Source organism: Macrobrachium nipponense, chromosome 15 (genome assembly GCF_015104395.2).
Source record: "Macrobrachium nipponense isolate FS-2020 chromosome 15, ASM1510439v2, whole genome shotgun sequence".
Classification (NCBI taxonomy): Eukaryota; Metazoa; Arthropoda; class Malacostraca; order Decapoda; family Palaemonidae; genus Macrobrachium; species Macrobrachium nipponense.
Genome location: NC_087208.1, coordinates 34,598,392 through 34,670,480, shown reverse-complemented (window position 1 = coordinate 34,670,480; position 72,089 = coordinate 34,598,392). Strand labels below are relative to the sequence as shown.

Below are 72,089 nucleotides of genomic sequence, written 5' to 3'. Positions count from 1 at the left end.
GTAAATATGTATATATGTGTATGTAAATAAGTGTGTGTATAATGTATAAAGATATATATCTATACATACGTTTATATATATATATATATGTATATATATATATATATATAGGTATATATATATTATATATATATATATATCTATATATATATATAACGTTTTATATCATATATAGAAATATAAAACTATATATATATATATCATATAATATACATATATTATATTATATATCCTATAATATATAATATATGTATATATAATATATATAATATATATAATATATTATATAGGTATATAACTATATTGTTTTATATATATATTATATATATATATATATATAATATTTAATATTAATTTAATAGATATATTTGTATATACATCATACATACATACTTAGATACACACACACACATATATATATATATGTGTGTGTGTGTGTCTTATCTGATTTTTAATATATATATATCATAACCATTTAACAAAAATGTCCGACCATCGAGTCTGCTTTCAATAATTAAGGTTCACGAATAATCATAAATTATGCTAGGATGCAGAAGGCGTGCGCATGCTGAGTGGTGCGCATCATCACACTCTTCTTGTTGGCCAAGAATAGGACCTGACCTCAAGAGAGTCACCTAGTCTTGACTATGTCTTCCTCGGGTGTAAATATCATCCCGGTATAACTGTTTTAAATCTTGCTCTATTTGGATCTGATGGTGAAGTGCTGTCCTCCTTAATTAACTAATAACTTTGCACGAGACAGTTTCTTAGAATTGCATGCATATCCACACACTCTCTCTCTCTCTCTCTCTCTCTCTCTGTGGCAAGTTCTGGCAAGGCTAAGACTTTCCACCCTAAGTATTATTATCGCCATGTGTGGTGGGGCTGGGTTGTAGATAAAGCAAGAACAGACCTTTTTAACTTCCTAAAAAAAATAAATAGATAAATAAAATAAAATAAAAAATTCCTTTTCGGCCTGTGAGTCGCTAATGAGTATGTAAGATTATCAGACATATTTATCTTGATTGAGGATGGAGTTAATGTAGTTCTATTTACGCTAATGTAATGTTCTCTCTCTCTCTCTCTCTCTCTCTCTCTCTCTCTCTCTCTCTCTCTCTCTCTCTCTCTTTAAATAGAAAGATTTCATTCTTGTTGATACTTGCCATTTAAAAGTTGTGAGGTAATGTATAAAGTGTAATTAATTGCTCCACCGACGCACACTTTACGTGAATTTTTTAAAATTTAACTTTACAGTACTACTTACATTTATCAAGGGTAAAGTTAATCTTTACTCACATATTATAATTTCCTGCTCTTTTCCTTCTTTTATTTGTGTTGTATCCTCGTCAGAATGAGTTGTTTTTATAATGTTGCCATTTGCAATGGCATAAGCTCTTATTGAAGCAATATTTCCCCACAGTCTGTTTCCTTAAGCATTTACGTCCAAAAGGTATGTAAGTTGTACAAGAGCTTTATACCTTAATGCGCGACTTATTCTTCAGTGGCAATAGATCCTTAATCCTACTACGCCTCATAATATAAAAGGATATTATCTCAGAAGTCCTTCTTTTCTTGATCTGTCAATTTGCAAGGAGTAAAAACATGTGCTCTTTCAATTTGCGACAAGTAAATACTTTTTATTTCAATTTGCAACAAGTAAATATACATGTGGTCTTTCAATTTGCAATAAATAAATACATGCACCCTTTCAATTTGCAACAAGTAAATACATGCACTCTTTCAATTTGCAATAAATAAATACATGCACCCTTTCAATTTGCAACAAGTAAATATATGCGCTCTTTCAATTAGCAACAAGTAAATACATGCGCTCTTTCAATTTGCAACAATTAAATGCATGCGCGCTTTCAATTTGTAACATGTAAATACATTTGATTTCAATTTGTAACAAGTAGATACATTTTATTTAAATTTGCAACAAATGATAACACGTTCTCTTCCAATTTAAAACAAGTAAATACATTTCATTTCAATTTGTAGCAAGCAAATACATTTGATTTCAATTTGCAACAAATAAAGACACGTTCTCTCCCAATTCGCAACAAGTAAATTCATTTGATTTCAATTTGCAACACTTGCTCATTTAACTATCTTGTTTTCTTGATGTCTCTCTGAGGACGTTGCACTCAAGTTGAAATGGGGCTTTTAGAGAAAGATTAGCTTCATCAACATTCCCCGTAACTTTTCCTGTGATAGAATGTTCCCTCTTCACAATGATACAAGATACACAAGCAGCTGAGATCTCTAATCTTAAATACGACTTCCTGTCGGAGGAGATATTCGGAACACGCTCTCCTGAGGATGTCTTGCAGTTGGAAACTCAAAAAAAAAAAAAAAAAAAAAAAAAAAAAAACAAAAAAAAAAAAAAAAAAAAATGCAAGCGAAAACTAAAAAAAAAAAAGTTCTAGTGAAACTCAAAAAAAAAAAAATCAAGCGAAAACTCAAAAAAAAAAAGTTCTAGTGAAACTCAAAAAAAAAAAAATCAAGCAAAAACGAAAACTCAAAAAAAAAAATTCAAGCGAAAACTCAAAAAAAAAATTCAAGCAAAACTCAAAAAAAAAAAAAATTCAAGCGAAACCACCAAAACAAAAATTCAAGCAAAAACTAAAAAAAAAAATTCAAGCGAAAACTCAAAAAAGAATTCAAGCGAAAACTTTAAAAAAAAAAATTCAAGCGAACTCAAAAAAAAAAAAAATCAAGCGAAAACTCAAAAAAAAAAAAATCAAGCAAAAACTCAAAAAAAAAAAAAAATCAAGCGAAAACTCAAAAAAAAATTCAAGCGAAAACTCAAACAAAATTCAAGCAAAAACTCACAAAAAAAAAAAAAAAAAAAATTCAAGCGAAGATGCATTGCACGCTTCATTATCCTAAAGCAATTCTCCTTTTAGTTTATAGTTTTCTTGCGTTTATTGTATTCTGTTTATTGATTAATTTGTTAATATATGTTTTTTTATATAATAACTGGTCTCTTGTTTTTCTGTAATTGCATTAATAATTTCTGTTACTTCTTTCAAATGGACGCCATATTCTTTGGAAGTTTGAATTTTAAGTCGATGGTCCCTGTTGGTTTGTTCGATATATGAATGGGGTTCATCTTCTTTATGATAATAATAATAATAATAATAATAATAATATGATACAGTTTTTATTTCTATATATGTTAATATAATATATGTCTATATATTATAGAAATAAAACCATATATATATATATATATATATATATATATATATATATAGAGAGAGAGAGAGAGAGAGAGAGAGAAGAGAGAGAGAGAGAGAGAGAGAAGAGGGCATATATATATCAAGACCTATCAGTAGGAACGGTGCCAACATTCCCAGACCGTAACCTCCCTTCTACATCACGTAAGAAGGATGATGTGTCGACGCCACATCTCGAAAAGCACAGTCGGGTGGTGGGAGGCCACGCAGCCCCGCCAAAAAAAAAAGAGGGGGGTTGTCACGTAAGATCATCCTCTTATTCTCGTTTCTTTTTATAATGTTTTTATTTGTTTTTCTTCTTCTTTCCGAGAAGTCCTCTTCTAGGACTTTTTGTCCGGACGCACCTTTGGTGGAAGTCGTTGGGTTACGTGATTGAGGACTTCAGGGAGTCTCTCTCTCTCTCTCTCTCTCTCTCTCTCTCCACATCGGGGCTCGTTTATCAAGCGAACAACCTCAATATGTTCAGTTATATCTAGCTTAATTTTCTTGCGTCTTCGGGACTTTTAATAAAGTGAAAAACCTTTTAAAACATAAGGAATGACATAGGATTTCAGTTCTGTGTGGGATCTGACCCTCTTTAGCGAAAATAGGGATGAGGTAAGGACCTAACCGGAAACCAAAAAAAATTACCCCACCGCATGACAAAATGAAGATTATTTTAATAATTACATTTAATTGGGCCATTTTCTGAAGAATGAGACTGTAAATGTGCCCTGTATATTATGAGTATTAAGATTCGTAAGGCGCAAAAAAAATCCATAATTTACGAAAACCGATGACAGTTAGATTATATATATATATATATATATATATATATATATATATATATATATTATATATATATATATATATACTTTCGGTCTGTCATACCATAACCCTTTCAGTCCTTGTTGCTAAGGTTGGGAGACCTACCACTGTCACTCATACATAATGAGGGTTGAGGTTGAGCCGCCAAGAAAAAGGTTCGATAATAGTCTCCTTCCTTCTCCTCTAAAGAGAGAGAGAGAGAATGGCATCGCGCGAGCCACTCACTCCCATTCTTATGATATGGTGGTAGCAATGCTTGGCTGCGACCCACATCAGCTGACTTACCTTAATGGACGTCATTCAAAATGTATGTTACCGAAGGTATCGTAAGTTTAACGGAACGAAACCTTATCGTTCCTTCTTCCGCGGGATCGAACCAGGAACGTCTCTGTAATGAGATGCCGGTAATAGGGTTTCACGAACCTCATCGTTCCTCCTTGTATGGGATTGAATCAGTAACGTGTCTGTAATGAGATCGTGGTAATACAGGTTCACGAACCTTATGGTTCCTTCTTCTTTGGGATCGAACCACGAACTTGTCTTTAATTAAATGAGTGGATAGTAAGTTGACGGCAATACGATTTCACGAACTGTATCGTACCTTCTTCTTTGGGATCGAACCAAGAACCTGTCTTTAATTAAATGAGTGGATAGATAGTACGTGGGCAGCAATACGATTTCACGAACCGTATCGTTCCTCCTTCCGCGGGATCGAACCAGGAACGTATCTTGAAATTAGGCAAATAATTAGGGGTTCAGACAAATCTCTTAGGAATTTTCCCACCATTCTTCAGCGACAAAGCTGAAAGATTAACTCTTCGAACAGACGACAAAATACACAATTGGCCGTTTCAGATCAAAGCGGAACATTCCGAAGGATTTTAATGCCCCCTTTGTTTTGTGTTGTCTTGGAACGAATTTCTCCGAACAATAATATACTGTGTACACCCGACAACGTCTTGTTTACCCCCCACCAAAATAGACTTCTAACTATTGCCTACATCCCTGAAATCGCAGTTGCCTGTACGGAATGAGGAAGGGGGGATATTCTGAACTTGATAGTCTTGTGAGATTTGTTATCGAAGGAAATGGCTTCCTAAGATAGTATCTTGATGGGTCTTGTCTTGTTGTTGTTTTTTTTTTTTTTTTTTGAAGCTGGAGTAGTTAGCGAGGAATTAATTCCTTTGAGTTTACTTTGCGAAGGAGAGAGAGAGGAGAGCAGAGAGATAGAGAGAGAGAGGAAAGAGAGATGCGAAATGAGCCTAAAAATTACTTATTCGTAAAGAAAGAAAACTTTTAAACTCATTTTGTTATATTATAATATTTGTATATATGTGATATATTATTATAAACTAAACAATTCCCCTTCGGTTTACATGTATGAAAATGTATTAATGCCGAGGTAGAGCGAATTAGATATTAAAGGACATTTGTGGAATAAAATAATATATATGTGCATATACAATTATATACTTACTAATATATATATATATATATATATCTAATATAATATTATATATATATATTTTTTTTTTTTTTTTTTGATAGATAAATTCAAATGCTTGCCAAAGGAAATGCTTTCATGTGCATGCGCCTGCGCGTTCATGTGTGTGTGTATGCGCCCGCGCCTAAAAGATAGGAGGTTGTGTCTATCAGAACATTCAAACCGACAGCTACAAACATATGGAGCAGTTGGCATGCCATGACTGCCAGCAAAGCCCCCCAAAGTATTTAGCTGCTTCCCGGGAGGGGGATTTTTTTTTTCTTTCTTTTTTTTTTTTTTTTTTTTTTTTTTTTTGTGTATGTGGTAGGTTATTGTCACTAGCACATGGCGCGCGCCCGAGAGAGAGAGAGAGAAAGGAGGGTTCAATATGTATTTAGTGAAAGATATAGGAATGCTAATTTGTATGCATACACTTGTATATCCAATATATGTTAGATATTATATATATATATATATATATAATATATATATAGATAGAATCTATATATATAATATATATATATTATCTAATATAATATATATGATAGTATATATCTATCAGAGAGAGAGAGAGAGAGAGAGAGAGAGAGAGAGAGAGAGAGATTCATACATACATACAAAGATGCAAAGAGAGAGAGAGAGAGAGCTCTTCAGACAGCATGCAAATAGACTCACTAGGACCTCCTATGCAGTGCCAACGGATGCGAAATTAAGATTGAATTTGATTATGCGAAAACCCATAACTTGCATCTCGTTTTCAGTGGAAGAAGAAGAAGAAGAAGAGGAATCTAACTGTCTCTGTCTGCAAACCAGCCGAAACCCGGCTTTCTCATTTCTCGCCATTTTAGTGAGTGAAACTATAATGCCTCGGGCAGCGAGTGAACTCGCAAACCTAATTTTTTTTTTCATCAGTTTTCTGTAAAAGAAAACTCATTTGACGGCTTTGTCTATCCGTCCGCACTTCGCTCTGCTCACTCTTTTTAAAGTGTCCGCCCTTAAATCTTCAAAACTGCTGAGATTAGACGGCTGCGAATTGGTACGTTGATCATCCACCTTCCAGTCATCAAACGTACCAAATTGCAGCCCTCTAGCCACAGTAGTTTTTATTTAATGCGAGAAAACAATTCTCAGATTCGTTCTCTTATAACTAAAATCTGATACAAGAAGTGTGTGAAGAGGAAACTCATTAATACTACTTATTAGTAGAGGAAGTTCATTAGTCTTTTTTTGTAATGATTGAAGGAAATTTGGTTGTTTTCATAAAGAGTGTAAGAAATATGACTTTTATAATAGAGAGGAAATTTTAGTATTTATATTCTGAAGGAAATATTTCATGATGCAAAGAGGGAAACTTTATTTCCTTTGTTAAAAAAAGAAAAAAATATTCTTTTTACGTATGAAAGGAAAGTTTATCACTTTCTATAAGAGTGATGGAAACGTCGTCTTCTGCATAATGAGAAATTCCCGTCACGGAAAGGAAGGAAAGTAACTTTCCCTTCTAATTTAGAGAGAAGTGAAAGCACCTCACTGAGGAATGGTCTTTGTTATCAGTGGAATAAATCCTTGTCTTCGGAGATTTCTTTTGTACCGAGAGAATCAGTTGTAGGTTCATTGTTTTTATTGGTGAACTCAGTCAGAATCTAGAGGCCTTTGTAATTTAAATGTAATATTTTACATAGTGCATACGTATAAGTGGATATAATAATATACTTGTGTACATAAACTCGCAATTTTACTGTTTACCTCTTACGCCTATACTGCATCAACCCGTATATTCTTGAATTCGAAGCGCGTTGCCTATTAGCAGGATGGTCCAAACGCAGTGATTTGTTTACTGATCCTTGAGTGATTGCTGCACAAATCTTGGAAGTGCTTGAGTGTGACTTACGAGGAGGAGGAGAATTGAGCAAGAACCCTTTTTGCTTACACAACTTTCGGTTCTTAATGAGGAGGAGGCGAGTACGTAATGATTTCGAAAAAGACCTGGCCTGTGTTTATTTAATATAGTTGGTGCTTGTCATTTTGCATTTCCGTTTTTCTTCTTCATTCTTCTATTTATATATATATATATATATATATATATATATATATATATATATATATATATATTATATATATATATATATATATATTCACGAGAAGGTGGGAAATAATGATACGAAAAAGTTAAGGAAAGAATTATATACCAATGTGACCTGGCCATTATTTATTTATTATAGTTGATGCTCGTCATTTTGTATTTACGTTTGTGTCGTCTTTTAATCTTTTAATTATCTATTCAAATCTCCTCCCTCGTAAGATACGTGTTGATGTCACGTCACGTCAGAAAACGACGTTGAGAAATGAAAGGGGAAACTGTTAACAAATAAATTCATTGGCTTATTTTTGTGCACCGATCACATGCAGAAGTAAACAAAATGGAATCTTTGTTTATTTTTGTGCACCGATCACAAACAGGAGTAAACAAAATGGAATCTTTGTTTATTTTTATGCAATGATCACAAACAGAAGTAAACCAAATGGAGTCTTTGTTTATTTTTGTGCACTGATCACATGCAGAAGTAAACAAAATGGAATCTTTGTTTATTTTGTGTGGAATGATCACAACAGAAGTAAAAAAAAACAAAAAATGGAGTTCTTTGTTTATTTTTGTGCAATGATCACAAACAAAAGTAACAAAATGGATTCTTTGGTTATTTTTGTGCAATGATCACAAACAGAAGTAACAAAAACTGGACTCTTTGTTTATTTTTGTGCACTGCATGGACATGCAGAAGTAAACAAAATGGATTCTTTGTTTATTTTTGTGCAATGATCACAAACAGAAGTAAACGAAATGGATTCTTTGTTTATTTTAACAAAATGGAATCTTTGTTTATTTTTGTGCAATGATCACAAACAGGAGTAAACAAAATGGAATCTTTGTTTATTTTTGTGCAATGATCACAAACAGAAGTAAACAAAATGGAATCTTTGTTTATTTTTGTGCAATGATCACAAACAGAAGTAAACAAAATGGAATCTTCGTTTATTTTTGTGCACTGATCACATGCAGAAGTAAACAAAATGGAATCTTTGTTTATTTTTGTGCAATGATCACAAACAGAAGTAAACAAAATGGAATCTTCGTTTATTTTTTGCACTGATCACATGCAGAAGTAAACAAAATGGAATCTTTGGTTATTTTTGTGCAATGATCACAAACAGGAGTAAACAAAATGGAATCTTTGTTTATTTTTGTGCAATGATCACAAACAGAAGTAAACAAAATGGAATCTTCGCTTATTTTTGTGCACTGATCATATGCAGAAGTAAACAAAATGGAATCTTTGTTTATTTTTGTGCAATGATCACAAACAGAAGTAAACAACATGGAATCTTTGTTAATGTTTGTGCAGTAGTCACAAACAGGAGTAAACAATGGAATATTTTGTAGTTTTAGTCTCAATATAATGATTGCAATTGTAATTATGATTATATTTATTATTTTTTTACTATACAGTTTAAATAATATTGTTGTTTTTTAGGCGTTATTATTATTATTATTATTATTATTATTATTATTATTATTATTATTATTATTATTATTATTATTATTATTATTATTATTGTTCCCCGAACAGACCAGCCAAAATGAACCGAGATCGAAATGGAACCGGTTACAACAATTGGATCAGCAGCTTGAGATCGGACTACGCCCGTAGTCTCGATCGGCGTATTCGCGATGAAGAGGAGGCCGAAAAACGTAAGTAGCTACTCTCTCTCTCTCTCTCTCTCTCTCTGCTCATCTTCTCTCTCTCTTGTAGCTTTTATATTAGGATTTACTTGTAACTGTCCTCGGAACGGTTAAATAGATGTGACAGATCATTTAGTCATACAATACTCTCCAGTGTACGTACTGAAAAATAAGATATTTGTCTTCAGTGTCACCAAACATATGTTTTTTTTTTTTTATACTTTTCTAGATAACACAACTGAGGCGAATTCTATCTTCTAAATATCAAAATAGAAGTATAATTCATATATATGTGTATATATATACCTTTGTTTTGATATTATGGAAGGTAGAATTCACCTTGATTGTGTTACCTTGAAAAGTAGATGTCGAAGGTGTACATTTGGTACCTTTTAAGAATTATATATATGTATATTATATATATATATATATATATATATATATATATATATATATATATATACGTATATATATAATTTTAATGACCTGAAACATATAGCTTTCGGGTTAAGTTCTTAGCGCGTGATGTACATAATGTGCATCTTGGCTACTTTCGAATCAAGTCAAAATAACCTGAGAGCACATTACCATAACAAATCCCTAACTCCCCCTTGATCCCCCCAGCCCCTTCGGACGCCCTGAGAGTGGAGCGCATCCACTGGTACATCAAGGACAACGCCCGCACCCACAACACCATCAAGTTCGACTTCATCCACGACAAGAAGGACCCCAAACCCGTCCTCCGACGAGGGCAGACCTTCTACCTGGCCATCAGGTTCCTGAACGACTTCGATGTCGCCAAGCATCGCGTCGTCCTCAACTTTAAGTTCGGTCAGTTCCGGGAACATATTGTGATAAACAAAAGTTTTAGGCTCTACATTTTGTCGCGATGTTCCGTTATCCTTGATAAACAGAAGAAATTTGTTACATACAATTGCCTTCCTAACAGATGTACGTACTCCTTTTACAGGTCCTAAAGCAGCCGTTCAGAAGGGAACTTTAGCTGTGGTACCTATTCAGAATGAGAAGTTCACCAGAACCAAGGATGACTGGGACTGCCGTATTGATCCAGGTACCCGTGGCAAGGATCTCGTGGTCCAGGTAGGTTCTTCTTCTTCTTCTTTTTCTTCTTCTTCTTCTTCTTCTTCTTCTTCTTCTTCATATAGAGCATTTGAGAGAATGGAAGTTAATGGTTGCGCGTATCTTCCGTGTCATTTGGAGTCTAACATGGAAGTCTAGCCCGAAGATAAAGACATACAAATCCGTAATTTAAAAATGTTACCTTTGTCTTTTCCTTCATCTAGACGTGCAAGAAAAGAAGGAACTCTCTCTCTCTCTCTTTCTCTCTCTCTTTACCACAGGCATATTGTTTACATAAAAGAATACCATTATGTGTGTGTGTGGGCTTTTTTCAGTTTCAGATCATTGCATCAGTTAATACACCTATTAGTAACATTTCATTTCAGATACTTGAAACCTATAAATAATTCGATCTGATTTCCTTCAGGTCTACATCCCTGCCAGTACGATGGTCGGCATCTGGCGGCTGGATGTTCGCTCTGGACTCCATGACACTACCCAATCCGCGGCCATGAATGTATTCCACGACGAAACAGACTGCTACGTCTTGTTCAACCCCTGGTGCAAAGGTAACATACCCACTGCCCATTTCTTTTAATAAGCCTACGTCTTGTTCAATCTCTGGAGCAAAGGTAACATACCCACTGCCCATTTCTTCTAATAAGCCTAGCTCTCCTTTTTTTCTGTCTTTTCCTTTGCCTTCAGAAATTCAAACGAAGGTACAATACATAACTGCCATGATACTATATTAGATTCACTTAAACTGTGCATTAGATGTCTAGGCCAGTCCCTTACGACGCTCCGCTCCGGATTGGCTGTCGATATGCCAATCACAGGGCTGGAAATTCTCAGTCTCTCTCGTGAGTTCACATAGGCAGGATGCATGTTCCAGCTCTCCTGAGGGATACGTCTTTCAAAAGTATCCCTCAGGAGAGGTGGAACATACATCCTGCCTATGTGAACTCTCGAGAGAGACTGAGGGTTTCCAGCCCTGTTATTGGCTTATCAACAGCCAATCAGGAGCGTCGTAAGGGACTGGCCTAGACATCTAATGCACGGTTGATGTGAATCTACTATGGTCTCTTTACATTAAATCATTTTTATCCGTTTGTTATTTTATTAATTAAATTTTTCTTTTTTTAATAAGTGGGGTCCCTTTCCTCCCAATGAGCACCATATTCTTTGGAAGCTTGAATTTCTAGTCTGTGGCTCCTTTCGGTGGGCTTGTTTCATATGAATAGGGTTCGTCTTCTGAATGATACTTAGTAAACCATAATATACAAAAAAATAAGAGTCACAGTTATTTGCATCTGAAAGTAGTCTGGTCCACCTCTAATACTGAGAAACTGACCTATTCCACATGACCTGTTTCCTCAAAAAATAAAAAAGAATTATATACTCATTTGCATCTGAAAATAGTCTAGTCCACCTCTAATACTGACAAACTGACCTACACATGACTCGTTTCTTTAATAACCGGCATGAAGCATCTGTTTCCTCAAAATATAAGAAATTCATATACTCATTTGCATCTGAAAATAGTCTAGTCCACTTCTAATATTTACAAACTGTCCCACAGATGATGCAGTGTACATGGAAGACGAGAAGAAGCGAGAGGAGTACATCAACAATGACAAGGGCAAAGTCTACGTCGGAGCGTACAAAAGATCTCGAGGTCGTCCTTGGGCCTACGGCCAGTTCGACGACGTCGTACTTCCAGTGTCGGTGTACATCCTCGAACTGAGTCGAATTGTCGACAGTGAAAGAGGAAATCCAGTCAAAGTCGTTCGTGGCATCTCAGCCGGGGTGAGTCTCTCTCTCTCTCTCTCTCTCTCTCTCTCTCTCTCTCTCTCTCTCTCTCTCTCTTGGGGAATAGCATTTAATAGGAGATGGTTTCCAATGTCACTTTTTTAGTATTGAAGTGTTACCATAAATTTCATATTTTGGATTACAGTTGTCAAGGAAAATTTTATATCTCATTATCATTGCTGTCTTCTGATACGTCTACTGAGCTATTATATCGAGAATTTTTAAGTTACAGTTGTTAAGGAAAGTTTCCCTCTCATTAGAATGGCTGTCCTCTAACAAATTTACTGAACTCTTCTACCATAAATTTTGGATACAGTTGTTAAGGAAAATGGCTATCGTTTGAATTTCTCTCTGAAAAGTTAATAATTGAACTATCTGACCAGATATGTTGGATGCAGTTTTTAAGAAAAAAATTTTGCCATTCAAATCTCTGCCTTCTAACAAGTTAATGGAACAATGTCACCATAAATTTTGGATTCAATTGTTAAGAATTACAACCCCTGACGAACCCTCCCTCCCTCCGCAGGTGAATGACACTGACGAAGGTGGCATCCTCGAGGGCCGCTGGGACGGAGAGTACAGTGACGGCGTGGCACCCTTCAAATGGACAGGTTCCGTCAGGATCCTGGAGGAGTATGTCAAGAACGGCTACAAACCTGTCAAGTATGGACAGTGCTGGGTGTTCTCCGCCGTCACAACGACAAGTAAGGGAAATAGAAGTGTCAGTTGAATTTGGAATTGCATCATTAGTGAGTCTCTGTTTTGAAACAGTGTCAACTGAGTCTGGATTGACATCATTCCTGATCCCCAATCTTGAGACTTAGTGTTATTTGAATATGGAGTGACATAATTCCTGAGTCTGTTTTGAAACAGTGTTAGTTAAATATGGAATGACATCATTCCTGAGTCTCAGTCATAAGACATAGTGTCAGCTGAGTTTGGAATGACATAATTCCTGATCCCCAGTCTTAAGACATAGTGTTAGTGGAATGTTGAATGACAATTCCCGACCCCCAGTCTTCAATATGGAGTGACATAATTCCTGAGTCTCTGTTTTGAATCATATGTCATTTGAATGGAAATTCCTGAGTCTCAGTCCTGAGACAGGCGACATTTTTAAGAGAATGACTTCTAGAGCCTCACTTGAATGAAGGTGCAGAACTGTTACATTGATCTCATATTCACGAAGTTCAGAATTCTGTAAATATTTATTTAGAATTTATCCTCTTGTAATAACTGATTTCTTCTTTCTGTATTTCCTATTAGCTTCTGTAGCTTCTTCCAAATGAGCACCATATTCTTTAGAAGCTTGAATTTCAAGTCAGTGGCGGCCCCTGTGGACGTTATCCATATGAATAGGGGCTTTCCCTCTGAATAGCAATAATATATTATTTAACAAGATTCGAATTCAGTGTATAAATACACTCGGCAGAAGAGAGTGGAGAAAAACATTCAGACGTCTGGCGCTTTGAAGGACAAACCTGGCGTAAGAATCTAAGTGACCTAGAGATGAACTCATTTTTTTTTTCTCCATTTACAGTCTGTCGTGCCCTGGGCATCCCCTGCCGCTCCGTCACCAACTTCGTCTCGGCTCACGACACCAACTCCTCCCTCACAATCGACAAGTTCTTCGACAAAACTGGCAACGAACTGGCAGGAGGCCCAGACGGTGAAAACTGGGACTCCATCTGGAACTTCCACGTGTGGAATGACGTGTGGATGGCCCGTCCTGATCTCCCACCAGGTTACGGAGGCTGGCAAGCTATCGATGCTACACCACAGGAGGAGAGCGAACGTAGGTTACAGTCCCTTTTCCATGTTTGGGAAAATGAGTGAGGAAATGGACAATATTTGAAACCTAAGAAAGGAAGGCAGTAGGCCTGGCATCTGATAGGAGAGTAGGATCATTAAGAATCCTGAAAGCTGAACATTCAGACAAGATTCCAGACTCTGCCGATAAAAGAAAGCTAGTAAATACAGAGTTGCTGTTCTTGTTTCGAGAAAATGTAGGCTCTAGTGTCTTGTGGGTGTTATTAGGTTTTCTCCTTCAGAGCAGTGATCGAACTTGTACTTTTACACATTTTCCAAAAGATATAAGGAACTATATTATCTGACCACCTGCATTTAAGCTAATAACCATATCAGCAGTGATAGAATGATCCTGAGGTAATCATTAATGTAGATTTTAATCCACTGATCTTGGATATTAATAAACACCATTTTACTGTACAATTGTAATAGACCCTGGCAAAAGTTGTTTGTTTGTTCCTCCAGATAAGATGCAGTGTGGACCAGTATCACTGGTGGCAGTGAGACGAGGAGACATCGGCTTGAACTACGACACAGGATTCGTATTCTCTGAGGTCAACGCTGACGTCATGCACTGGGGAGAAGACGCTGCAAGTGACTGGGGATGGAGCCGCATGAAGATGAACCAATTCCACATTGGGCGTCAGGTAACCGATAATCATTTCACTTACGTATTCCTAAATTTGCAGTTCGTGTGACATAAACCTTTTCCTCTTCTGGAGTCTTGTCCGTCGCTTATTTCGTGGTTAAACCCCCTAACCCGCTTTTTCTCGCTACTCTGTCAACTTCAGTGTGTCCCCTAGTTGACAGAAATGCTCTGCCTCTTCTATCAAAACGGAGTTTCTGCCAAAACGGGGTTCTCAGCCTCTTCTGTCAAAACGGGGTTCTCAAATCCTTTCTCTTTCCCATTCGCTCTAGCTATCAAAATGAAGGGTGACCTCTCATTGAAAACACCTTGAAATGTATATTATTCATTTCTTATTCTTTTCATGCAGATTCTGACCAAGAAGCCCAACGAGGATGACGACACCGGCGACGCTGACCAAGAAGACGTGATCGAGGACTACAAGAACAACGAGGGTTCTGCTGCCGAGCGTTTGGCCGTCCACAACGCCATCAGAGGATCCCGACGCGCCCAGCAGTATTACGAGTACAGGCAAGACATCAAGGAAGACTGCGTCTTCGACATCATCGAAATTGACAAGATTACCATCGGCCAACCCTTCCAGGTCAAGGTGAGTGCCTCCAAGATTCTAACGAGTAAAAATGCGAAAGTTTCTTCTCAGTTCCAGAAGTCCTTTATTCCTCACACCTTTGGACTGTGGAACAGCCCCCAGAGATTTTAATACATTTTTTCTATTTATTCGTTTTTTACTTTTCAATAAGTAAGATCTCCTCTTTCTGTATTTCTGTATACATTCACTTACTTCCTAAAGAGCACCATATTCTTTGGAAGTTTAGATTTCAAGTCAGTGGTCCCTTTGGTGGGCTTGTTCCATATGAATAGGGTTCATCTTCTGAATAATAATAATAATAATAATAATAATAATAATAATAATAATAATAATAATAATAATAATAATAATAACATCCTTTCAGGTTGTTGTCCGTAACGAATCAGACGAACCAAGGAACATCTCTGCTTACCTGAGCGCTCACTCCATCTACTACACAGGTGTGAACGCTTCTCTCGTCAAGAAGGCCGAAGGAAACTTTGCTCTTGGACCCAAGCAATCCCAGGTAGGATCACTTAGAATAACTTTAATAGTTTAGAGTAACTTAATTAGCTTTAGATGCTGCAACTTGTGACCGTGAGCCATGAAAGTCGAAAAGTAGTGAATAGTTTGTGTATTACGATTTGGTAAACCATTTTCACTGTTACATCTTCAGTCCACAGGGGAACAAACAGCCAACCCCATATTTTTTATTAAGTAAAAAAGTGTCATGGTTTTTGTCCAAAATATTGAAGATAATCAACTTTCATGATATGTATCATCTTGCTACCCATAAAAAGTGTTACATTTTTTTTAACAAACCAGCAAAAATGGTGATAAATTTAATTTATTAGAGCAAGAATCAGTTGCATTGTAACCTGGTTGTTGATAGCATTTGTGATTAACACATGTTTTAGTCTTATGCTTGCAGTAGACGGTGGAAAAAAGATAACCAAATCTGATTACACTATATAAAATGCATACCAAAAATTATTATTAAGTAAGTTGTGTTTTTCAGCGCAATTTATACAACTTATGATGAAAAGCATGTCGTACTCTTATGCTTTCAGTAGACGGTGAAACAAAAGATAACCAATTCTGAGTACACTGAATACACATCAAAAACTTTTGATTAAGTAAACTGTGTATTTCCGCCCAAACAGGACATTGCCATGACTGTGCAGTACAATGAATACTGGAAGAAGTTGGTGGAACAGTGCATGCTCAAAATCTATGCCATCTGTCGTGTGCAGCAGACTGGACAAACTTGGACCGATGAGGATGACTTCCAGGTGGAAAAGCCCAGGTTAACGATCCAGGTAAGCCCCCCCCCCCCCCCCCCCCCCCCCCCCCCCCCCCCTCTCTCTCTCTCCCTCTCATTAGGACATTGTGAATGAACACTAAAACCTACTCCTAGAGATAGGTGAGCACATGATGTCTCCTCGGATGGACTAATATGTCTTTGAGACATCCTAATCCTTGTAACTCCTTTAACGCCTTGTAACACACTCTCTCTCTCTCTCTCTCTTCTCTCTCTCTCGTCTTCTCTCTCTCTCTCTCTCTCTCCTCTCTCTCTCTCTCTCTCTGTCAGTTGTTTCTGTCATTATTTTCAATGAATTCCAGTTTTATCAAAATTTCATATCTTGTAAATATATCTTTGGAGAATTATTTATTAGCTGAGGACTAAATTTCTTGGCATCTCTCTCTCTCTCTCTCTCTCTCTCTCTCTCTCTCTCTCTCTTCTCGTCTCTCTCTCTCTCTCTCTCTCTCTCTCTCTCTCCTCTCTCTCTCTCTCTCTCTCTCAAGTTTTGTTGTCTTTATTTTCAGTGAATTCCAGTTTTATCAAAATTTCATATCTTGTAATTATATTTTCATAAGATTATTTCGTGGTTAAATATTGAATGTTATATTGTGACTAGAAACATTTATATATTAATATTTAGCAGTGTTTCTCAAGCAATAATTGTACACTTAAAAATGCATGTCGAAAATACATTTACAAAGAATTATTTTTGAGTAAGACTTGAATACATTCCGTGGTTTCATAAGTAAGTAATATTTCTCATCCAATGGTAATCCATTAGCTGTAATGGTTCCAATCTTATGTCATTTCATTTTTGCAGTGGCTCTTATCCAGATGTAATTCTTTTGTAAGGGTTTCCCTTCCATTGTTATTTCTTAGTTTGTAGTGGGTCTTACCCATACATTACTCCAATATATGTAATGGTTCCCATTCAGTATTTCTCCTTTGTTGCAGGGTTTTCCACCAGTGTTATTTCTTAGTTTGCATGTGCGTAATAGTAATGGCTCTCATTCGGTATTTTTCCTTTGTTTTAGGGTCCCAATGAGGGCGTGGTCAAGAAGCTGTGCGAGGTGTCCTTCACCTTCACCAACCCACTCGACATGCCCCTGACAGAGTGCCATCTCAGCGTCGACGGTCCTGGTCTCATGAGGCCCAGAGCTGTCAACATAGAGAAGTAAGACGAAGACCTCCTTACATTGTTTTTCCTTGTCGTTCACGATCATCAACCGAAAACATGTTTATGTCCAGGTTCAACACAAAGAAATATTATCTTTCAATCCCCCTCTTATTCATTTAAATAGAAGGAAGAGAGGTACAAGGTGTATACGTCTTACAGGCAGCCTGCAAGAGCCACAGGGCTCTTCTGGCACTTGCCCAAACCTGGCACAGTGCCCAACTTAAATGGGTGAGATGGCACCTAATCCAGAGGAAGTGCCACTTACTCCCTTCATAATCCTACTTCTCGCCCCTTGTGATATATATTAAATGTTATCAGCGTTTCTGAGGTAATACTGACATCATTCTGACACTGACATTTGCCAACTTCAACTTTCTTGGTGAATGGCGTTTCCGGGGAGGCTCTTGTCTGACATGAATTAGTTCCAGCTTTGGTAAACAAAAGTCAATTCTTCTGCCTTTGAATCCAGTACATCAATCATTCTGTCTTAGCTGTCGTGTGAAGCAAAACTGTCAACCAGCCCATAGGAAGTTTTTTTTATTATTAGGAAAAGGATTTCATTTCTGTCTTGAATTGATCAAGTTAAATACCCCTTTCCTCTTGTCTTCAGGCAATTTACCCTTCTTTAGTTGACAAGATCTTCAGTAAGCTTTTTAAAAAAAGAAATTCACTTCCTAGCTCCTGTGCTGATACTGTCTCCCCATTTTTCTTTGCAGGGCCGTTCCACCAAAAGGAAAATTCAACCACTCCATCAAATTCCTTCCGCGTATTCACGGAGAGCGTAAGATCATCGCCTCTTTCAACTCCAAGGAGCTCTTCGACATTTCAGGAAACAAGACCATGCAGATCAAGAAAGAAGAATAAATGAGAAAAGAGAGAGAACCGAGATGAGGAGTTTTTTTTTTTTTTTTTTTTTTTTTTAATGTCAAAAAGGCAGCTGCAACCAACCTTCTCTTATCGTGTTTGTTCATGATTTGTTAATGTGCCATGTGGTAATGAATTTGGTTAGCTAATCTCTCTCTCTCTCTCTTTCTCTATCTCTCTCTCTCTCTGTCTTCATCTACTATAAATCCCTGCCAAAGTATATGTTTTATCTAAATACTGTACCAAAGTTTTGGTAAAATTTAGTCAGAAATATGTTATACTCTTTTCTAGAAATATTTTTTTCCTTTTATTTTATCTCCGATGTTATTGTGTTTTTATTAGTTTATCAGAAATTATACGTTTTTTGTAATCTTTCAGTTTCTCCAGGCAAATTCAAATTCAGGCAAGCATAAAAAAGTCCCTTTTCTGTCAGAGCAGATGCAAGTCATATGTATGCATTCATACAGATACGTATCGTATTTGCAAATAAAAATAGTATTAGTCTGCAACAAAATACGATTTCAGACATATCCCACAACTAACTAAAAATGTGTGAAACAATTTCCCATCTATTATATTTGTATCTTGAATCCTTGCTTTGGGAACTGTGATGTTGCCATATGTAAGTGAAATCGTTTTTCACAATGAATTGTACAAAATACAAAGTATTCTTTTATGTGAATGAGGAGGTTGAATAACCCGTTTTCTTTTATTTGTTTTTCTCATACGGGAGATCTTAGTGTTAAACAGCAAATGCCAAGTGTTTGGTCGTGTTTTCACGGATTTAATCGTGGGTGAACAATCTTGGAAAGATGGAAGCCTTTGTTCCTTTAATTAAGCTTTGTTGTGCTCCTAAGAGACTGTGTGAATTCAGTTAGTCGTAAAGTGAGAATAATATGCTTATCTTTATTCCTGTCAGAATTTGATTTTTGTTATAATTAGTTTAACAGTAACAAAACCTATTTTCCCAGATGACGAGTGCAATAGGAGATTTTGAGAGGAACTTTGTAGGTCTATATTTGATTGCCAAATTTCTCGTTGGTTTGACGCGTAGAGATTTTAGGATTAAAATAAAACTTAAAAAGCAAACAAACCTCTCAGAATGTTTGCCAGATTTTATGCACTAGGTGTGTAAGTGAGCAATAAATCTAACATAACTTTGCTATTTTTATATGGCCATTTTGACCAAGGTTTTGTATCTCTTTGTAACAAGAAGCTGCTACGCTTAAACTTAAGTACGGACAAACCTGATAGAGGTCTATTCAGAACTCTAGAGTAAGACTGATCATATCAGTTCACATATAGTACTATTACTGTATAACTCGAAGTATTTGACAAATTTTATACTACAAAATTTTCATGATGTTTACTACTCTTAGAAGCTTTGTAGGAATAAAATGGAAATGTCTGAGCGTGTTTGATTTCACCCATCTTTTCGTTACTGCTGAATAGGGGCCTTCTATCGGCCATTTTTCAGATTTTTTTTACTGTTTTTCTATTTCTTGACTCTATCTTTTTTCATGGGTTCCAAACAAGCGTGGTCTATACAAAGACACTTGGTTACCTGTCCTTTCAACCACTGTATTTAAGTGAATTAAAAGTAAGGGCCCACTCTGTCCTTTTAGTATAACGCTTCTAAAAGAAAGCCAAAGCAACTTAATCATGCAAAGAGAAAGTTAAAGTAGTACTTTTCTCTGTTACTTTATACAGAAGAGACATGAACATGCTGCTGATTATTTACATAGAATTCGTCAGGGAATAATGGCAAATACATGTCATTCAGTTAGAAATGAGGCCATTTTAAAACATAGATATAGTAATCCTAATTTTATTGACTTGTAATGTTCCATCAACAGATACCTGACATTTTGTAAATCTAACCTTAGGCAGTGCCATCTAGTGAAAGAGGTTTACACTATTCTACAAACTGGATGATGCTTGCGAGACCTTTAGCACATGTTACTCTACCACCCATGGCTTTTCTTCTTTATGTGGCGTAGAGTCGGTGGTGTGAGCTGGAAGAGGCTAATATTAGCTCACTACCGTATGGGGTTTATTTTAGTTCATGATTTACTTTCTACCCTGTAACGGAAAATTGTCTTGGTGTGGGTAGACCTTCAATTTGCTATTATCCATTAAGTGAGTCTAGCGTTGTTTCGAACTTATCGACTAAAATAACCAAGGCGTCTCTTCTAGACTGGTTAATGATACGTCTCGCTGAACTTTTCCGTCGTCACCATTTTCTTGGTATCTGGGTACTTAACAGTAGCCGTGTTGGCCGCGTCTGTGAGCGTCATATCAAACTAACCTTCCCTTATCTAGCTAACCTCTGTTACTTGCCGTAGCCTTTGATTGTCACAGACCGCTCCCAAGTTCCCAACAGGGCATCGTCAGTGGCGCCCGGGACGGACTCTGAAACAGTGTCGTCCCATTCTCGCGTTAAAAAGTACTCTTTGAGTGGTGAAGATTAAGCGCGCATTTCAAGTCTTGACATCACGATTATTTATTGTATTTCATAAAGCTAAAACAGAAACAACGCAGCAGATTTAAAACGGAACCCTACGAGCTTTGTTAGAAGTGAAATCGCTAATAACATCAAACGATACCAAGAGTGTCGCCCCTGACGGACATACCGGCCGGGGAGGACACCCCCACCCCATCCCACCCCACCTCCTCAGTGACGCCAATAGCCTTCGCCATGTTTCACCAGATAAGAATTCAAAACCAGTTTTGGTTTGAATGCTGACTTTATCCTCTTGGTTTACGGCGCTGTTTGCACATATCCACCAAAAGTATAATATTATCGTTTTTTGAAAGCTTAGAAATGTTCTGGTTGTTAAAATCAATGATTTGCAATATTGCTGAATCGGCCAAAAGATGAATTTAACAGTGAATAATTTCCCTTCTGTTGTCTCTCGGTGTATTACCAAATAGGCCTCTTACTCAAAAAAAAAATGCAAATAAACATTTTTTCCTTGAAAAAAAATTGTTACTTGAATAGTTATGCCTAATATTTTCTTAAAAACGATAATGCATTTGACCTCCTATTTTATCTCAAGTGATAATGAGTTTTCTGTAGTCTTCTCAGCCTAATGTGTTTGACTTGATTTCCAAATGTTATTTTGGCGTAAAAAAATGTACTTTACAATCAAAACATCTCTAATTTAATTAAACTGTTGTTGAGCAGAAGGTATCCCAGATTTGGGTAGAAAAACTTCATGGTACACACTCGGACCTCTCTCTCTCTCTCTCTCTCTCTCTCTCTCTCTCTCTCTCTCTCTCTCTCTCTCTCTGACAGACACATATGTATATGTATACCAACTCTCTTTCTCTCTGGCAGACATATATGTTTATGTATAAATATGTATCTCTCTCTCTCTCTCTCTCTCTCTCTCTCTCTCTCTCTCTCTCTCTCTCTGACAGACGCAAACACACACACACCTATATATATATATATATATATATATATATATATATATATATATATTATATATATATATGTGTGTGTGTGTGTGTGTGTGTGTGTGTGTGTGTATGTATGTATTAGTGTATGGTATACGTAGATATACATATATATATATATATATATACATATATATATATATATATATATATATATATAAGCAAGTCATACATAAGTATGGTATGTGTACAGACCATTTAATAGTGGACTTCCCTATTTGGCAAAAGTTTTGTTTTATGTGCATTGTAATACTGCAGTACTTTCCCCATTATCAAGTTTAAATTTCGAATAACTTCTCTTTTCCGAGTTATGGAAGCATCATGCGTTTCAAATTTGATCTATAACTTTACTTTGGTATTTGTAGTCTGCCATTAGTTATTTTTGTTTATTTCACACAACAAAGAGGTTCACCTGATACTGAGCGTTTGTCGCTCTTCATTTTAAAATTAAATATATTTCGAGTCTTCTGCGTACTTTTAATCAGATATTGTATAAATACGTATCTTTTATAGGCGCAGCACAGTATCGTTACGAATTTGAACCCAGCAAAATATGACTTAATATATTTCACTTTCTTCTTGCCGAAACAGTTCGCCAATTCGTTGCAATATTTACATGGGCGTGTAAAATGGAAGAAAGTTATAGGATAATCATTTGTGAGGTCGTTTGTAGAAATAAGTTAATCCATCAGAATCACAATTCTCCGGTAGTAGAAAATATATGCTTGCAGCAAGCGAACAAAGCGCCTCAGTGGCATGATCGGTATGGTCTTGGCCTGCCACCTCGGTGGGCGCGAGTTCGAATCTCGGGCATTCCATTAAGGTGTTAGAGATGTGTAATTTCTGGTGATAGAAGTTCACTCTCGACGTGGTTCGGAAGTCACGTAAAGTCCGTTGGTCCCGTTGCTGAATAGCCTCTGGTTCCATGCATCGTAAAAACACCATACAAGCGAACAAGTGTCCTTTCAAAGAAAAGAGCCTCTGAGTAAGAAGAAAACTGGTGATTTGGTTTAGGTAATGTGAATAGCGTCTAGGCCTTGTTTCGCTTTTTGTCTGAAGTCGCCATTAGTCGCTAAATCTATGAAGAAATTTATGAACGAAATTACAGAAACTATTAGTATATCTTTCACTGAAACCGCTTTAAGATGTTCGAATTTATTTATTCCCCTGTTAACTACTGATAAAACTACAAACTACAGCTCCATCGAACATTATTTCCTATGGTGGACGCTCAACTACTGCAGTCAACACCTCTGCGTGCGCCTGTCCTCCGGCCATGGGCGCTTTCATCGTAAATCATTCATTTTACTAAATTACATGCCAACGTAAGATCCACTGTCTATTAAACAAAAATTCTGCTTTTAAAGAAATGTTCTGGTATTGTATACTTGTTTGGCATGAGCTATAAATGAAAACATAAGAGAAAATCTGAATTTCGAACATAGACCGATGTTACTCCCAAGTGCACGATCTGCCTGCGTTTTACAAGGTGGATCTCTCTGGTTTACAAGACATGCAAGCAAGACTAATAATTGTGTGTGCTTGCATTCAAGTGCATGACGAAGCGTTGTTGAGGATGACCTCATGCGTTAACAGAAACCTGCCTTTATTCTCCGATGAGTGCTCTCAATCTGCTCCAGCAACCGCTAGCGGTGCTCTGGCAAGCAACGAAACTCAAGACTCAAGTTCTTTACAAGATTTTTACATTCACAACAACAGAAGTTATTTTGTTTCTTTCGAGCTACATTCTATTACATATAAGCTATATTCTATCTGAGGGCATTCTGTTTAAGCCAGCAGTTGTTAGTTTATATAGTTTTCATAAAAAAAAAAAACTCAAATGTTTGGTTAACTGGTGATTTCAGAGACCTTGAATGAGGATAAACTTCGATACGTGTCAGCTCAGAAACGTGTTGATGAATTGTAAATTTGACTTAAGCGAGTTCTTATTTTGTTTGTGCAAATGTGAGTAAATAAGCAACGCACATTTGTAAAATAATAATATATAAATGTGTCTGAATTCATCATCACTTAACCTACATTTTTTTTTATTTCATGAAGGTGGTGTGTGCATAGGATAACATTAAACAATAGTCTACCGTTTGATGTAATTTGTATAACAGTGCTTTTTTTACTAACAAATATTGTCATAAGGAATACTATATTAGGGATATATATGCAGAGCACTATATATAATATATATATATATATATATATATATATATATATATATATATATATGTATATAATATGTATATATATCTATATGTATATATATATATATAGTATATATATATATATATATAGTATATATATATATATATATATTATATGTATATATCTATATATATATATATATATATATATATATATTATAGTATATATATATATATATATATATATATATATATATATATATGTATATATATATATATATATATATATATTGCATATATATATATGATATATATATGATATATATATATATATATATATATATATATATATATATATATATATATATGCATATATATATATATATATACATATATTATCTATATGCATAATATAGCAATATATGTATATATATATATATTAGATCATATATGCATATATATATATACACATATATAAGCGAATACCACGGGAAAAATGATAGTCAGAAATCCAAGCGCTTTCGTCTTTATTCAGACATCGTCAAGGAGCTACTTGACGATGTCTGAATAAAGACGAAAGCGCTTGGATTTCTGACTATCATTTTCCCAGTGGTATTCGCTTATTTATGAAGTCACGTGCATCTACTGTGATTTTTTAAGCATACATATATATATATATATATATATATATATATATATATATATATGATTATATAGTGTGTGTGTGTGTTATTTTTAACACAACGACAGCATATGATTCGAAATAGGCCAGTTTTTATAGTTTGCCTTTGCTCCAATTTGGCTCTTAGTATGATGGCGGACGCTAGGGACGAGTAATTCCTCCCTGCCAAGCTCACATTTCAATGCATCGCCTTTGTTATTGTCAAAATCTACGGGAGTGCACCCTATCATTCAGACAACTGAATCTACATGTCTTTTACTTCCCTTTGTATGCCAATGGAATATTTACATAAGTTGCTGAAACTGTTTCGTTGTATCTTTCCTCTCTTAATAATAATGTCTTGTTTGGTCAGAGCGCGTTGGGTGTGGTGGGTGGCGTTGCAAGCCAATGCAACTAAAGTTTCTTATGCCTCTGTGAGTAGCTTTATCGATTTATATAAAAAGCATTCGGTGACATGATTTGGGTTTTAGCAAGCCAATAGTACTAACGTTACATTGTTAAACTATTACGTTCGCGCAAGTGCGCGCGCGCGCACGGACTTTCATCGTATTTTCTCTGTTAGCGGCAGGCATCCACCATGCACTCTATTGTCCACCCAATATATCGCCCCTTCCCCCACCCCGCCCCACTCATGGAGAAACCCCTCTTCCCGCCAAGCATAGAGTTCTCTATGGCCACTACGTCTAGGGTAGCGTCTTTACGAACTATTTTGCTTTGGTTTCGATCTCAGTTTTCACGATTTTGGTTTATGTCACGAACAACGATTTCACAAACTAAAATACTTTCATATAACTAAGACGATTAACCTATTGGCTTTCTATTGGACTTTCAAAGTCAGTACGGGCTACTGCTCTTCTTTTACAAATGTCAGTTATAAATGCCAAGAATAACCTACATATCTTTTCTGATAAAGCCTTTCACCAGGCATTATCCTGGTCTTTTCATTACTAATGAAGGATGTTTATTTGGAGTATCCTTGGAGTGGTGGTGGTTCTTCTCTTTTTGCACCTACGTCTTGCTGTTCCTCTGTGTTCTGTTTGTTCACGTATGGGTATTCTGCTCTATGCTTTTTATGCTTTCATGTGAATGTTTGTGCATATCCAGTAATAATAATAATAATAATAATAATAATAATAATAATAATAATAATAATAATAATAATAATAATAATAATAATCTATCCGATTCCCTTCAGATTTCTAAAAGTATTTATACTTTAATAGTGACAGTTCTTGTAAATGCTAGAAAATCAAGCCTGCAGATTATACGATGGTACCACTATGTAACCCAACCCAAATATGCACTCACATTATGCGAGGAGATACCCAATACCACGGCAGCTCACTGGGCAAAACCCAAATCTGCAGCAACATTGAAGTTTTAAATTTGAATTTTGCTTAGTGAGAAGAGCTTCAGAAAACTATATTTCCAGTAAACATTATAATCTACAAAATAGCTGCAGTAGTACATGTTCCGTCATTAGATTCAATGAACAATTATTAAACTTACAAGACTGAGTAATAAAATTTTGCTAGCAAATGATACTGTCCTCCGTTTCTAGCCTCTACCTACGACTATTTATAGGAAGAGCCTATAGGCTACTGGCACGTAACCCTTTTCTCCAGAATAGTATAAACGTGCGCGTCTACTCAACACATCCTGTCCCTACTCAATCCCAAGTGGCTTTCCTCATCCTTAACCTTGGCAGGGCACTGTCTATCCAAGCGTCCTGTAATGTATCCTCCTCCTCCTCCTCACTCCTCCTCCTCCTCCTCCTCCTCCTCCTCCTCCTCCTCCTCCTCCTCCTCCTCCTCCTCCTTCCTCCTCCTCCTCCTTGCCTATGGGAAATTCTGAAGATGTAAGTGCTATTAGTCCCCTTTGCATTGTTGTTGTTTAATTTTTAAAGTAAGTCGTTTAGTCTCATGGCGCCTTGTTAATGTCACGAATTATCCTTTAAAATTACTTGCGCTTACGGAATCTCATGGTAGACCGAATAGAAGGTATGATCAAATACATATTAACAAATAAAAAAAGTTTTCATATATAAGCAGAAGTTGGAATATTGAATATCTAAATATAAAACCTCCAATTTTCCAAAAGCTTTCGCTCTAGAAAATTGCTATGTATTCGGTACAGCTCTGTTGTATTAACTAAAGTTCTTTTTTTTTCTTTTATACTATAATATCTAATTCTCTCTCTTATAGTCCTTTCATTTAAAATCAAATTAATAAAACTTTATCTAGCCTTATGCTTGTTAATTTCACTGCAAACATGAATTGGCTTGTACATAATTAACTCAAGATTAACATTGCTTGAGGTCTTATAAATTTATTATGAAATTAAGATAGTGCTACTGAAATCTACTTAAATGCCTAAGCATCGCAACTCAAGCATAAACATTGTTTATCTTGCTTTTCTTTCCTCCAAAATATTCCAGTGACCATATTATTTTAATTCCACCTCTACAACAAAAAAGTAAAACAAAGAATCACACAACAGGTCTGAAGCAAACCCATATTATCTCCCACATACTGGAACAGTTCTTCTTCTCATTAACGCCTCTTGGATGGTAAATAAAAAAAAATAAAGGCAAACCAAGGGTCATGTTATCCCATGTCTGGGTATCATAGCCTAAAGATGACACCAGCTCTTATTTTTTATCAGTTTGTGCGCTTCATCTCCGTGAAGTACCCAATATCCCTTTGTATTCGTCATATATCAATCTTTTAGGAACTTTCTTTGAATCCTTTTGAGAGAGCGGAAAGAGATGATACAGACAAACAAACAATTGTTGAAGATATCCTTGAGCACAACAGCCCAAGCAAGTCCTTTTTTTTCTTCTTTTTGTATAAAGCAGATGCCAGTTTGTGAGATAACCTTTTCACGGGCATTTTTGTTTTCCATGATGTATTCAATATTGCCATATTGTCTAACTAGAAATTCTAAACCTAAAAAAGACGATAATATCAAACTATTTTGATATAAAAAAATGTACCGCCTCAAATCAATGCAATACGGGCTTTAGAATGAAGGCATTTCCTTTTTTTCAATGTGATGCCGACAGTACCGCCATATAAAATGTCATGGGAATATAAAATCGTCAGTTAACATCTTACCACTCCCTTTCGGCTGCAGACGAAGCCGTTATATACAGCTTATGTATTGGACAAATAATCTAAGATAATACAAATGAAATCATTTTAGCCATATAAATGGCATAAAAATTAATTTATTTTATGATTTATAATATCTTAAGTAAGCATAAGTGAGTAATGTTACAATAAACTGAAATATTTTCGAGAGAAAATGTTGAAACTCAACCCCATCTTAAAGCAGACAGTAGACAATTAAACTGTGACGCGAGTAATCAATTGCAATGATTCACACTCAATACATTCATCACAGTGGAGCTATTCAGGTAATATATTGTCATTAGTTAAAGTTATTATATTAAGGATAAAAAAGCTGTTAATTTGCTGCAGCCAGAAACGCTGCTGTGCCAAAATTCGGTGGAAAACAACGAGCGAACAAAGTTGCGGGATGCTTGACAGATCGAAGGAAGTAGGATGGGCATTAGGGAAGCTAATGTGATGGTATTCGGTAATTAAGACCAATTTGCTGCCAAATATAAATCGCATGCCGTGTGTAATTGAAGGGGAAAGACCACCCCTATCACAGCTATAGACTGTGCACATTATCAAGCCTCCAAAGGAAGCGTCTAACTTTTTCTGAGGAGGGAGTACATTGTCTGGTGCAGTCGCTCTACCGTAGTGAGTCAGAAAAAGCGAGCTTGATGAAGGTAATTGGGTTTTAGTTGCCGTATCCGTTGGCCCCTGCAAAGTGTCAGTGGTTGAAAGGGCCGAGCTTATCAAACCCTTAGTCTCCTCTCGTCGTCTGTGTATTTGGTCTCTGCCAAAATCTGCGTCAGTGGAGCCTGTGGTGGTGTAAAGTACTAGCCCCTATAGCCTCACTGCCGGTAGGGTAGGGTCGTTCAAAGCCTGTCTTAGCGAGGCAAAGTGAAGGATTACGTAGAAATTATTTGCTAGAATCGAAGAAAAAGATAGCATAGACCGCTGAAACAAAAATTATGAATCCATGTAACCTAGGCCACCAAGGCTATTGTACAGCGTACCCCCAGTGTAGGTCCGTAGCCTAATAAGTAAACATTTAGCAGACTGTTCTGATTACCATACTAATTAAAGGCTTTTAAAAGTGAAATTAGTGATAGGTAGAGTAGGCCACTGTGCATTAATGGTTAATCAATGCTGGGTACTGTAAGTTACACTTGCAGTATTTTATTAACTTAAAAGCCCAATTATTTTGTTGAGTGACCGTGACACCGGGAACCATACAAGAATTGTCAGTTTTTCTTTGCTAGGGCTGTTGCGTTCACCACCTTGTTAATTCCACAGAAGAGCTCTGCACAGAGGTTGTCTGTTAATAAAATTTGTTGACTGAGCCTTACATAAAAGGGTGTACGTATATAATTTAGTACGAGTGAGGTAATTTGAGAAATTTACCATCTTTTGTGTATAGTTTCACATTTATCCCTGAAGGGCTGGTGCTGAATAATCATATACTCTTCACTTGCTTGGAGATGTTTTGTTCTCCCATCCTTAATAACTTTACCTAGAATGTGAGTGTTAGTATGCAATAGGAGGATGTCTACCCTTTATCAAAATTGACTTCAAGGATTTTTTTATTTTAGGTGTTTTAAAGGAGATAGATCTCTTTTCTCCTGTCTCATAAATTTGGATAAGTCACATCTTTAGGAGTTGTATTTTAGAACATTTGGTTCAGATTATTTATTAAGTGTCTGTGCCATGACCTTTTTATGCCATAATTGTTTTAGATGATTTGTTAGTCAATTTGTTTTCTTGAAGTATGTGTGGTTTGGAGCATTTTTCTAAACTACTTTGGTTATAAGTGCATTATACATTTACAGTATAACGAAGATACTGTACTGTAATCCTCTTGAAATGAAGGAAGAGAATTTTAACAAGTTCAGTTATCAGAAGTTGCTCATTTTAATTCATTTGAGACCCAGCCAATTCAAAACGGCTTTATATGTTTTCCAGTTTTGTATTTTCATATCTTGCTCATATAAGATTAACTCCATAAAGTTAGAATTATGGTCTTACAATAAAAAAGTTTATTCTTTAAATCCTTCCGCTCAATACACCTTGTCGTTCAGTTGAGATGTATTGATGCACAGCATAATTGCCCGGAACATTTGTATATTCTCTGCAGTGTCACCCAAGACTGGGCAAGTGTATCAGTCATGCTCAACCAGTTATTGTGAGACTTCCTCAGTCTCTTTTGATACCTTTATGTTGAGCCATTGCAGAGGAACTTTGGGTGGCTGAATGTGTTGTGACTCATGAGAGGAATCCTGAACAGTTGCATTGTGTCTTGAATGGAGCAGTTACAACTTTGATTGCTTACAAGTCATACTGTATGTGGTAACTGAGAAAAAATCTGCCAATCACAGTGCAAGTGAGTTGGGTACTACTGCAAAGCCAGGGAAGGCAAGTAAAAACTTGATCTTGAAGTAAAAAGTGTGTAGGGAAGAAACAAAAGACAAGATGTCAGTTTAGATGGGAGATATTCTTATTTATCTGATTCTAGACTATGTAATAAGAGTCAAGCCTGCAATATCCTTCCAGATATTAATAATGAAGGCCTTACCACTGTTTTATGATTAAAAAGATAGAATAGAAGGCTTAGGTTGCATTGGGAACATTAGTTATAAGTACGGATGTCTAGTGAGAGAGTTTTTAAATACGAGGTGATGTTTGCTTTACAGCAACACCAGAAGAAACCGCAAAAGGGGTTGCTAAGATATTTCTGGAAATCTTGAAGTGATAGATTTAAGATGGTAATTACAGCATAAAGCAAATTTTGAATACGTATTAAGCCTCCTGTAAAAGTATATCCAAAAAGGCATTACTCTTTCTGAAAGAATAGGCTACTGTGCCAGGATTCAAGGCTGATAAGGGATTTGCATTACTTTTCAATTTGGAAAGAGATTTCAATCTCACATTTATTTGGATGTAATTGTTCTGAACAGCATCAATGACCTAGTTGTCGCGATGCTAGATTAATATAGTATCAATCAATCAATCAGTATTTTTCTGAAAATCCAAAGGAGCAACTATCTGTAATGTACAAGTCCAGCGATAAGTTGTGGTGGACGACGACATTAGCCTCCAACTGTAAACTTCAAAGTGGGCAAAGTTTTCCTATACTCTGTTTTTTTCCATCTGTCCATCCGCCTGAGGTGGTCGCGCATGGTAACACTGCGTCCCGGTCTTTATATAGTTACGCTATTTGTAAGTTTTAGGTAAATAAAAGGATATCTGGGTGCACATTTGCAACTGAAAAGTTTTAATAATTTACTGTATACGATTACACCGTTAATATTCGAAATAAGATATCATTTAAAGCCCGGGACGCAGTGTTACCATGCGCAAACACCACAGGCGGATGGACAGATGGAAAAAAACAGAGTATAGTCTGTGATTGATATGCCAGGTGAGAAAAAATCCTAAACTAATTCTTCCTCATCACAAAAAAAAAATGCTTTCATTTATCCCATGACTATGGAGGATTGTTTTGAGAATACGTATTAAGATGTTCCTGCATCCTGAAACTACCTCTTATCCAGTCTTTTGGATCTAGGTTTCATCTCTACTGCCATATCTTATTATCAAGGCTAGATGACAAAGAGCTAGACATGATAGGGCAATGGAGATTTTGAGGAATGTAAAAGTAAAGGATTCAATAGACCATTTTGATGATGCTGGGGATTAGCAGCAGTGTCAATATTAAATACCTTGTATGGAAAGGAATGTTATGAAATGCTTCCTCAGTTTCACCAGCTTCCCTTTCAAGAGCATCCTGAAGAATGTCACGTTGTCTCATTAAGTCAGGTTGATGGAGTTTGACGAAGACGTTATTGCTGAGCTGAGGGTTTAATGGCAATCAGTCAGGCAGGAGTATGCAACAGAGTAAGAGGTTTTGACAGAAGATGAGGCAGAAATTGTCCAATTGTTAAACATAAAGTGTCTTTGGAACTACATGAAAAAGTTGATCTTGTCATTTCCAGGAGTGTCTGTGATCCATTCAGACCTGCAGTTATACATAAAAGTGCTGTTAGATAAGCCAGCGATTTCTTTGATCGTATTCTTATTTGCCAGCTCTTGTAGCCATTTCCATTTCATGTGCATCCTAACTCTCTGCAACCTTTGACATTATGGCAAGGAGACTCTCCCCATCCATCTTTCAGTGCCTCGGTTGACATTTAGGGGAGCTGCCCCTTCCCCACTCTACACCAAGTTTGTCACCCACTGACCCTGACAGCAGTTCCGTTTCCCATGTTGTATTTTGATTGGATCGTTCATGATGGTTTTGTTGAGGAGTTTGACTGAACTATGTGGGAAGGGAAATTGTAGTACAGTATACGTAGTACTGAATACAAAATGAATTGTACACTTTTGGTATTAATATGTACGTTTTTAAGATGAATTTTTTTTGAAGATTTATGTTTTGTTTGTTATTCTTTGTGAAACAGCATATTCCAGTTGTAATTGATGTAAGAAATCATTTATGTAGGCTGATTGGATGGATTTATTACTGTCTCTATGAATTTAATGATCTCTTTTCTGCATTGAATGCTCATTAGTTTGCAATCTTTTTCTCAATTCCTTATCTTGATGGAACTACTGACCATAATTGCCGTCCTTACAGGGTCAATGCCTACCATCGGCCCTATGAAGCTCTGGCAGTATTTTTTTTTTTTTTTTTTTCTTTTATGCATCCTTTTGACTCCAGCATAACGGATTTCTGCCCTGTTATTCTATACCTGATTCCTGTGGCTGCTTTTTCCACTTACCTCTCAAACTTTTTGTAACTATCTTGCCCCAGTTTTCATGAATCTTTTCATGGAGGCATATCAGACACCAGGGCTCTTCCCTTCCTTCTCACCAAACTCAGTTGATCAGTTTGACAAAGAACCTTTACTTCACCCTCTGCCTATATATGCCTATTCATTTTATAAAAGTATGCAAAATTTTATTTTCTTTAATAAGGTAAATTTGTGTACGTGCAAACCCATGGCAATACTTTATTATACCATTACCTGTAATAGCAGTCTTCTCCACAGATAAGGCTAGCATAAATTGCAGTACATAATAGAATTTATGTGGAATTAACAGCGTGGATATTTTTATTTGATGTTTAATCCTTTCGACATAAAAAGGAAACGAGTTTGCATTGATATAATCCATGAGCACTAATATACGTACAGTATACAGGCGTCCCCGGGTTACGACGGGGGTTCCGTTCTTGAGACACGTTGTAAGCCGAAAATCGTCGTAAGCCGGAACATCTTCAAAAATCCTAAGAAAACCTTACTTTGAATGCTTTGGGTGCATTGAAAACTATGTAAACTGCATTCTTATGGCATTTTTCATCAGAAAAACCTTCAAATATTGATTATTTTGCATTTTTGGTGTCATATTTCATCTGCCAGATGAGCATTGTAGGCGTCGTAACCCTGGAACATGCGTTGTAACCCTGGAACATGCGTCGTAACCCTGGAAATAATGTCTGATAAATATAATTGAAAAGCGCTGTAACCTCGGAACGTCGTAAGCCGAGACCGTCGTAACCCGGGGACTGCCTGTATTTGGTCATGTATTGTAAAATGAATAAACTTCTCAGAATTAGATTTTGTGATTAATTCCTCAATATAATTGTCAAAGAAATTTTTGTCTATTTGGTTTTGTAATTGTCTTCCACTGAACATACTACATATATGAAATAGAGGAAATGTTTTACGAATGCAATAAACCGTAGTAATTTTGTCATATAACACAAATACCATTCTGTAAAGGAAACTGTATGTAGCATTTATTTACTGATTCATGCATTTCTGATCCTCCACCTAATTAATGTAGTTTCATAAGATATTGACTAATGTCTTTTCATTGAAATCTGTTAACAGGTGTGATGTAGGGAGGTGTAGTTCTGGGCTACTGAAGAGTGGCCCATGATGTCTGCCACACGCTGGCCCTTACAGTGGGGACAACTATTGTCCCTACTTCTAAGTGTCCTGCCATTTGTGATAGCTGAGGACTGTATCATCCCTAAATCCTTTCCACATTTTATGACAGGTATATTGTTGAATATTCATGTTGTAATAGTTTTCATTTAGAGATTGAAGAGTCATTGCATTTTAAAAATTTACGGGATTAAAAATGTTTGCTGTACCCAATACAGTATTTTTGTTTGTTCCTACACAAATACAAACCTTCAGTCTTTACATAGGATTGTGCTCACTCGTGAACACGAGCTGGAACAGCTGTTGCCTTTCAGCTCCCATCGAGTCAAGATGTCTGCTACAATCTCTGCCTGCCTGCCATTCAGCTTTTTTTGTTGTTTTTTTGCTTTGTGATATATGAGTGTGTTTATTTGTTTGCCTTATATCTATACAGTAATGCAAACCCCTAACTTGCAACAGCTTAGGGAGAGGAAACTTTTGGTTTCAAGGCATTGTCCTGGCAAACAAACTTTGTATATACATAATTGGTTCCTCTCCTTGTTAGAGATATGTAATGTACATAATTGGTTCCTCTCCTTGTTAAAGATATGTAAACCTATGTACTTTGTGTGCATCATGCAGGAAGTATGATTGCAACCAATAGTCCTGTAGTGAATGTCGTGTCTGGCCTTCCAAATGTTTGGTGAAATTTGCCTGGGAGGAGAAAAGAGAGAAGTAGATTTCTCCAGTGTCATTAGGATGCAATACAGTACTCTGCCAATGACACTAAGGATTCTCTCTGATTATTTCTCGCCCCTGCTGTTGTTACTCCTAAGGGAGTGGTTTTCTCCTTTGATGTCTCCTACTGCTTCGTCAGTAGGAAGCCATTGTAGAACAGTTGACCGGTTTGACTTCTTTCAGACTGTCTGTTTGCTCGGAGTGGGAAATTATCCTTCTTGGGCAAAGGGAGATTGCCTCTCGACCTGACTTGTTTTTTTAGGTGTTGTGGAGCCCCTAGGACTCCTGGGGTAGTCAAGTGTTGAGGGTTTGACCTACCACTTGAGGTGCTGCCACTGTAACTGTGACTACGGTTCCTACAGGACTGCAGTCTACGGTTGCGGTGTCTACCAGTTCAAGGGTCCTCAGTACGTCGGTGATACATTCGATCATGCTTTCAGTAGTGTGCCCACTAGTGTTATCCCCTACATTGTCTTCCCTTGGTGATGTCTGTCTCCACACCCAGCTAAAGGTCTTTACAATTATGACCCACCTCAGCCACCCCTCATTCTGATACCTTGGCTGAAAGGCAAAGTGGAGTACAGACCGACGAGTGGACAGGGCTTCCCCCTTACCATCAATAACTAACTACTTTGTTTGAAAGTTAATGGCTGTTCCAGCTTGTGTTTGCAAGCATAATCCTATTGAAAGACCCTCAGGTTTGTATGTTATAAAAAATACAAATGTAAGAAATTTAAAATTTTGTTGATTTTTGTAGAAATTCTTTAAGAAATCACTTCCTGTGTGTTACAAAGACTGCATCAAACATTTCTTTTACCATAAATCCATCACTTTATGGTAGCCTAGTTGTGTATATAGCTCAGATTTCAGATACATTCCTAAAGGAGAATCCCCACCTTGATTTGTTTACTTACAGGCTCCAAAGTCCTCTCAGTGGCAGAAAAAGTCTTTTTATCCATAAGTATCTACCTTTCAAAATGACAACTTCTGATGTTCACTCTCAGAAATTGGCATGCCACTCTCTTGTTTCATACATATTCCAGCCTGACCTCTGTTTCAATTCCATGCAGATAAAAGCCTTGGCTGTGTTTTTACTAACTTGTCATTAACATTGCTGTACCTTGTCTTTTGTTACTGATTTAGGTATTGTTTATTTGCCACATTTCAAGTTTTCCTTTATGATTTTCATTTTTCCATGTCTTGTTTAGCTCAGTTGCCTGAGGATATGTTTCATTTAGAATACGTTATCTGCTTGGCTATTCTTTACAATGCTGCAACAAAGATGTATTGGTACTTCTAGAAAAAGACCCCATTTTAGGTGTTGTGCTTGGACTTGAGCAGCTCATGGTCAGCTGCTATACAGCCATAACAGTTTATGACATAGATGAGGTTTTAGTGATGGGAGGATGTCAGTACCTTAAAAAGGAGTAGAACTGATAACAGATTTTTTAGCAGCTGACATCTGGTCTTCATGGAGCAAAGGTTGTCACATAGATTACTGACAACTGAAAGTAGTTTCTGTCCAAGAAAGTTATTGAGCAACAAGCTTGGAAGAATAGGTAAAAAAAATTTCCAATTGTTAAATAGCAGTTGCTTATCTAAAGTGTCCAAAAAGCTCAGTTGTTACAACTGTGTCATCTGGCCAAAGATATTTGTGTGAAGGAATGTTTAAGTAATAACGTCTCAAGTTTTATGCCCAAGAGACAAAATACTACAGGGAAATGACTACAAGAGGAGAATAAGTTAAGTACAGGTAGTCCCTGGATATCGGCAGACTTGGTTAATGGCAATTCGGTTTTATGGGGCTTGTCTAGCGCCATAAAGGGCTGTGGTTTGGTTATCAGTGCCATAAGGTGCCAATAATAGAGTTATGGCACCATATCATACCTAACATAGGTGCCATTAACCGGTTATAACCAATGATTGCCTGTATATCTTAGTTTACCCAGACCACTGAGCTGATTAACAGCTCTCCTAGGGCTGTCCCGAAGGATTAGATTTTTTTTACGTGGCCAGGAACCAATTGGTTACTTGGCAATGGGACCTACAGCTTTTTGTGTGATCCGAACCAAATTGTATTGAAAAATGAATTTCTAAATACCAGAAATAAATTCCTCTGGTTCTGCACTGGCAGCAGCAGGGAGCGAACTCAGGCTACCAGATTGATAATTAAGTATGCAACCCACTCATCTAGTGAAGACCTTCAAGAGGAGGAATCAGGTTATACACTCAGAAGTGTTGATCCATTGTGACATTTTTGCATCAACATGTAGTACATATACCATAAATGTACGTACAAGTGTTTTCCAAAAAGACTAAAATGTACATGTGCAGTTTTATAAAGGATTCTGTATACAATAACATTGTGTGATATCTCTCTCTCTCTCTCTCTCTCTCTCTCTCTCTCTCTCTCTCTCTCTCTCTCTCTCTCTCTCTTCTCAATCTCTCCTCTCTCTCTCTCTCTCTCTCTCTCTCTCTCTCTCTCTCTCTCCAATAATTTTGTTTACAGAAAACAATAGGAACTGAAAGCTGATAAGTAGACCTGTGGAGATAAGGTTTTAAAGATAGAACAGCCTGAGTGAGCTATTGCTAGCAGCACAGGCTTTAATAAGAAACTGTCTCCTAAACAGAAGACAATTGAAAAAATACTTTTGAAGCAAAGAATAAAATATTTCCAGTTAACACCTTCACATTTATCTCTGTTTATAGCGTATAAAAGGTTACTCATATATTATTTAGAATCTTAAGATTCATTTAGTGCAGTATTACTGTACTACTATTATTATGCATGTAATGTTGTACAGTATGTATTAGTTTATGAAGCGATGTATTACTTACTGTAATTTCATGGTGCTGTGGTTTTTTTGTGCGATATAATACAAGTAATTTAAGTTAATCTTTCTTATTTTTCAGTGGACATGCAAGAAGTTAGCTCTGGTTTGTGCTACAAATGCTATGGTGCCCCCACAAAACAACAATTCCAGGTACTTTTACATAAACTAAGACTAGGTGGGTTAGGGTCTATGATGATGTATGTGGACGGCAACCCACGGGAATTCAACAAAGACTGCGGTGAATGTGAAACAGAAAACTTTATTGAAGTTGGTAAAGATGGCGAGTTGAACACAAAAGCTGAGGCTCAGTGCCGTGAGTGTGATTCAGTGCCTAGCGGATCATTATTAGAACTTTATGTCCGCATGAATCCTCAAGCACAGGTGCCACTGGAAGGTGAGAATTTATGTCAAAGCCTGCAGGACATCCTCCCTAATTTTAATGTAAGCCTTAATGTAATCGATAAAAAACCAGATGCTGAGGCTTCTTCTGGCTGTGATGGTGGCTTTAGTGTTAATTTTCCCCTTTCTGGAGACACTTGTATTGTAAATTCCACTACCTCTACTGGAGAAACCCAGTGTGTGGTTCCAACATGTTCAGATGGTATTATCTCACCTGGAATGTCAGTTGAAAAAGTTGAACACAAGTTTCTTCCTTCCAGTACTCCTGAAACTTGTGTGTGGCAGTTAGAAACCGAGCAGAGGAAACATTTGACTTTAAAGTTTTCAGAAAATATTCGACCACATTTAACAATCTTTGAAGACTCCTTGTTAAATCCCAAGTGGGACATTGAGTGGTGTCCATCATTTCCCAATGAATTCATGTTTGAAACGGAGGCTGATAAAATCTTCATAGTGTATCGTAACCTTCAGAAACTCACAAAGAAAGGAACATTCTCATTATCAAGCCAAACAGATCTTTGCCTCCTGCCTCCAAAGCTCGAAAATGGGAATGTTGAATTCAAACATCTTGACTCAGGCACGGTTGCGTATTATTCTTGCGACAAAGGCTATATTCTTGTCGGTCCCAAGGAACTTCGATGTAAAAGTCAACCATGGGATAAACCTCCAATTTGTCTCCCTGTTGGTGAGGTAAGTATATTGAGGTAAACTATTTTTATTATTTTATATTGCATATTGATACAATGCATAGAAACATTTAGATCTAAGAAACCTTCTGGACTTGTGGATCCTGTGACCAACATTGATCATTTTTCATATGAGGGAAATTCCTTTATGTAAAGTAGTGTATGTAGTAAATAAGGACAATCCTTTTTACTTAGGTTTCTCCCCAGAATGGTGTTACCGTCAATAGTATTTCAGAAAGCTAATCTTTTCATTTATCTACTTATAGTATTCATAACAACTGAGGCACAAGATGTAATGGTCACTACCTGTTTATTGTACTTACTGTAATGACATTTTGATTGCCACCTTTATTTACCAACTATTTCTTGTTGCTTGGTGTGTTGTCATTTGCTTTATAGAGTGGAGCTTTATGTTTTGTGTTAAGAGTGGAGGAGTTGATTTTTTAACCAATGTTTAGTATGGAAAGAGAATTGATTAAAGTCTTTTCTCTGATGACCCACAAATTTCTTTCAGTTTGCTGTAGTATTTACATTTTGAATTGAGTCCAAGCAAAGGCTTCGCTACAAGTTAAATTCTAGCTCGGCCTTTACATGTAAAGGAATCAGTTAGTACACATTGCCATATATTATCCAAGTGTTGAACTCAAATAAAAGGAAGAACTTATTTCAAGAGCATTAAATTAAGAGAGCCATTTAAGTATGTGCTAGTGAAACATACAGTTGATATGAGACTACATTCATTATACTTAGATTTGTCATTCCTGGACATTTTCTTACAAGACAAGACAGTTTAGCATGAAAACTTTACAAAATTTCTTCCATCTTTCACACCTCATGAATTTTCTTTGATATTTTTCATCTATGTATGTAATCATTTGTTTTTTAGAGCTTGTGCTATGCCAATTTATTTATTGGTCTTAGAATTTTGCTGTTTACTATTATCATAGTTGTGTTGATGATTTTGTGTTAATCATCTGAACTTGGACACTATCTTATATTGATGTTGGCCACTCAAAGCCTTGACATGTCAGGAGGACTTGCCTCCTCTCCATCACCGATCATCTCTAGCCTAACTTCTTGTTTGATAAATTGCTAGATTTTATTTGCCCAAAGACAGTTAAGAAGGAATACTGACAGCCAAGAAAAAGCCAATTGAAAATTAGCTGCATCTGGTAGTATTGATGATTACAACTGACCTCACAGGTGTTTGTCTAAACTACTGCCACTTGCAAGCTGCAGTTGTCAAATTCTTAGTAACTGTAGTTTTTCTTTTATTCAAAAGTAACAGTCATGCAGCAGTTTCAACTTACCGTCCTACCTTCAGTGTAAGGCCATCAATTTCTTAAGCTATTTAGAACTACAGTAGATTCACATCAACTGTGCATCTGATGTCTAGGCCAGTCTCTTACGACACCCCTGATTGGCTGTTGATAAACCAGTCACAGGGCTGGAAACTCTGTCTCTCTCAAGAGTTCACATAGGCAGGATGTGTGTTCCACCTCACCTGAGGGATACTTTTGAAAGACGTATCTCTTGGGAGGTGGGATATACATCCTGCCTATGTGAACTCTCTCTCGAGAGAGTTTCCAGCCCTGTGATTGGCTTATCAGCAGCCAATCAGGAGTGTCATAAGGGACTGACCTAGACATCAGATACACAGTTGATGTGAATCTACTGTAGGATATATACAATACTTTGATTACATTACATGCTAATGTAGTTCTTTTTGAAGTAGTACTTGTAGTAGTCTTTAATTCAATGATAGTGTTGAGCCTAACCTGTTGTGAAAAGGTTTATGATAAGTACCTTAGCTCTCGGTTCTTTTGTTTGAGAATTAACATTTGGATATGTTTTACATTTGTACTGCCCAGGTCTAAGAGCAATATACATCATGTACTTTGATTTTTTCATAGTTTGGAAAAGATTTTTTCATTTCCACTCTGAAAAAGGACTAGTAATAAATAAATGTCAAAGTGTCCTTTAAATTAATTGGTCATATTTTACGCTTATTTATGATGTCACACTTACATATTACTGAAAGCATCACTTCACAAGTAGAAAATAAGTTTTATCCAATTGTTGTTGTGTAAATGAATGTGGTAATTGAAATTGTTCTTAACAATGTACTTTATGCAGTACTCTAGATCTTCTCCTCTGCTTGTCAGATGGCTTGTTGATTGTGAATAGCTGTTAGTTTTTGTACACTACTTGCATGCAAAATCACTTCTGTGTGATATTAACCTATGGAATTGCAGTGAGCTTTGATTATTTCAAGAGTTTTGACAATGATGTGATTGCAAACAAAATTGAATAATTTATTTCCATATTTTTCTACTCTGGATTCAGACAACCACATGAGTTTTAGTTTTAGAAGTCTTATCTTTTAAAGGACAAGAGAAGTTGCTCTTTGAAAATGACATGATACACAATATGATAAACAGTAAAGTAACATTTACATTGTTGGAGGTAAATGAGAGAAAATTGCAATTTGTTTGAAGAAGAAATAGTTAAAAGGAATTGTTTTCCTCCCAACACATTTCATTCTGCCAATGCTGTATTGGCAGTATATCATGTGGATGATAGGAGGTTTACATTTAATTCAGTGATAATGATAATTATAGTTTAATCTAATCACCAAGGCACAGTTATAGACTGTTGTAGGTTTAACAGAAAATTGAAGAAGTTGGACAGTTTGATGGGAGGGAACAAAGGACATAGATAAAATTACAAGGTAGAAAACAGTGCAGCTGGTGGCCTGAGTGTATTGCAAAGAACTTTTAGTCCAATCGAGGCACTGTAGATAATGTTCATTGTAGAATGTTTTCATCCCCATTCCAGCAATGCCAAGATTCATTTATGACTGTTGATGTAACACTGGGCCTTTTGTGGACATATATTAGGATATGCTAACTTCCATCTAAGTCTGTCACACAGTGACAGCAATATTGAATGATGATGATGAAGTCACAACTTACAAGGCATACACACATACAAGACAAGTGTTTAAAAGCTGTGTTTTCATTATTTGTTCTATCAGTGTAGGTGAATTGTTAGGATCTTCTCCCTTTTCATCACTGCATTCTATATAAGGAGGAGGAGCAAGAGGAGGTTAATGGCTTTCCTTGTAGCACCTGTGATGACAGGGATGGAAGAGTTGGAGGAGGTGGAAGGAGAGGCAGGAATTCTGGGTGTAATCATGAAGTACTATATGTACTACTGTGATTTCAGTTCAGCTCTTATTACAAAGACTGAAATTGCTGAAGTATCAAATAACGAATTGCTTTAGTGATGTTATAGTGTTGCTTATACAGATTTACAAAGTGTCTGGGTAATTTTTTAAAGGGTTCGTTTGATTTAGGTTGTTTTCTATTTAATTCGCAAGTCTTATGAGTAAATGACGTAAGATCAGGCACTGCTGTAATTTGCATTTCCTCTGACTTCAGAGAGCATGCATAGTAGTCAGAAAGACTTTGTAAGCACTAATTTTTGCCAACGGGAACTTTAAAGCTGGATATGCAGCGGTGGTCCAAGCTTGGTCAATGACCAAACATCTGCCTCGTATATGCATGAGTTGCAGTTGCCATAGATTCCTCATTTTACAATCTTTGAATGTTTTGACCGATTTTCAGCTAGCACTAGAAGATTATCCTGTTGTTAAGACTGAAGGTTTGTTAGCTATGAGAAATGCAAATTGATAAAAAATTTTGCCATATTCTTCATCTTTTTTAAGCGTTTCTGGAAGAGGTGCTGATGCACCAGAAGGCAGTCATAAAATTGCAGATAGAGACAAGTTATAGGAAAGGGTTGTAAATAATTAAATATGAGAGAATAGAAGATAAAGCCAATACACCTGAATTCAGGAGATGTCAGTAGAAAGCAGGAATGAATTTGCCCCCTTGCTTAAACATATGGTGATCAGATCTCACAACTGCACTAGGCAAACTACTCCATATTTAATTGTAGCCAAAATAAAACTCCAAGCAAACAGATGCTATTCAATCTGATACTGGAAAATGACACACTGGTTGTAGCATCAGCCCGCTTAGTTTTGCGAGCAAAAACAGCTAGGTCAGGTAAAGAAGAGTGCAGATGTTTGTCATTATAGTACATTTTGTATCAAACATAACGAAGTCACTTTACGTCTGTAAACTTAACTAGTAATATAACTGTTCAAGAGTTTGAGATGAGAGTCAGCACATGTAGAACATACTGGAGAACAGTACTCCAAAGAAAGAAGAAGAAAAGAGTTAAAACACTTGAAACTTTGCCATTTGAATGCAAATCGTGATGCAAAGAGTTAAGCTTGATGCCCCAAAGCCTAATACACTAATGGATATGCACCAGATCTCTATTCAAGAATTCTGGAACCGCAGAGAATGAACACCAGCTAACTACTTTTGTTCCTTCACCTCATCCTTCTTACCCATAATGGTAGTTGGAATTTAGACCATTTCCAGAAGATATTTATTTTGCCTATCTTCTGTAAGGTGTTACAACAAAGACCTTTGTATCAGTGCTCCTTGTGCCAGTACTGCAAGTGCTAGTGTATGGAGATTGCTTTGCTGAGCATTCTGTTGAGATATCACATCGTTGGACTACCCGGTGGAATATGTGTTCTGTCCCTTTTTCAAACCATGGAACTCTTCCAGGAAATATTGACACCAATGTTTTTGAAACTAAAAGTTGTTGGTATACACAGTGTATTACAGCACCATGTGCATTGCATGAAATTGTTACTTATTCACTATTCTTATCTTTGTATAGAGTATTTAGGTTATTCCAGTTGTTATTGACTTGTTAGTTTCTCTTTTCCATTTTTTATCACATGGAATCTTGTTTGGTGGAAGCTTGCTTTCTAAGTTATTGGCCTTTTAGCCTTGTTCCATGAGAATGTTTGCTAGTTTTGAATACTATTACTAATATATACAGTGTCATCATTGATTGCCAGAAATATCATGGATTGGATAGCAGCCCAAACCCTCTACTATAACTTATCTGTACATGAATGAAGGGGATTTTGAACTTTTTAGGCAGACTGGAAATAACTATTACAATAAAATAGCCCTACGATGAAGAGAGAAATAATAATCACCAAATTTCTTTCACTGTGAAGATGAATGGCCTGGATTCATCTTCACACTTAGCTCTTTGACTTTTTTTTCTTTACTATGTTCCATTTTCATTTTTCATCTATATATAAACATTCCTTTGGGCAAGCCCTCCAATCATCTACGTAATAGAGTAACTTGGTGGCCATATTAAACTACTACCGTATGATGATAATACGTACTAGAGGTGAGACTATGGTGTTTTTCTGGAATAAGATGTAGTTCGTAGTTTAAAAATAATCCATACTATCAGCTCTTGACTAATTCAATGGCTAGGATGTAGTCACCAATATTACTTGTGGACAAATAAATGAATAACAAAGAGAAGCATCTAATACTTCATGTGGAGGAACTCTCTTTTGGGTTCAAATACCTGGCGGGTAAGAATTGAATTCCATTATAACTAACTCGTGGCCAAGATAGAAAAGCTGTGGTAGAATTTATTTTATTGGAACAAGCCAAAAAAGTTATAATACCTGATAGACAAGAAACTAATCCAGTTTTGAATATCATGATTCTTAATGCTAGCCCAAGCGCCTCAGTGGTGTGGTTGGTATGGTGTTGGCATTCCACCTCGGTGGTCACGAGTTTGATTCTTGGCCATTCCATTGAGGAGTGAGAGATGTGTATTTCTGGTGGTAGAAGTTCACTCTCGACGTGGTTCAGAAGTCACGTAAAGCCGTTGGTCCCGTTGCTGAATAACCACTGGTTCCATGCAACGTAAAAACACCATACATACACACACACATACACACATAATGCTACCCAGGATCTAGAGCAGTTGATAGTTAGGATTCATTGAGAATCAGGTGTCCTTTATAGATGACTGGATCCAGGAAGCCAGAAATCAAATACTATGTACATTATTATATACTGTACCTTGGCAGTCAGCCATTCATTAGACCAGTATTCTTGTGTTTTAGAAAATTATTATTTATTTGTCACATACTTCATGATGGGTTCTGTTTGAACAATACTAAAGGAAATCTCCATCAAAAATAGAGATCATCATGTTGTACTGTTGTCTGGTGCAGGTGGAACATAAAAGTAAAACTGAAGTAACCATTGGTACAGAGTTTCTATATTCATATAAAATCAGGCCTGTGTCCCTGGTGAAACTCGGGGAAGTGAACACAACATTCTTCATTGTGCTATATAGCTGCAATAGTAGGTAGATGCAGGATAAAGAAGGATAGTAAGAATATTCCTTGTTTAAGTGAGCACATGATTTCCCAAAAGCTGCCCTTTAGTTTATTGTCACAATTATTTTCCATTAAAGCTTCTTTTTTTTCTTTACTGTTTGTCAAGAGTATCATATTTTCAGAGACAAGAAAGGTAGAACTAAACTTCATGTGGTTGTTGGTTTTTTTTACAGTACTTGAAATGGACTAGCATTTACTTCTGCAGGCATTTTTTATTTCCAAAATTTGAGAGGTGTATGGTGTGGCCAAGGTACTTTTAGAATAATAATGGTTGGTCATACCTCCATTTCTTGCTTACCATTACTTTTTGGGGATTACATATAGTGTAGATATGTAAACTGTAATTCTAAAACCAAGAGGCTATACAGAAGAAAATTTCCTTGTGAAATATAATTTTTATTTTTGGAAATGAAGATGGTTGTTTTTTTGTTGAATCATTAACTGCATTCCAATTATTCCACACTGGTGTGTGATTTTATTTCCAGCTGTTTGTTATAAGTATACTGTGTTAGTAAAATTGCTGATAAACATTATCAAAAAAGTAATCATGCTAAGTTTAATTGGACTTTAGTTCCTATTATGAAACTCACTGCCACTCTTTTTCACCTGTAACATAGTGACTAATTCAGATACTGCAAAGAAATGTTTCAAATTAACTGGAGAATTAGTTTATATGTTGATCTGTCAAAACTTCTGAGTAGTATAGTCAAAGAGCGCTGCAATGTAACGGGGAGGAGCACACAGTTGACCTTTTTACCCCATAACTTATTTTTATGCTTGAAGTCAGAATCCTAAATTCTCAACCTAGTTTTTTGACGAGAGGTTTAAGTTTTGAAGTTTTGATATATTTCAGGATAAACTGATGTCAGATGCCCCCATGGGATCAATTGAAAATTTGGAGAGTGTGAATGCCAGTGTTTTGATCTCAGAAAATGGCACCTCTTTGGCTCCCGACAGTGACGCACAAGGGAACATGGTGAGTGCACCTGCACCTGATCACTCACACCTCCAAAAAGATATAGCATATCCCATGAAAATATTAACAGTACACCTCCAAAAGGAAATAGCATATCCCATAAAGATATTAACAGTACACCTCCAAAAAGAAATATCCCATGAAGAATAAACAGATGGAACAGATGTAAGCAACACTTATACAGATCACAGCACTTATCATTCAACACCCATCCACACCACAGCAGTATCTAGTAGTAAACTGACAGTGAAACTGGTCATTTTATTATTTAAACATTATTGCTATGAAACACTTGCCTTGTTCAATCACCTGAGAATCCCTGCTACAAACTTTTAAGAGACAGTCCGAAATGGAAGGTACACTGAGACTGGTCCTTTGTGAATCCTCCAACGAAAGCTTCCCTAACTCCTCTCGTTCATGCACATGCCTCCTTTTCTGATTGGGTATTGGAAATGAGTTGTGTTGGAATGTATATACATATATATGTGTGTGAGTCATCCTAACTTTTTGAATTAGTTTTAGTTGTCCTACTAAATATGTATTTTACATACTGCTTTAACTTCTGGTGGTGGTTTTCCTTTCCCACTAATGGTAAGGCTAGGAATGCTGTTTTATGACTGGCACTAATTATACAGCTGGCTTTTTGGAAGTGATAGTTTGTTGCTGGGGAAGTGCCACAACATGATTTTACAACTGTAATCACTTCATGACTACTACAATTCAGAATTTAGTTGATAAAAAGAATTTAAGCATTAAAAGTTTATTATGAAATATTGTTTAGCTATTAAAGATGTCCAGGAATTCATGAAACATGTTTTAATGCTGCATTTTATTTCTGCAGGTTCAAGCTCGTGTCATGTGTGCTCTTAATGATTTGTGTGTAATGTGTTCCTGTAAATTATTTCTTTTGTAGAGTTAATTGTGTCCAAAATGTTTAGTTGTTATTTGTCCTTTACTGTAATAATACCTCTCTGGAGACTGTGTGAACTAATCATGTATATAAAGTTGAAGTGCTTACGCCAGTTCAAGTCTTTCTTTTACTGAGGGCTGAACTGTCAAGTTATGATAGAGCGGTCTATGCTAGCTAACAACATATTTGTTTGGGTTACTAGTATTTGTTCTTCATTCAATATCCCTCTTGCGTTTTGAGTTGAAGTACCTGTGTAGGAATTTAATATTTTGTGATTAGTACTTGTTTTGTCCTCATCTTCACTACAACTTTTATCTAACTGTACTTTTTCATTTGTGTACAGTTATTTTAATTGCTCATGGTGTTTTCAGTTCCTATCAGTTAATTAGTTCATAACTTGTCTTATGATTGCATGTTTGTTTTTGTTTACGAATGACAAAAACATACTCAATGTTATTGAGTTGGATTTGGCTCTTTTCTTTTCGTGTATACTGTACCTTTTGTTGTGTAAGTACTGTGTGTATATGGTTCAGCAGATATGATCATGGTTTAAATGGAAAAACTCAATGAATAAATTTGTCTTTTGTTAAGAAAGCATCCCACAGCATTAATGCTTAGGAAGTTTGTCAGACTTTGGGAGCAGTCTTTGTTTAAGGATCTTATTTCCTATCTTTGCTTTTGTGAGTGGACTTGGAGAGCTTCATGAACTGTGTACAAAGAACTACTCTCTTATGCTTCTGTTTGGAAACCAAAGAACAAGCTTTATGGTTGAACAAAAATTGTTAGAATATATCCTGTATTCACATTCTGCAACATAATGATGGCTATTGGCTAATGAACATTTTGCACCTACTTTACTTCTTGCTTTTCAGAAAATTCATGCATATAGAATTTTTTGTGTGAGTACTATAAGGATATATTAAAGCTTTGCAAGAGCTTTTACAAAGTTGCAGTCTGTTATTGACTTTCCAGAGTACAAAATGTTGTTTAGTAGCATGCCGCACTTACTGTTGACTTTCAAAAGTATTGGTTTGAAAGTTGATATGCAAGCTTCAAGTGAATTTTTATAACAGAAGGTTTGGCATAGTTAGTTGCTTTGGTTAAAGCAGCTCCAGGAGAATAAGACGAGTTTTTTTACATGACTTTTAGACCTCCTGGTTGTTTCCAGTACAGTCTGTCTTTCATTAAAACAGTTGAGGAGTCAGCAATAGTGCCAGTACTAAAAAAGGAGTTTTATCCAAAGCTGCAAGATCACTGAAAGTGGAGGAGTCATTTGAGAAACAAGACTTGACTTGGTAACCAAATGTGACTCTCATCTCAAAGATTTATGTGTTCTTGAACTGAGGTCCAACCTTCAATCATTGGGAGTTTCAAAGTCTATTAGAGATTAGGTAGGTACCTGCACCTGTCAATCAAAAAGGATTTTAGTATGTATTGCAAGATTGCCTCTTATACTTATCATCAGTGCCCGAAACTCAAGTTTGAAGGATCAGAAACTATACCTGAATGAGAAGAAACAGTTGACAGGGTTGCTGCTGAGGAAGCTGGCTTTATATTACCAGAGGCTTTCAGGGACATATATACGTACTAGCCTTTACCCCTGGCAATATAGTTGGTGAGGCTCCCTTTGATACTGTTAAGGTTCTGCTTCTATATCCATATATGAACTGACCTTGAGTGAGGGACTCATATCTTGAGATTTACAGAGCTTGGGCCTATGTGGCATAGGATGGATTTCTATACTCGTAGCACTAAAACCGAATCTTCCAGAGAAGGTAGTTCCTCTAATACAAGGAGTTGGGTTAAAAGTCTCTCTCTCAAAATGAGAATCAAAATCCTCTGGAAAATTATCTAGAAAGTGTTCCAAACCTTTTCCTATTTCCCTTTGGAACATAGCAAATAAAAAATTCTTCAATCTTCCCTATCTAGATAGTATCTTAATTGCTATACTGCCTTCTAAAGCCAAAAAGTAACCATTGTTCTTTAAACAAATTTACTTATATTGTATATTATATTAGCTCCTTGGACCAAACCTGCCCTCTACAGGTACTATGCAGAAGATGAGAATCCATCTTCAAACTATCTGTGAAACTACATTGTTACCAGCAAATCTAACACATCTGTGTTGTGGTATAAGTGGCAGTGTAATTCAAGAACTTTACAAACCTTAGGGAAAGAGAACCTGAATGATATGAAGCTACGTAACCTGTCAGACCCTATTACGTAAATCTAATATAATCTGCATAATAACAAGGAATCCTAATAGCTCTAAGTACACTCGGGATTCATAACAGCTAAATGATTGAACCTAATTTCAAGGCTTATAATGCACCAAAAGAGGGAGTAAGTCTTGGAATTACTTTAGTCACTCACATCCCTAAGTAAAATGTTCCTGATTATCCAAGAAAAAATAATGACTAGTACTTGTACATGTGTTGGGTCTAGGAAGGATAATTAAAAGTAGCACCTTTACTGTCAGTTAAATAAGAATTAGTATAATCTGCATGGACATATTGAAATTACGTCTATTGTTCTGTGTGAGAATTGTATGCTTCAAACACAGACTACATATATGAATTTACTCAAAAAGAAGGTTAATGTATTGTAGATGAAAAAGACAAGCATGCTTCTCTTCATTTGTGCCTTCATCCTTTTTAAAAGACTGTCAAGTTATTGTAAACCGAAAGTAACTGTTAATGTATTCATTACTTGAAGAGTTGCCACAGTTTTTTGTTGTATGTTGTGAAAAAATATATGTTGCATGATTTTGATGTCCATAAATTGCTGTGGTAACTTAAATATTAGTATGTCATTCCAGATAATTGAAAGATATTCTGCTGAAATCAGAGTAATATTGTTAAGGTATAAAATAAAAATGTGTGATTGAGTGCAGATTGCACATTTCATTGAACAGGATGACACAGAAAAGAAGGAATTTTTCATCTAATGAAAAAGTGTTTATGGTTTGTGGGAAATGCTAGTGTCATTTGTTCTTGCATTTAATGAAACCTGTCTTGGTTAGTTTGAACTGGTCATCTCGCAAAAGAATTTGATAAGTGTTGCTGTTGTTGTTTTAATTTTTAATTTCGTTAAATTTTCTCAAGTAGTACAGTCATATTAATTGCTTCCTTTCTAAACATGTAGCAAAAATTACTATTACATGTTGAATATCAAACGTTAGCAAAGGACAAGGCAGAGAAGAGTATAGGGAGGTCTAGAAAGAGAGAAGAGTCGAGGCAAAGGTGCAGAATGACCAGATGTGAAAGAAATCTAGTCATAAAATGAATGAGTAGAAATATAAAAAACTGTACAACTTGGAAATGGAGAAATTTAAATTGAATTAAGAGAATAATAGTGCCATGGAGACAAAACTGTACTCGGAGAATTTTCTAAATGAAGAGAATTGGTTTGAATAGGAAGTAGCTGATATGACAAATTGACCAAAAGAGAATAGGATATATAATTTTATGAAAGCCAGTTGAGAATACAGTAACTGTGTGTGTGTGGAAAGGAATATAGAAGGGACCAGTTTAACAGTAATAATAGCAACGGATATTACCCGGGTAATCATCATCATAAGAAATGTTTGTCAAAGTAGTCAGTTGAGTTCTTTGCTCTGTTCTGCACAAGAGAATTTATTTCACATTTATTCTAGTTAAAGAAAAATGGTATTTTAAACAAACAGTGATGATGATTAACTCCTTTTACTTTATATGTTAATATTGTAAAACTGATGCAAAACTAGAGGTGAGCAAAATAATCTGGAAAGTATAAAGGATTGATTTTTTGGAACTTTATTTGAAAATTACTTACTGGAGAGGTCTTTGGAGATTGATCTTGAAAAAAATGTGAACAGTTAGTAATTGTCAGACATCACAAAGACAGTGGGTACAGGAAATCTATTCAGCTAGTGATCAGATTGTGCAGGGACACTAAATCTAGAGTAAGTCTGGTGGTAAGGATCATCACGGAGCTTTTTGTACGGTATATCATAATAGTGGAGGCGTCTACAAAGAATTAGAGAAAGGACCTGTTGTTAGTTATTAGCACTCTTGGGACATCCTTTTTTGTAAGCTTTCTTCTTTCCCAGATCTTAATAGAATTCTTTCCCACTTCCATTCATTGAGATTGGTCATTTGCTGAAGCTTTGTACAGTATTAAATTCATGATTATCATCTCTTCCATTGACATATTATTGTATTCAGATCTTTTTTATTCTTGTCAGTTTTTCTTCATTGTTGTATAAGCGTAAGATTATGCTGTGCTCATGTTGTTAGATATCAGGTTTTGATTAAAAACTTAGTGTTCTAGTCCAGTGTTGCCATGTAACTTTTGTTCTTAAACTGTACTTCATTTCCAATTTTGAGAACAACTCAAGTTGTACCTCATTAGTATGTACTAGTAAGTTTAACTGGCTCAGTCAGTGTATTTGTCTCAATGACCTTTAAATTTTAGGAGCTTTCAAACAGCAGGAGTTCTGAGTGTGAAATTTGTAAGAATAGGAACATTTGCAAGAAAGGAAAAAGTATACTTTATTTCAATAATCCTCACTTCATTTTTTAAGGATTTTCATCATAATGTAAAATTGAGCTCATATTAGCATATACGTATGCCTAAAATATTAATTCATTGTAAACTACCATGGCATGGCCTAAATAAAGTTTGATCATGCTAGAGATAATTTTTTTTTTTTTTGACAAAATGTTTGTCCAGTACTCTATGTGGATACATATGCAGTAAATAGTAAGTATTATTCTCATCCCAGGAGAATTTTTTGGAACTTGATAGGTATACCCTTCCAGATTCATGTCCTCAAAGATGAATAATGTGTATACTGTATAGATGTTTATTAATTTATTAAGACTCATATCCCTTGTCCCTTCATGCCCCTACTCAGGAAAAATGACCTTTTTCTTTATCTAGGTAAGGTTTGAATTTTAGGACACAGGCTATGGAAACTCATTAAACTAACCAGTCTTACACACAATGTTTTTCTGTGTACAAATATTAATATATTTTTATAAATATGTAAAGTATTACTTGAATTTGTTCTCACAATGTGCATTAGATTTATCATGGAGAACATGAGAAGGTTCCATGAAAGGCAGTCGATTACTTTCCATCTGAAGGTTCCGTGAAAGGCAGTCGGTTACTTTCCATCTCATTTTACAGTGAGACAGTGCAAGGATGAATGAAGCATTATAGCTTAAAGTTGATACTCTAAATTTTTGAAACTTGTGGTCCTAATTAAAATGTTGCATTATTTATCCAATGGACTTTTGATGTCAGTATTGTAAGCATTGTTCTGTACAGGTTTAGATGGATACTATGAGTATGTTTCCTCATTGCATTTTTTTTCATGAAACTTTATAATAATTTGTAATAAATGGTAGTTTTATGCTATGGTAGGGAATATTGTAGTACTGTATTACACATACCTTGGGCATTTCTTTATTGGGTTGTCTATGGCTAAACAGTGGCCATTACGTACAGTTGTACTAATAGAAAACTGTTATTAAATCATATTAGTGTTTACTTAAAAAGCAGTTGGTAAAAGCAAATTCCCATGTTACATTTTATACATAATTTCATTGTACTAATTTAATCATTTTACATTACTTTCAGCCCGATACAGAGACGTATGATATGGAAGGAGAGGGCCATGAGAATGAAGAGGCGAATGATGAATATGAGGAGGAGAAAGAAATTAAGAAGTTAGCAGAGGAACCAACTATGATAGAGGAAGAAACTTATTCCAATGAGTCACTGTTGGAAAAAGGTGAAGGCGATGAGTCTAGCAATGTCAATGTCCATTCCACCAACGATTCGTCATCCAGGGACATATTAATCGTGACTGATGACAGCAACAGAAGTCTTGATATCCTGAGAGAGATCTTCAACCTAACATTGGAAGATGATATGACTCTCTACCTCCTCATCGGTGCAGCTGGACTTCTGGTAATTATCATTATAATCTTAATCATTTCAATCATTGTGTACCGGAAGAAGTATCCAGTTCGTTTAGGCCTGGGCAGAAAATTTGACACTTTCCAGAATCCCATATATGAAAAAACAGTTGTTCAGATGCCCATGCAAATTGAAGAAACGGAAGTAGGGAGGAAGAAGAGTGATGCAGAAGAAATCAGTGATTGTACAGTTTTGGAATAACAAGTATTGAAAATAGTTCAGTACATGATGTAAAGTATTGTTATGACTTATCAGTATGTCAAATTTACAGTTGATGGGAGCTGTAATACATGAATCATATGTGCATTAAAGTATGGTAAAACTTCTTCGGTAATTGGCAACATCTACTTTTTACTTATCTATGATAATGGTTAGAAGTAATCAGTTGAATTAGGAATGAACGTGTGCAGTATATTGTAATTACTGTTTAAACGTGGTTGGATTTTTGATACTTCAAAAAGTAACAAAAATATTCACATCTTTTTAATTGGATGAAATCTCCGGCTTTTTGTGCATTGCAAGTACATTTTGTGATTTTCCCTCTCTAGTCTCTAGCTAAATAGTTTAAATTCTAGTAAATCTAAATTTCTATAAGATGACATTTACTGTACATAGAATACTTTACAGATTAACTAAAATGTAAGCAAAAGAGGATATGCTACATTGCAAGTCCTGGGTACTGTTTTTGGAATTCATTGTAACATTGTACCTTTATGAACGAGAACTTCTTGAGTTCATTTGGGAAATGTAAAATTGGGGATAATTCAACTTTCTATAGAAAATTACATGGAGGAAAAATTAATGATGAAATAATTAATGTTTAATGTAGAAATATGTAGAGAAAGGCTGTGAATATTAAGTGATTACATTCATCCTTCCTTGAGATCAGTGATTTTTTTTAAAACTACAGAAAGTGCTGGAGGCTCATGTTTGTGACCCACTTGTGTTTTGTAAAGAATGAAAATATTAACAGTATATACCTACTAGGTATAAAAGAGAGGGCACAGTTTTTCCTCCTCTTTGTTCCAGCTAATGTACGGTACTCATAACACATGGTACTACTGTATTCCCCCATATTCCTCTGAACTTGTTCACCCTTCATAAAAAACATGAACTTGACTGAGAAATACAGTATTTATCGTGCAATGCATAGCAGCATAACTCGTTTTCATTCAGTATATGGTGTATACAGTGTATAGTTATACAGCCGGGGAACTGGCCACTGAGTTGGGAAAGAGATTAAGCATTACATAGTGGGTGTGTAGTTGAGGAAAGGCTGGTTATTTTTTTTTTAATTATCCTTTTCAGCTGAAAACTTATTCACTCACAGGAACAAGAGTGATTAACATATCATGCTAATATTAAAACTGTCGTATTCTTTCAAGATTTCTGAGTCCCTAGTAGTATTCATTCACCATGTCATTTTATATCTTGAAGTTTCTTTTGTCAAGTCATTTATATGTCTTGTGATTTGTTTTAAAAATAATGAAGACGAACAAGCTAAGTGCGGAGAATACATACTACACAAAAATCCATTAAAACGCATTGCATTTTATCTTAGGCAAATGAATTATGTCATCATATGTGCTTTAGCTTTATTTTGAAACAATACCACATAACTGTACAATACTTGACATTTGTTTTCAACATTTTATTTTGCAGTCATAACAAACTTTTCCTTGTGCAAACCACCTGCTTAAGTCCCTTTTCCAAACAGATTCAGTGGCTAGAGACTTGTGCTTTTATTCTCTAAAAGTGCTTTCAAGGTCCCAGTTATAATTTTGGAATGGTTGCAATATTACAGATAATTCAGGCATTTTTAAGTTTGTAGAAGGATCTTTTTAGGGTCCAGTAATGTGTATCCACGTAACAGATATCACTGCTGTTCAAATGACAGGTAGCAGCTAATGTTTTCACAATTTTTGGAAGGAATTATTATTAACTTCCTAAGTTTCATGGATGGTAGACTTAGAAGTAATTATGTATACAGTTAGAGGACTTACGGTAATTATTGCGAACAGAACAACTTTGTATGCTATTGTACTCTGAATACTGATATAGTTTTAGGATTGATCTGCATTGGATGGGTGATTTACTGTAGTTGTCACAATTACCAAAATGAACACCTGCACAAAATTTGTGAATTTACTTCTTTTAACTTCATTTGAAATTGGAGGTAAAAGCTTATACAGTATTAACATGGAAAGGAAGATACTGTAGTTACAGTATACCCTGTTAGATGTTTACCTCACCTTTTCATAACAGTTTACACTGATTTTTGCAGTCTCCAAAAGCTTTTCACATTTGGTTAGGAGTACAATTGACATCTGGTTTAAAGTTTCCCAATATTTAGCAATGGTGAAAGAACAATGCTCAATCTGTCCCAATTGAGTCGTAAAATGTTTTGTAAGAAGATCCTGTAGCATTATGATTAGTCATACCCACTGAATTAAAGTAAAAGTAGAATAGACCATCTTTGATCTTGTAGCATTGTAGATGAATAGCTCATTTTTTGTACCAGAATGTGCAGTTTTTCCAACTGGTTACGTTGATGATAAACTGCAAAACCGTGTTGCTCTCAAAAACATTCAGTTTGTTTGCAGTTTTTTTTGTTTACTACGTGATGATACTGTGTCTTTGATGAATAGATATTAAGAATGTACACAGTAAGTACAAAATAGTTCCCCAAAGTATTCTTGGTTATTGTATTTTTCTTTTATTTCTCTCATAAATGCCAAAAAACTTTTTATTTCAGTAGATTATCATAATCAAAATGTCCATCTACCCAAAAAGGATTTAAACTTTTTTTTTATTTTTATCCAGTCCTAATAACAATAGCATTAAGGTTTTTATTACATCAGTATTCCTTTAATGGTGTATAAGTAATCCATGCAGCGTATAATTTGTATCATATTCAGATACATGTAGATGTAGTTTATCTGTAATACACTACATATATGCAAAGATAGAAGTGTATTGATTTTCAAGTGCTGTACATATGTAGCCTAGGAGATAAATGCTAGTATCTTATATAATTTGTCATTTGTTACAGAAGTTCTGTGTATTTTTCATTTTCCTAAATGTTAGCTCCTTTGAAGTTAATGTGCATGATACATTAGAATATTTTGGCTTCCATATTCATTGTTAATTTAGTTTTTTAGGGATCTCTTTCATGTGGTAATGTAATGAACAGCCCTTGTAAGAAAAAGGATATTGCCAGTAGATTTTCACTCAAAAAAAAAAAATAGTGCTGTAGTCATAAGTGCACTTTTTTAATCTTGTGAATAATAGAGAGCACCCATTACATCTCAATGAATGTAGTAGCAGCACAACACGGTTAAATGAAATGTAAATGTTATATAGCTCACATTTATTAAAATGGTTCATTGCTTAAACTACATTTGTCGTTGAAATACACTTTATACAAATTTGTAAAGTTTAATGTTACAGTATATTTCCAGTAGGTGGATTTACTCTTGATGGTAATTAGTTGACTAACACATATATATCTTAAACTTATATGTATATGGTCTTCAAGAACTGTTTTTTTTATAGTACCGAGACCATTCGAATTTAGGAAACATTTAACTGGTTTGCAGACACCCATCTGCTACAGTGAGCTTCAGAATAAAAACAGATTTAAGGCGCTTAGATCAAGTACATGAATTTATAAAGTCACTGACATTCCAGATTTTAGAATATGAATATTGAACATTCCAGCTGTAAGTAAAAATGTACAGCAGTATTGAATTCTGCAGATCTAATGGGAAGTGTTCCGGATGAGTACAGCTACAGTGCTACATATACAGTATCTATTTTTTTTCACATTTATGTATTGGTGCTCTAACAACAAGAATTGGTGCACTTACAAAGAGGGTTGGTATAAGTTAAGGCAGCTACAGTAGCATTGGACATTTCAGATTTTTTTCTGCTCTTATTATCTGTCATAATTTTAATGTGTGTTATTTTACCACTATCATACAGGTTTGATTTATAAACTTGAGTCAATTATTTTTGTCTTCTCAGTTAATTGGTATTTTAGATTATTACATTTATCCACTTGAATACTTATATATACATACAGGTGAATTAGATAAAATTATGTGTAGTTTATGATATCCACAGACATGCACAGACATCTCATCTGCTTTGCCTTTTGAATCATGAAGGTTTTAAACTGTCATTACATAGGTACCTTGCATTCTAGAATTCTATATTTCTTTACACACATCATAACACCTCAGGTGCAATCTTTTGTTTAGGGTTTATAATGAATATATGGAGTGGTAAAGTCTAACCCCTCGATTCACTTAGTTAAGTGGAGGAAGCACTAAAAATAAAATGTTTCAAAATATATTGGTAACTATAATCTGCCAGCAACATAAATTAAAAGTGAAAAAAGGTAATAGGAAAAATCACATTTTACTTTCTTCTAGAAATTACTACAATGCAACTCTTTAAATTTATTTATTCTTAAACATAAACAATCAATATTCATAATATGGTTGCTTTGTATAACCAAGGTTTAGGACCTACCAGATAACAAGAGTTCTTTGTAACAAAATATCATGGTTAGTACCGCTTAGGTTTTTGTTCTGTTATCCAATTACCAAAAAATTAATTCAAAATGAAAAATAAACGGGAAATGTTTACTGGTTATAAATAAGAACATCAAAAATAAAAAAATTTGGACATTGTTGCCAGTAATATGGTTGATGTTATCCAGTTACCGCATACAGGAGTAAAGTCTACCCCTAATACGTGAGGAGAGCACTAAAAAATTTTCAAAGAATTTTCCAAAATTTGTTTTACCAATATATCTGCCCATCCACACATATTTAAGGAAAAAAGTAATAGGAAAATCCACATTTTTAACTTCTAGAAATTACTACAATGCAACTCTTAATTCATTTTATTTCATTAACTAATAAACAATCAATTCAATTATTTATAATGGTTTGCTTATGTTTTATTATTCCAAGTTAGACCTACAGGATACAATAGAGTCCTTGTAAACAAAATATCCATGTAGTACCTTAGGTTTTTCTGTTAAATCCAAATACCAAAAAAACTTAAATTCAAAAAACGAAAATGTTTAACGGTTATTAAATAGAATTCTAAAATAATTGACAATTGTTGCCAATAGGTTTGGATGTTATTCAGTACCAATACAGGTAAAGTCTAAACCCCTATAGTTGAGGAGAAGGCACTAAAAAAGAATGGTTTTCCCAAAACTTATTGTACTATCCATCTGCCAGCACATAATTAAGGGAAAAAAGTTAAAAAGTTAAAAAGAAACATCACCATTTTACTTCTAGAAATAACTACTAGAATGCCAACCTCTTAATTTATTATTTCTTAACATAAACATTCAATAATTTATTAAATGGTTTGCTTGTAATACCAAGGTTAGACTATCAGAATACAAAGTAGTCTTGTAAACAAAAAATATCATGGTAGTACCATTAGGTTTTTTCTTGTTATCCAAATACAAAAATAATTCAAATAAAACGGAAATGTTTTACGGTGATAATAGAATCTAAAATAATTAATTTGACCATTTTGTTGCCTCATAATAGGTTGATGTTTCATTCAGTACCATTACAGGGTTAAAGTTCTAACCCCTTATAGTGAGGAGAAAGCACTAAAAAAAAAATGTTATTTTTCAAAATATTGTACTGAATCTGCCAGCACATATTAAGGCAAAAAAGTAAAATTCAGAAAATAAACATTTTACTTCTAGAAATACTACAATGCAACTCTTAATTATTATTTCTTAAACATATAAACATCAATATTTATAATGGTTGTTTGCTTGTATACCAAGTTAGACTACAGATACAAGAGTCTTGTTAACAAAATATCATGTAGTACCTTAGGTTTTTCTGTTCATCCAATACAAAAAATAATTCAAACGAAATGTTTACGGTATATAGAATCTAAAAATAATGAGGGAACATTGTTGCCATATGGTTGATGTTATCAGTACCATTACAGGTAAAGTCTAACCCTATAGTGAGGAGAGCACTAAAAAATGTTTCAAAATATTGTACTATATCTGCCAGCACATATTAAGGAAAAAAGTAATAGAAAATCACATTTTACTTCTAGAAATACTACAATGCAACTCTTAATTATTATTCTTAACATAAACATCAATATTTATAATGGTTGCTTGTATACCAAGTTAGACTACAGATACAAGAGTCTTGTAACAAAATATCATGTAGTACCTTAGGTTTTTCTGTTATCCAATACAAAAATAATTCAAAACGAAATGTTTACGGTATAATAGAATCTAAAATAATTGACATTGTTGCCATAGGTTGATGTTATCAGTACCATACAGGTCATAATATATAAGCTGAGCAAGCGAGAGATTAACTATTACTTTGTGGAGGCCATATTTGGATATTTACATTTTTATTTCAGCATTACCATAATCAATCATATGACATCAGTTTAGTCCTTTATAAGTAAAAGGCTGTAATTGTGGAATAATGAAACAAATAACAAGTTAAAGCGGATTAAACCCATTTGGGGTTGGGGCAGTTATCAGTTATAGAAATGATGGTATAACATCTCAGAATTATTTAATGGCCTTCCCTCACAACCCGTTACCAACTGAAGAGAATATATAATGAAATTGACAACTATTGGACACAAAACTCTCAAATATTTTCAGAATCTTCAGTATATTATTTTCATTCTTATTTTTTCTAGCATATGACTCCAAAATTAAGTTGCACTTTGTGTTGGCAGATACATGTTATTATGGGTTCTTAGCTTGGAAGTAATCCTCATGCATTCTCAGGTCTTTGTTTAATTGTCATTTACAGCAACTTGGTTCGTCTTTTTCTTTTTTTACCATAGGAATAGATCTGTGTATAGTAAAATTATGTTACAATAAATTAAGCAGGGTAATGATAACAGTTTATGCCTAATTGAAATATATCCACTTGCATAGATGCTCAGTGAAATTTTTCAACATTTCTCTATATTAGAATATTTATTCCAGAGCAAGATATATACAGCAGTAAGGTTGGCATCTATTACGTATTACCAGACTTAAGTGGAAAGTAACTGTGTTGCACTAGGAATTTCTGAAACATGCATAATGTGCAGTTTACAGAGTTTTGAAGAAAATACACTTGTAATGGTGCAACTCCACTAAAATATCAGAAAAAATCATTATGGAGAAGATATGTTAATATCTCCAAAATTTTGTTAATGAAAGCAAGATTTAAAAGTAGCAGTCATCAGAATAACACTACAGTATTTTTTTGCAGAATTATTCTTTGAATGCATATATATGTCTGTGTATCTATCATTATGGGTACATACATATAAGCATTCTTTGTAAGCAAAGCAAAATGTAATCTGCATTTGAGAGTACGTACATATATTCTATACATTCTTCTTCAGTTATTAAGTAAAGTTAAGTTTTTTCTTTTATTTTTGAGAGAATTTTATCTTTTTATATTTTTGGTATAGCTTATAAAGCCAAATTATCCTTGGTCATAATTAACATAAGTATAAGACTTGATATGTTAAGATCTATAACAATACATGATTTATAAATGTAGGCTAAAATGTATAATGCTTAAAATATCATTTTTAAACTTAAATTAATCCTGTCTAATTTCTTTGTACTAGTTGATTGTACAGTAATTATGAATGCTTTGTATATAGTAATGGGTGTTCAAATGATTTCAAGAAGGTTGCATGCTTATATCAGTTGAAAGTATAATCTTTTATTTTCACAATTGAAATTTTACTTTTGTCATTATATATAATATAAAAATAATCTTCAAAAAGAAACTTTCATAATAAATTAAATTTTTGTAACACCTCTTTATTAGGAATTATGGTTGTCTGATACGTATTTAGGATATGGTTATCTAGACTTAGATGGTAACTTGTGAAATCTGACAGCTAAATAAGTCATCAGAAAGCTTGAGTGGTAATATCATGGAAATTTTTTAAACAGTAAATTTATAAATAAATGTAAATTTGAATATTTGTCATGTAGGTATTTAATTTTAATTTTGGAATTGATTGCAACAGGTTCAGGGAGCTTTATGTGACGACTTCTCTAGTATGTATCAACTGTCCATACGATTATTCTTTCTACGTCTTGCATAGTTTTAATCATGTGGATGCCAGGTAAATTAATACCCCCACTTGGAGATATATTGTTTTAACTGCACACATGTATGTACAGTATTTAGAATAATTAGTTGTAGTTTGGGATGCTCTTGTGCATTATCTAGTTGCTTTAATATATTTTCAAGAATTTTATTTTCCAGAGTAAATACTCTTGCCTTATTCTGTTATTGATTTAGTTTAGCCTCATTAGTGTAAGATTATCATTTTGGTATTAGGTTTTTATATATTTCAAAGAGGCAAAGGACTTCTCATTCATTAGTACATTTTTCTGTCTTTGAAACTTTCCGGGAACTAGATTTCAAAGCATGGAACCATGACATGGCTTTTGAAATGTCAAGGTACAGTATGCAAACAATGTGAACATTTCTGAACTTCAAAGCATTGAATCTTAACTATTGTATTTGGCCACGCTACGTTTAAGGTATACATACATTAGATTAGAACTCCTTCAGGTCTTAATAACTATGCTCTCTTTCCATATTAGAAAGAGTTCATAAGGTGCTATTTTTCTGTGACAAGTTTTGTCTTTTTGCAGCGGTCGTAGGGAGTTAAGTACATTAGTCTTTTAGATTTTTAGGTTAAATGGAAAAGTTCCAGTAATTTCTTCACATTCTCAATTTCCAGATTAGGTAAATGGAAAATTTTGATTTCTAAAGGGACCAGGATGTGTAAAAGTATCTACTAAAATTTACCTCTTGCTCAGCTAAGAGCTTATGGAGTCCACAGGGGCTACTTGATAGCCTTTATGCTACAATAATTGTTTTAACATCTGAAGCTCTTGGCCAAGATGAGAATTTTCTGTCTTTTACGGCAATATGCCAAGTATTTTTTGTAATAAGCTCTTAGACATATAATTGTGTATGTGAGTAGTAATATTTTTAGCAAAAGTTTAGGCTCTGTAGATTTGATGAAGTATCGTGCAATTTCAAGCTGTAGAGAATAATCAGTCACAAAAACAACTACAATGTTTAATTGTGTACGGGATATATATTTTTTTTATCGTGAAAAGTTATGATATGGTAAGAGAGCAACTATTTGGAGGATTGGAAGTACAAAGAAAAAAAAAATTAGAATTTAACAGTGAAGAATTGGCGTTTCGCTGCAAATTAGCATAGAGGTTGATGCCCAGTTACACTATTGCATATGCACTGTGCATGACTTGAAAATTCATTTTTGTATCCATTATTTATGAGGGTTCTTTTAAAGCATTCTCAAAATAAGCTCTATATCATAGCAAATCTGCTTAGTTGTGTGCTATAGTATAGGTTCTTTGAATGTAATAGTGGTGTGTAGTTAGAACTTATACTGTACTTTTATTTTGAATGCAGGAAAGCTTCATTGTCAGATTTTGTGACAGAAGTATTTGCTTTAGCAGCTACTCTAATACTCTTTATTACCTCCCCAAGGATTTTATTGATAACTAAATAGGTGATTGATGATCAGCTGTTCATTATTTATTCTCAAAACCCACTAATTAACTGAACTCCACGAATTTATACAGTTAAGAACAACAGGGGCTAAGATATGCATAAGTATTTCTTTGCTTTTCATTGTACAGTGCTCTGTAGCCTTCCCACCATTAATTTGTGCCAAAGTTATGTAAATAGTATTTTTTTTATTAAACCCTTATTGATACAGTAGGTAACTTCTTCACTGATATAAGAAATATTACTTGTAGATATGTGTCTTCAAGATTGAGGTTTTTAACCCTTGCTTGCTGGGTACTTCACATGGCCGTCACACCCAAGCAGTTATTTCAGTCTCCCAAAAACATTTTGAAAGCTAAAAAAGATCTTTACGATCAGTATTTCCTAGATTGGGAAAGATAAAAGACCGAAATAAAAAGTTTCCTAAAATCAATCTTTAAATGCCATAGGAATTTATGCTTTATGGTTGTATATTTTATTTTTGTTCACCATTTTTATTTTTCATATCAACAGCTACAGAAATATAGTAGTTGGTAAGATATTTATTAACATGAGTACTGTTGACAGAAAATATGTGAGGTAGAGCATCACTTTAGAAGTTATTTAAAATAATGATTCTCTCACTGTATTTGAATAGTTCATAAGCTAGAAAACCCTTTGAGACTATGAAAATTTGTGTGCTTATACATTTTTCACATTGAAAAAAAAGGCATACGGATGTATCCTATAAATAATGTTTACATTTTCTTTAGATTAATTATGATCAAATAAAATTATATATATAATATGAAAGAATCATGAAGACCTGAAAATGATCTTCCTATAGTTGGAATTTTGCATTAGAGATGATAACCCTCTGTCTCCCAGCATTCAAGGGTTAATACTGAAAGTTTCAACCCCAATTGTTTGATATGAAGGGGCCGAATAGTGCCATTACAAGATGCTTGACTATTGTAATAATGGGCTGATGAATTGAAAGTAATCAGGCTCTTGAAGGGTAGTGTTATATATAATCTTATGTCTCCCAGACTTTTTCACCATACCAAAGGCAAACAGAAATCAGTGTGAAGTGTATATTAATAGAACATGAGAATGTAATATGTACATTGTTTGAGTGCTTCACTTTGCAGCAGCTAAATTGTATCGGCACACTGATACTTGTTTACTGTTTTATAAATTTAATATTAAGATTTTCTTAAAAGTAAGTATAAACCATCTAGTTTGTACTAGTATGGGGTTGGGTGGCTTCTAACGTCTTTGAAAATGTAAGATTGAAAGTTTAACAGGTGTAAGTTTCTGTAAGTTCACTTAATGCTCTAAGGTTCACAATAGAAAAATAAGATAGGTATTATTTTCTTCATTTCAAAGTACAGTGGAAATGAAACGGGAGTCAATATTTGGAGTTCTGCGCAAGTTTTCTTGTACCAATTTGTGAAATATGTCTGTAGTTGAGCATTCATATTTGTAATCCATACTTTGTTGACAAAGAGCTGTGTTGCTTGCCTGTAGCATATTAAGATAAACAGCAGTGAGGAGTACATCATATTTACTGCTAGGTGTATGTATGATGACCAGAACTATAGTCAAAGCATAAGATCTGCATATTACAAAATGCACATCCTGTTCAAGGAGAGCATTAACATATCCTGTATATTTGCCATCCAAGTGTCAATTATGAAAGCCTTGTTACTTGTAGTTAGTTTTCAGGTGTTCATCATAATTCAACAATTGGTGACTGAGCTGCAAAGTTATTGATGTGAAAAGTTTGATTGCTCTATTGTGCTGACTGAGGTTATTTGTCTTTGAAATATACAAGATGTTTGAGGTCAAGTAAGTAGTATAAATGTGTGCTTCCTTTGATGTTAGTTACAGTTGTAGATTGTGTATGAATGGAATTATATGATTTGCAGTGATTTTAGGGATGAAGTGCTGTTGATGGAACTTTATGGAGGCCTATCAACTTGATTTAAGTAGATAATGATTAAAGTCCGGATGGCTTTTGTGTTCTGCAAGTGCTAGAATTTATTTTCCAAATCAAGACAGGTGTTCTTGATAACTTATTGATAGTTACCAGAGGCTCATTGAAATCACAATTAAAGGTAGTCTACATTCTCAAATGCCATGTGCTCAATTTTTCAACAGGGCAAAACTAGAATCTCAAATTTGATCTCTTAATCAAGCACAAATTATCTGCCTTTTTCATTTTTGTACAACATGTTATTTCCTTCATATGCAGCATTAACTATATTGGTTGATAAGATTTTCATTAAGTGCATTTTTAGGACATAAGATTTTGGCCTGCTTACTGTGAAAGTAACCCCAAGTGTAAATCTTCATTAAACTTGTACTAACCTCATAAGGAATCTTAAGGAGGTGCTGTCATGTGGTAATTAGTTTGGGTTACATTTTCCATGAGCAGGAAAGCTAATATTAAGTTTTTGTAAGTTTTCTTTTCTGTCGACATGCCAGACTTGTTTTACATTTGTGCTGCCATGTTGAGCACCCAAGAATGTGTAGTCTGTTTGAATTATAGGGCATTGATATGAATGCTGATATAAGATATATACTCTGCAAGCTTTTCCAATCCTCACCACTACCTCTTTAATGCTTTTTTTAAGCTCAGAATCTCACTGCTTGCTTTAAGTGTGTTCAGGAAAAAGAGTTAGTTTCTGTACATATAGTTTTGAGAACCTACAGTAATATTGCTGTCTTGTGCATTTTTTAGGATATTTATAGCACATAAAATTGTGTTACACAGCTAAAATTTTACTGAAAAGTATTGAATATAATGTGTAGCATTATATATCAAGATAAACTACAGAATAATTGGAGTCTGTTGGGTAAAATCCTTGTTATCAGATAATAACCAGATCAGTAATGTAGTATAATTAAATACTGTACTGTAGTTCATCAAAACTAAGAAAGGATTACACTAATACTTTCACATGATATTATTGCTGAATGTGATATTGGTTTTAAGAGTGTGTTTTTATGATTTGTGATATGAAAAGTCTTTATTTGGCAGCCAAGTGCATAGTTTGCTTATGTACATGAAGTACTGTAATAGGATTGACATTGAAGTTGATACAAGAATTTGTAAGGCTATTATGGAAGCAGTTGTCTTTGATTTAGGGGTAAAAATTGGTTTTCAAACTTTAGATTTTCTCATTTTTGACCAAAGACCAAAACTTAAGAATAAGATTTGAACTTGGGTATAGTTTGTAATTTTTAAAAGATGATAAAAATAAGATGTTATTCAGTTACTGCTTTTTGAAAACAATAGGCAGGGAAGGAATGTGGAGTCTGGCAATTGGTGAGAAGTTTGTCTTTCAGTGTATAAAAAGAAACTTCAGAGCTCAATTATTTGTTAAAATGCAGGCCTGGATAAAGCACCACAATGATTTTTTATTTTCGTTTGTATCATTGCTTCTAATTGTCATATTTTCTATATTATATGGAAACATTTATGCATAGTAAATGTTGAAAATAAATAAAGTTCTTTTTTTTCTCTCTCCTTTTGAGCAGCAGAATCTGAGGAAGAGATTGTAGAAATGTTTTAAAGGATGGAAGAGCAGACTTAAAATCAGTATTTTGTGAGCAAATCATACCTGTTGCTGATTGGAAAGCAGGAAAAGGAAATGCCCCTGTGGATGAGGAAGGAGAGATGGTGGGTGAACTTTGCACTTTGTATCAAATGTATTAGATGGCATAAATGTAGAATCTACTGTTCCTTTTCTTACTAAATTCGTGTGCTTGTAATAGCCAAAATTACCTCAGCTTCTGTATTTCTTTTCACTTTTTGGATACATTTGTCACTACAAAGCCTTAGACCTAAATGGAGAACTGAAGTCTGTGGCAGGACTCGAACCTGCACGCGATATGTCGAAGAGAGATTACCTTTAACCACGAAGGATATAATTCTGTTCCCTCATACCTTTTTGCTGAAGCTAAGGCTAACAAAAAGACTGCCTTCAGGGTCAACAGTCTATCTGCAGCCTGTCACAACAGCTCCAAGGGGGCTCGAGTAAGGCTGGTCAGGACTTTAGTCAAATCCCAACTGAGAATCATGAAAACTCTAGGGTAACAGGACTTACTTAGACGTCACAAGGCGCAGCTTGGGTCGGAGGCTGTTCCACCTAACTTGTGGCAGAGGACAGATGCCACCAGTTCCTTGCATATATAATTATATTGGATTTTTGACTGGTTTCCAGCTGACATTAGAAGATTTATCTTGATATTGAGACCAGAGTTTGTTAGTTATGAAAAATATAAATTGTTTTGAAAAATTGTCATATTACTGAAGCAGGAATAGTCACATCCTCTTTGTGGCTATTACAGATATGTACATATATGTACTACTATACTGTATAGACTATAGAGTATCTAAAGTGACCAGGAGTCAACAGAGCAACAAATGCTTAAACACTGGTACTATTATGAGGATGGGTCTGTTCCACATCTAGTAATATGTACAGTAGTATGTGAATTTGATGGGTATATGACTTGTATGAAAGGGAATACGCTTAATATCCCTCTGTGCCGGCAAGCGGGAAAGGGTAACCTCACACTGACGTGTTGTAGCCATACCATAGACGTTAGAGTTTCTTTGTTTCCTTTTTGGGTCTAAGGCTTTGTAATGACAAGCATATTGCAAATGCGTGAAGAAGTGAAAAATTTAGGGGCCATTGTGGCTATATATATTACAAATACATACATTACTGTAGATGGTGTGCAAAGAGATACGATTACAAAATTAGAAGTAAAGTAAGAGATTTTTGATGTCAGAAATGTATAAGTAGTACAAATAAGGATGAGTACCTTGTGATAGTTTGAAGGCAGGCGTCAAAAAGGGTAGAACATTTCTGTTACCTGGATAACACACCAGAATGTGCAGCGGATATTGAGAGGACAGTAAAAAGAAGGTAAAACATAAAAGATTTTCACATTAAATGTGATTAAGAATATCCTTCTAATTAATAGGAAAAAAATGTGCATGGATAACAACCTACACTACCCAGTGCAAAACTGAAGTTGTTAAGTGGAGAAACAAACACACATAAATAATCTGTTCATTTGAGAAGAATTTACGGCATCGGTGAATCAGACATGATTTGGTTCTAGAACAGAACCGCTTACAATCAAATACGTTTTATATGATTGGTCCTGTTCCTAAGCAAAGTTTTTTTTTTTTTTTTTTTTTTTTTTTTAGGTTAACTCCTGGGAACTAACCCGAGAAGAGACTTTGTTAGGCTCAGAGGTCTGGTTAAACTAATCTTTTATCCTATCCTTATGTGATGGTCTAGTTCCCAGCCAGAACCAAGTCATAATGTTTCTGAAACAAGTACAGTATACTTAGAAAATTGTCGGTATTGCCAACATGTTCAGTTTATCGGGTCATCAAATGTTTATGGAGTCATATATTTATTAAGAACATGCCCTGTAGGCCAGTCATGCATCAAATGTTTATGGAGTCAATGTCATATATTTATTAAGAACATGCCCTGTAACAGGGCCAGTCATGCATCAAATATTTATGGAGTCATGGTGTGGTTAAAGAGTTTGTTATAAAATATAAAGTACTGCCGGCCTAAAAGAACATTGAACCACCATGCTGAATACATATCAAGGAAAAGAAGGAACTTGAAGAGATGTCCAAAAGAATTAATGGAAACAGGAGAGAAGTGTAGGAATAAGATGATGTTTCAGTAAATGTTATAAAAAGTGAAGAAGTGAAGAGCTGAAACGGAGGGAAAAGAAAGCATAATTAGCATGTGGTGTGACCTAGCAAAAATAGTACGAAAAGGAGAAGGAAAAGGTGCCGGTGGAATGAAGGTGTATTGACAATATTTGAAAAGTAGAAGACATTTTTCTGGTCATCAGAGGAAGATCAGAGCTGAAGAGGGAGACGCCTCTGCAGGGAGAAACGGAGGGTCGAGAATCAAGAGCTAAAACAACACCTTAGTGGCCGCGAGTTCGATTCTCGGCCATTTCATTGAGGAGTGAGAGATGTGTATTTCTGGTGATAGAAGTTCGCTCTCGACGTGGTTCGGAAGTCACGTAAAGCCGCTGGTCCCGTTGCTGAATAACCTCTGGTTCCATGCAACGTAAAAACACCATACTAACAAAGAAAACGAAGAATCTCGTCACTTAAGGGTCGATATCTGGCGTAGTTTCCCCTCAAAAAGTTTAATTCTGATACATTTCACAAGTTCAAAAGCCCCATCAGTGATAGACAGACTGTTTATTATCCTAATTGCCGGTGGAACGGCCAAGAATTTGGGCATTTTGTTCTGTGGGGACGAACACTTTCGCAACAGCATATTATGGTAAGTAAACTCTGCGGACAAATCTCTCCAATATTCGTACAACTTAATTGACACGAAAAAAAATTCCTGCGTGATTTTTGCACTCAAAATACCCATGTCTGATGACTTTAGGCCGATTTGTTTTATTCACTGTCACTTTCTTGCAAACGTCAGTTTTAGTCCAAGACTGCTAGCATCTTTCAGCTCTTAAAATTAGACTGAATTGTTGCTTAGACAAATTAAATGAAAAGGCTTGATGAAAATACAAGTGTACACCACTGTATGAATTTTAGGCAACATAGATATAAGCATGCTTCACACGCGCGTATATGTTGCGAAAATAAATAATTCCAATAATGCGGATACTGATAACGTTGGATAATGGATAGTAAAGGTAAGTATCATAACACAAGGTAAAGAATAAAGAAAATACAAGCATGACAGCGCCTCAGTGGCGTGATCAGTATGGTCTTGGCCTGCCACCTCGGTGACAGCGACTTCGATTCTCTGGCATTCCACTGAGGGGTCAGAGATGTGTACTATTTCTGGTGACAGAAGTTCACTCTCGACGTGGTTCGGAAGTCACGTAAAGCCGTTAGTCCCGTTGCTGAATAACCAGTGGTTCCATGCAACGTAAAAACACCATATAAACAAACAAACAAGCATGACAAACCGAATGGCGTAGGAATACTTACATAAACATGAGATAAGTCTAGGCATTTAAAAACGCAGCTATAAAATATGTAAATCATGATGAATAAAAATACCTGAGGCCCTATACAGCGTCGCTAGACTCAGCAGAGAAAATCGCTAAAAATAGCAACCAGGAGACTGCAACCCTCCGCCAGTAGCGATTAGCATCATTTACTTTCTCTTGTGAATACGAAGTAGCGATTAGCGCGGTTACCCAGATATTATGCATCATTTACGTTTTCTTTTGCGCAAGACGACGGCGCTGTTTCTTTACAATGACAAGAAAAGACAAAATTCTGGATCCAAAGTCATACTTAGATTGACACACAAATCTAAGCCCTGTAGAAGGGGTATGGCCACCAGTGCACCTCATGCGGTGCAATGTAGGCATAACTTAAGGTTCTCTGCGGCGTCCCTTTGGCCTATAGCTGCAACTACTTTCATTCCTTTTACTGTACCTCCGTTCATATTCTCGCTTCAATCTTACTGTCCACCCTCTCCTAACGATTGTTTCATAGTGCAACTGCTTTGAGGTCTTCCTCCTGTAACGCCTTTCAAACCATTTACTGTCAATTTCCGTTTCAGCGCTGAAGGGCCTTAGGTGCCCCAATGCTTGGCATAATGCCAAAAATATATATAAATAATGATAAAAAGATAACACAAATCTAAGCAGTTGCTCCATTGAACTTGGCGAATCTTTTCGCAAAACTTCGAACAGCCTGTTCATCGGTCTTCACGTAAACTGGCTAAGAGACAGACAGACGCACAGACAAGGCAAACTTAGGAATTGAAAGACACAAACTAGGAATTACAAACTAATTTCGAATCAAAGGTACAAATGCTTCTGTTCTCATACATCCTGGGCAATGCTTTGGATTATTATATTATAATATTATACTAGAACGCTGCCATTTCTTGCACACACCTCCGAAGTGGGTCCAATGTAGCAAGGGTGTCTAGTACAAAGTGAAATGGTCCAGCATTCTTGATAGTCACCTATCCATGTTCAGTTATCTGATTTCGCTGACCAAAATACTGGAACTACCATGAATTTTCTTTAGTATTAACCTACAAAATCTTGTGAGAACATACATTGCCTTCTCACTCTTGAATGAGGGTTAAACAAACAAATATAACACGAAGATCAAATTACTTCTTTATTTTGATTTACGGTCATTTTCTGTGTTATTGTGAACCTCGTTCTGATGTAGCATATAATAATTAGGTGTATATGACTGACAATGTTAAATTATACCACTACTTATCCCACAGTCAAAACTTCTCTGTTTGAAGTCGATATCTTCATAATTAAAAAAGTTGTTGATAAATATAAGCAACAAAATTAATATATTCAGTTTTATACATGTTTTTGGATTTTGTATGGCTAAGCCTCCGTATCTCTTATGGTTGAATCTATGGTTTTAGTTTGTGACCGATTATCCTGGATTATCTCTTTAGTTTTTACCCTTTTGACAATTAACCATCTGGAATTCTTGGTCTTTTTGTTTACCTTGTAACCTTTTCAACTGCATTTCATTTGTGCCCGGCCGATGGCTGAATAAAATAGAGAACGCGCTTGGTACTGACCTTCTGCCTGTTAATTTTCCTGTTTTCCTTTTGGGTATTTATTCGTAGTTATATATATATATTAATATTATATAATATATTATATATACAATATATCTATATATTAATACATAATATATATAATAGAGAGGAGAGAGAGATAGAGAGACGAGAGGAGGAGAGAGAGAGAGAGAGAGAGAGAGAGGATCCCTACTATAAAACACACATGCAAGTATAGGCTGTAAGTTTTCCCTAAGAAAAGGCACCAGATTCCCGTTAGTACCGGGAGCGTGCAACCGGGTAGTCAACTTGCAAGTATACAAGGCAAAACGCTTATATTCAAACGTCGGAAATCTGTTATGTCTTGCGAAAACTGACTCTTGACGTCTTTCTTCCCGAGTGTTTAACCCAATCCGCATTTTAATGAAAGATAATCATCCCTAATGTCCCATATTTTAGAAATCTAGAAGCAATTTATTCCTATTGCAGTGAAATGCCTAATGCCTCTGTTGCCGACATCCTTCTGCTGACTTTGTCGTAGAAGTTTGGCAACTGTGTAGGATCTGCTAAGATGAAACACTGTAGCCGTATGGCATGAAAGGAATCTTTGGCGGTATTTATTGGGAACCGGAGGGTCATTTTACGCCTTGGCTGGATTTTGACAACTACAAAAAACATTTTGCGACGCAGAACATAAGGTTAGCGTTGTATGGTTAACTATAAGGGAATAGCAAATGGCAAACGAGGCCTGACGAGTGGCAACGCTGCTTAGTAGAGTAGTTGGGGGAGGTTCTTCTTCCCTCCCACCCTCCCTCCGTCCACAGTGGCCCCAGTCACCCCACTCGGCCAGTCTATCGTCAGTTGGGTGAGAGCCACCAGTGAAAGAGGTCCCTATGCAGCGTTATGTCGGTCTACGCCGCAAACTCGCGGCTGACCGGTAGTTTTCCGTTACAGACACACACTTCTGCACGGTCTCCACTGGCAGAGACCGGCGATGCAGGTGATAATGGTGCGTATAACAGTGGGAAAAGAGAAATAAATGGAGTCTGTGCGCGCGACCCTCTGGTCTCGACGATATGTAACGCAGGGAGGTCTAGTGGTCCACCTTGTAGTACGACAACTTGCAGTGCCAAAGCCTTTGATACCAGTAGCCCTTCTTCGAGTGGTGCCAGTGATTTCACAGTGAACAAAAGCAACCACGCGACTTGTAATAGTTCTCATAGTCATCATGTAAACCAGAGC

The 72,089-nt window shown here is 35.5% G+C and overlaps 3 protein-coding genes across 15 annotated transcripts in view; all 3 read left to right on the top strand.

Moving 5' to 3' along the window:
- The window catches only part of LOC135227080 (hemocyte protein-glutamine gamma-glutamyltransferase-like), a 72,427-nt gene extending 52,495 nt beyond the window's left edge, over nucleotides 1-19,932 (top strand). For all 3 annotated transcript variants that reach the window (XM_064266916.1, XM_064266918.1, XM_064266917.1), the window contains exons 2-14: nucleotides 9,156-9,277; nucleotides 9,893-10,099; nucleotides 10,239-10,369; nucleotides 10,776-10,917; nucleotides 11,928-12,154; nucleotides 12,684-12,861; nucleotides 13,698-13,952; nucleotides 14,432-14,613; nucleotides 14,962-15,201; nucleotides 15,566-15,706; nucleotides 16,344-16,499; nucleotides 17,518-17,657; nucleotides 18,377-19,932. In XM_064266916.1, the coding sequence (XP_064122986.1) occupies nucleotides 9,156-9,277; nucleotides 9,893-10,099; nucleotides 10,239-10,369; nucleotides 10,776-10,917; nucleotides 11,928-12,154; nucleotides 12,684-12,861; nucleotides 13,698-13,952; nucleotides 14,432-14,613; nucleotides 14,962-15,201; nucleotides 15,566-15,706; nucleotides 16,344-16,499; nucleotides 17,518-17,657; nucleotides 18,377-18,524 (2,269 nt within the window). In that variant the 3' untranslated portion in view covers nucleotides 18,525-19,932. The remainder of the gene's footprint in view (nucleotides 1-9,155; nucleotides 9,278-9,892; nucleotides 10,100-10,238; nucleotides 10,370-10,775; nucleotides 10,918-11,927; nucleotides 12,155-12,683; nucleotides 12,862-13,697; nucleotides 13,953-14,431; nucleotides 14,614-14,961; nucleotides 15,202-15,565; nucleotides 15,707-16,343; nucleotides 16,500-17,517; nucleotides 17,658-18,376) is intronic.
- An 8,157-nt stretch (nucleotides 19,933-28,089) lies between these two features.
- On the top strand, nucleotides 28,090-66,009 carry LOC135227079 (uncharacterized). Of its 10 annotated transcripts, none has more exons than XR_010317340.1 (6): nucleotides 28,090-28,242; nucleotides 33,832-34,000; nucleotides 37,519-38,528; nucleotides 45,688-45,810; nucleotides 52,346-56,973; nucleotides 58,685-65,774. XR_010317340.1 is itself a non-coding variant. In XM_064266915.1 (6 exons), the coding sequence occupies exons 2-6, from the start codon at nucleotides 33,877-33,879 to the stop codon at nucleotides 65,830-65,832; spliced, it is 1,614 nt and encodes a 537-aa protein (XP_064122985.1). In that variant the 5' UTR covers nucleotides 28,090-28,242; nucleotides 33,832-33,876; the 3' UTR covers nucleotides 65,833-66,009. The 10 variants fall into 10 exon arrangements, 3 of the variants coding, with proteins under 3 accessions (XP_064122985.1, XP_064122983.1, XP_064122984.1); XM_064266915.1 differs by lacking the exon at nucleotides 58,685-65,774 and adding an exon at nucleotides 65,809-66,009 and having other exon boundaries at nucleotides 52,346-52,678; XM_064266913.1 differs by having other exon boundaries at nucleotides 52,346-52,678; nucleotides 60,755-65,774.
- A 5,682-nt stretch (nucleotides 66,010-71,691) lies between these two features.
- LOC135227078 (mitogen-activated protein kinase kinase kinase 1-like) overlaps nucleotides 71,692-72,089 on the top strand; it is a 147,457-nt gene continuing 147,059 nt past the window's right edge. For both annotated transcript variants that reach the window (XM_064266911.1, XM_064266910.1), the window contains exon 1: nucleotides 71,692-72,089. This exon is cut by the window's right edge and continues 312 nt beyond it. In XM_064266911.1, the coding sequence (XP_064122981.1) occupies nucleotides 71,751-72,089 (339 nt within the window). In that variant the 5' untranslated portion in view covers nucleotides 71,692-71,750.

Bases quoted from the DNA above. Each gene is read 5' to 3' on its own strand.
- LOC135227079 (XM_064266913.1), top strand. From the start codon at position 33,877: ATGATGTCTGCCACACGCTGGCCCTTACAGTGGGGACAACTATTGTCC. The intron at 38,529-45,687 runs GTAAGTATATTG...GATATATTTCAG, and splicing joins TTTGTCTCCCTGTTGGTGAG to GATAAACTGATGTCAGATGC. The intron at 52,679-60,754 runs GTAATTATCATT...TGATTGCAACAG, and splicing joins TCGGTGCAGCTGGACTTCTG to GTTCAGGGAGCTTTATGTGA.